This window comes from Hyperoodon ampullatus (genome assembly GCF_949752795.1).
Source record: "Hyperoodon ampullatus genome assembly, chromosome: 1".
Lineage (NCBI taxonomy): Eukaryota > Metazoa > Chordata > Mammalia > Artiodactyla > Ziphiidae > Hyperoodon > Hyperoodon ampullatus.
Window position 1 is genome coordinate 110,934,524 of NC_136914.1, and position 72,089 is coordinate 111,006,612.

The 72,089-nt window shown below is 42.3% G+C and overlaps 1 protein-coding gene across 1 annotated transcript; it reads left to right on the forward strand.

Moving 5' to 3' along the window:
* Positions 1–5,212: 5,212 nt before the first annotated feature.
* On the forward strand, positions 5,213–42,570 carry RHOBTB1 (Rho related BTB domain containing 1; the record flags this gene model as incomplete). Its single annotated transcript, XM_079707578.1, has 9 exons — positions 5,213–5,404; positions 5,924–6,027; positions 22,761–22,946; positions 25,519–26,498; positions 28,193–28,311; positions 35,138–35,288; positions 38,755–38,843; positions 41,511–41,616; positions 42,141–42,570. The coding sequence occupies 9 exons, from the start codon at positions 5,213–5,215 to the stop codon at positions 42,308–42,310; spliced, it is 2,097 nt and encodes a 698-aa protein (XP_079563704.1). The 3' UTR covers positions 42,311–42,570.
* Between the last annotated feature and the right edge of the window lie 29,519 nt (positions 42,571–72,089).

A 72,089-nucleotide genomic window follows, 5' to 3' on the forward strand; every position in this document is an offset into this window, starting at 1 on the left:
GGGAAGGGGAGGGGGGATGAGTTGGGAGATTAGGATTGACATATATACGCTACCATGCGTAAAATAGCTAGCGGGAACATGCTATAAAGCACAGGAAGCTCAGCCTGGTGCTCTGTGATGAACTAGATGGGTGGGATGGGAGGTGGGGAAGGAGGTGCAAGAGGGAGGGGATATAGGTATGTATATAGCTGATTCATTTCATTGTACAGAAGAAACTAACATCACATTGTAAACCAATTATACTCCAATAAAAAATGAAGCTAAAAATATATATATATATTAATTCTTTCAATCCAGGAGCATGGAATATCTTTCCATTTCTTTCAGTCATGTTCAATTTCCTTTATCAATGTTTTATAGTTCTCGGTATATAAGTCTTTCACCTCCTTGGTCAGGTTTATTCCTATGTATCTTTTTTTTGGACATGATTTTAAAAGGGATTTTTTTTTTTTACTTTCTCTTTCTGATATTTCATTGTTAGTGTCAAGAAATGCAACAGATTTCTGTATGTTAATCTTGTATCCTGCTGCCTTGCTGAATTCGTTCATCACTTCTAATAGTTTTTGTGTGTAGTCTTTAGGGTTTTCATATATAGAAATACCATGTTATCTGCATGTAAAGACAATTTTACATCTCCCCTTTCAATTTGGACACATTTCTTTTTTTTTTTGTCTGATTGCTGTAGCTTGGACTTCCAATACTATGTTAAATAAAAGTGGTGAGACTGGGCATCCTTGTCTTGTTGCAGATTTTAGTGGGAAGGCTTTCAGCTTTTCACTGTTGAGTATTATATTGACTGTGGGTTTGTCATAAATAGCTTTTATTATGTTGAGATATGTTCCCTCTATACACACTTTGCTGAGAGTTTTTATAATGAATGGATGTAGAATTTTATCAGATGCTTTTTCTGCATCTGTTGAGATGATCATGTGGTTTTTGTCTTTTCTGTTGTTGATTATGGCATATCACATTGATTTTATGTATGGTGAACCAGCCTTGTGACCCTAGGATGAATCCAACTTGATCATGGTGTATGATCCTTTTTATGTGTGGTTGGGTTCAATTTGCTAATATTTTGTTGAAGATTTTTACATCTATATTCATCAAGGATATTGGCCTATAATTTTTTTGGTAGTGTCTTTGTCTGGTTTTGGTATCAGGGTGATGGTGGCTTCATAGAAGGACTTTGGGAGGGTTCCCTCCTCTTCAGTTTTTTGGAAGAGTTTGAGAAGGATTGGTATAAGTTCTCCTTTATATGTTTGGTAGAATTCTTCAGAGAAGCCATCCCATCCTGGACTTTTGTTTGCAAGGAATTTTTTCTTTTATTATAGATTCTATTTCATTTTTAGTGGTTGGTCTGTTCAGATTATCTATATCTTCTTGATTCAGTTTTGGTGAGCTGTATGTTTCTATAAACTTGTCAGTTTCTTCTAGGTTTCCCCAATTTGTTGGCATAGTATTCTCTTATGTTTTTTTTATTTCTGCAGTATCAGATATTATTTCTCCTCTTTCATTTCTTATTTTTATCACTTACTTGTTTCTGACTTCCAGAGAGTGTACAAGTAGATTTTTCAGGTAGCATTTTAACTATCAGCATCCATGTCCTGAAGATTCAGTGAAAGTATGAAATAAAGTTCAAGTCGGTTTTGAGTGACATTACAGAGCTGCCACCGTATCAGTTTACCAGTATCAGTTCTGCCTAGCTATTCTTTCCCTTTTATACCTTCCTTGTCTCCCCAGATATGGATCTAAAGGCAAAAGGGTATCTTCATACATCAGCAGGATTTATGGTGGTGAAATTTATTAACAATGTTAAAGGAATATTTATTACTGTCTTTTCCAGATAAATAAAAATCAGAAACCAGAGAGTCATTATCCAGATGGTCGTAAGCGCGCATTCAACCATAAGAGTGCTAGATATGGATAAATTTGAGCCCATAACAAGCAAAGAAGGATACAGTTGCATATTTTTATAATTAGACCATAATATAATATTTACTTGTTTATATGTAACAGATGAATAATTGGTTTACAGTACAAGAATAGCATGAGTTTACATCCTTGGCTGTGACTTCATACTCTTAAAGTACTTTTTAGAGTACCACTTAGTAAATTTCTACCCAAAAGGAAAGATTTGGAGCCTCGGATTTTGGAAACCCAGCAAACTCTTCCTGGAAGTGCCCCATGTAGAGTGCATGATCCGGGCTATGAGAATTTAATTCTGCCTGCCTTTCACTTCCCTTATATGCTGTTACCTTTGCACAAAGTTCAGCACCTTTGGCAGTCACTTCAGTTTTGCGCAGATTGCTAGAGATGAGAGGACCAACGGATGTTATTCTCACCTCTGATACAGAAATTCTTTTTAGGACTGTGCATGAGATGTGTCTATAAATAAGTAAAGTGATGATATTTTTGTAATCATGGCCTTAATATAAAACCAGAAGGGCTTTTATCCCCCTCAAAGTCATCTTCTGTAAAAGCTACACAGCTATTCCACCTGAGCTGCCACTATTCAAATTATTTGGGGGACTCCTCTTTGGGGGGATGCTATCAGAGTAATAAGTTTGCAAGCCAACGAGAAAACCAATGTTACAGTTTTTGTGTCATGTCTGAATCTTTACTAAATCCAAACATTCTCCCAAATTTTATGGATTGGTTCTCTTTGACTTTTATCTATCTAAAAAATAAAATAAAATTCACTCAAAAGTATGAAATTTTGGGGCTTCCCTGGTGGCGCAGTGGTTGAGAGTCCGCCTGCCGATGCAGGGGACACAGGTTCGTGCCCCGGTCCGGGAAGATCCCACATGCTGTGGGGTGGCTGGGCCCGTGAGCCATGGCCGCTGAGCCTGCGCGTCCGGAGCCTATGCTCCACAGCGGGAGAGGCCACACAGTGAGAGGCCTGCGTACCACAAAAAAAAATGCCTCCAGACATTGCCAAATGTTCTAGAATTTAAGCACCACCCATCTAATGCCAAAGTAATGCTTTTGCCACATTATACTATTAAATCGAGAACTAATACAATCATAGAATTTTAAGGCTGGATTTTAAAGAGGTTGATTTTTGGAATCACCACACCTGGCTAATCACCAGAATTGGAGATATTTAAAGACTCTTTTCCCACCCAAGACCTTCAAAATCAGCATTTACCAGGTGGGGGACAGGTATCTATTTTAAGCCTCTTCATGGGTGTAGGATCAGATCTTAACCTCACCACACATCTGTTCCTTGAATCACTCCACTCCATTCCTGCCAGATAGTTCTCCAGCCTCGGGTTTAACACCTCCTGTGATGGTGTTATCCACATTCAGATGGGCCTAACTGTGCAAAAGCATTCTTCTTTAACATTCTTCTGCTATCTCTCCCTCTATACCCTTAATCTCATATTATCCAAATTATCATTTTTCTTAAGTCAATTGAATTAAACATGTATTGAGGGACTTGCCTGGTGGCACAGTGGTTAAGAATCCGCCTGCCAACGCAGGGGAGATGGGTTCGAGCCCTAGTCCAGGAAAATCCCACATGCCACAGAGCAACTAAGCCCGTGCGCCACAACTACTGAGCCTGCGCTCTAGAGCCCACGAGCCACAACTACTGAGCCCGCACGCCGCAGCTACTGAAGCCCACGTGCCTAGAGCCCATGCTCCGCAACAAGAGAGGCCACCGCAGTGAGAAGCCTGCTCACTGCAAGGAAGAGTAGCCCCCATTCGCTGCAACTAGAGAAAGCCTGCGTGCAGCAGCAAAGACCCAACGCAGCCAAAAATAAATAAATAAATTTATTTAAAAAAATTTTTTTAAACATGTTTTGATTCCCAATTATGTATTACGCCCTACTCTGAGCTTTTTTTTTTTTTTTTTTTTTACCATGGCTGTTAAGACCATTATGGACTCTTTTTAAGAAAACAGTTTTCTCAGTTTAACAATAGACTTCCTCAGAAGAGCAATCATAATACATTAAAATCTTAAAATCTTGCATGGTTGGCCACCCATCCAGCTGCTACCGGGAAGCAGTCCGCTCTGCAGCTTGTGGGGTTCCTGTTTTGGGGAAGCAGAGCTGCCAGCAGCTTTCCTCTGCCTCTTCACCCCTCACCCAGCAACCCTCTTTTAACCTTTTTTGATGGTTTCAGGAAGATTCCAAAGTAGCTCCTCATTCTGTTAAAATCATTCTCTACCACATGCTCCAGATTTCTTCTCTGAAAACAGAGAGGAAGGGAATTTTTTTCAAAATCTTTCTTAATAGTGCTCCTCTTAAGAATATCTTTTAATGAATTTGATTAATAAAAATTAATGAATGAATATAAGGATAAATTAATTTTAATAATGTATCAAGGGACTTCCCTGGTGGCGCAGTGGTTAAGAATCCGCCTGCCAATGCAGGGGACACGGGTTCAATCCCTAGTCCGGGAAGATCCCATGTGCCGTGGAGCAACTAAGCCCGTGTGCCACAACTACTGAGCCCGCACACCTAGAGCCCGTGCTCCGCAACAAGAAGCCACCACAATGAGAAGCCTGCACACCGCAGTGAAGAGCAACCCCACCCGCCGCAACTAGAGAAAGCCGGCACACAGCAACAGAAGACCCAACTCAGCCAAAATAAATTAATTAATTAAAATAATAATGATGTATCCAATCTCACACTTACAGTTCACTCTTCTTTAAAGTCAAGTAGTCCCTTTCTGCTAACGCTTTGGATTCTCCCCTAAGTCACCAGGATAGTTTAGAACCTATAGGAAATTGCTTTTTAATGAGAGATCTTGGATCACCGGAAGATTGTAATGGACACTCATATTGCAAAGGCTGCTTATGCCCGAATGTGTAAGCTTAAACCTGCAGGTGCCCAGTCTTTAGCGGGTCGACGTGAGTAGCTAGTGAGCTAGAAATGTGTGCAAGCAGCCCTGACTCGCCTGCATGGAGCTCCAGTAGGCAGGTTGTGTTTAGAGAAAACCAAGGAGAAAATAACATGTTAACCGGAATCAACCGTTTGGGGTCAAAATAACAATCCGGTGTTTTTGTACTTGTGTGAGATATAAAAAGAAAAGTTGAGTTTCAGTTTGGCTTAGTAGGAACTTCCAAACTTCTGGCTTCTGCCTGGGTACCTCCAAAGAAGTGCCTGGACCAAGGGAAAACCACCTGGCCCCCTCCCATCTTTGACTGCTCTGGAAAGCACCAGTGTCTTGAATGTGGTGTCCGCTCTCTTCTTCTAGAGTTTTATAAATGGACACTGACATGGACTACGAAAGACCCAACGTGGAAACCATCAAGTGCGTGGTCGTGGGAGACAACGCCGTGGGGAAGACGCGCTTGATCTGCGCCAGAGCGTGTAATACAACGCTGACACAGTACCAGCTGCTGGCCACCCACGTACCCACAGTGTGGGCCATTGACCAGTACCGGGTCTGCCAGGAGGTAAGACAGACGGCGTTTCTTTAGAATCCTAAGGGTACATCATTGCTGTTGCCAGTCTGATTTTTATTTGTTTATTTTTTTGGATTTCTGTTTACTTGATTTTTTTTTTATTGAAGTATAGTTGCTTTACAATGTTGTGTTAGTTTCTGCTGTATAGCAGAGTGATTCAGGTATACCTGTGTATACATGCTTTTGTATTCTTTTCCATTACGGTTTACCACAGGCTATTGAATACAGCCAGTCTGATTTTTAAAAAGCAGGGGAAGGGGTTAACTTGTATATTCGAGACAAAACTCACCTTTTTAGTGTCACAAGAGAAAACAAAAGCCAGAAGGCCGACTTGGAGTATGGCTATGGTATCCTGAGGGAGGGCTTTTGAGGCACGTGGTTCCAGGAAGAGAATTAGGACTTAGCTAAGTCCTGTTAGATAGAAGGAGAAGACTAAATGCAAGTGCGTCTCTGGGGCTCTGAGGGGGAGCCTCTGACTGATGGTGAGCGTGGGTGCTGTCTCTCCTGCAGGTCTTGGAGCGTTCCCGGGATGTCGTTGATGAAGTGAGCGTTTCTCTCAGGCTTTGGGATACTTTTGGCGATCACCACAAAGACAGGCGTTTTGCATATGGCAGGTAAACCAAGACTAGTGCAGTTCAGTTCAACTTCAGTACAATTTCCTTTCCCAAACCCATCTCTGCTTCGTAAATCAACACAAGCCACATAATATGGCCTTGAGATATGTTGGGTTCTGCAATGTGTCTAAGAAAAGACAAGACAAAAAAAAAAAAAGAACAACCCAAAACAGCATTGTTTCCTGATGTCAAGAAAAGCACTCTGCGTGGCCACTTGGTTCCTCCCAGGAAGTACTTTATTTAAAACAACCAGTGCTAGTTAAACTGGACGTTTGCTGAATGTGGATTCTGTTGTGCTCTCCAACCTTGGGCTGCTTTGACTGTTGTCTTCCTGAATAATACTTAATTTACCTTCTCTTAGAATGTTTTAAGTTTTTTTAGCACTTGGCCACCCCACTTCAAAAGGTCTCTTTGGTCTTTTTGTGACCATACTGCAGTCTGATGTTACTTGCTTTGGGCTTTGTTGTCTGAAAAGTCGATTATTTTTATTTGAAGGTCATTTTTAAAAAAGAAAGAAAAATATCTCTGAAGTCCTTCACAAAGGCACATTTCCAAAATGAACTGAAGCATTAATGTCTACTTTTCATTTAAAAGAAAAAAAGGAGGAGGAGGAAGAATCCAGTAAAGGGAAGATAAATCTAGGACATTAATATGAGTGGGAACAAGGTCAAAGTACCATAAAATATTTAGCAACTTCTCTTTGTCACCATAACTCCAAAGGAGTCTCCGGGACTCCAGCTGTCTTAAAGTCCATCTCAGTGAATCTGTTATAACTCAAAATCCAGATAAGGAGGAGATTTCCTTACCCCTTAATTGTAAATGAAGACATTTCCTTTTAAGTTTAGAAAGTTTAGAATTTAGGTCTCTGTTAACATCAAACATCATGCTACCTCACAGGATTGGATTGGATACTCCAAACGAGTTACTCCTTTGTATTGAGATAAGCTTTTCTGAAAGGACCTCTCTTTTCTTCAAGCCAGTGGCCCTCTTAAGCCTCTGAACTTCTATTGGCATTTATCCAAGTGGTCTAAAATACTGAATAAACTGCTGAAAGGGTTTGCCCTAGTCCTGAGAAGTCGTTCACACACTGAAAGAATCTGCAATTTAGGCCAGTTTGTTCAAGGGGGTCTCAGAAAGAGGCATGTAGAAGTAAGACTGTGATTTTAATGTCCCCTTGAACAACGAGAACTGTTGAACTTAATATCCAGCATTACAGATATGTTTCTTCTTGAGTTTCCTGGGGTTTTTTTTTTCCCTTTCCATGATGTTCTTGATTCTTATCTTAGTTGCCATTTGGGTTTTTTTCCGTTGTCTCATTATTACACACGCACAAAAATAAGAATCAGTGAACCTGCTTGTAAGTACTATGCAGTCAGATTTTGTAATACCTGTGGTTTTAAGGAAGCATAATAAAATGTTGACTGGAATCAAAGTAAGGACAGCACAATAGATTTCAAAGGACTGTTTGTACCCCAACTTCTAAAAAGGTGTGGTGAATAGAGATGAGCTTACTGAGGTATTGGGTTTAGCTTCTACATGCTGTCTCAACAGCTCAGTGGTTTATTGCCACTTGAAATGTATGCATTTGGGATGATGAATTTTAACTTGGTTCCACCATGTAAAACTTGTTTTGTGGTGATAGAAAGGCTGCTTCATTATCATGGGAGGTTCCGCTTAGGGCTGATTTAATGGCACAGTGACCTTCATAGGTCTGATACTGACAGGCATCTACACTGGGCCTCATCCAGCTCCTTGATGTATGTCATGCCTGTGCTTGGTCCCTCCCAACAGAAATAAGCTGGTCTCTCATGTGACTCTATCAGTTCAAAGTGCAGTGTTCTGGCTCTGACAGTGTTTGGCTCTGTCAACTGTAGCCATCCCCCGCCCCTTTGGTGGAAACAGGACGCGCTTTCCAAGCCAAGTCTGACTCCCTAAGCAACACAGAGGGGCTCAGGAAGCCCTCCCGTGTTTCTGACCGAGCTCTCTGTGGGCCTCACTTTATGTGCATGTCTGGCCTTGCATTTCCTCTGTCTTTTCTGATTCTCCGCAGCCTCCAGGCTTCCTGCCACAGACCCCACCACGGGTAAAGAACGAAAACCAGGGCTGTTCTGTCTCGGATTCCAGCCTCTGTCTATAAACGCTAAATATGTCAGACCGCATTGCTGTAGCACCAAAAAGTTACAGTGTATGGCAAAATCTGGTAGTCGTAGAAGTTTCTTTTACTCAGTATAGGGCTCCAACCACTGGATCTCATTGCTGTGCAAGACCTGTTTAATTTCTGTATCACTTCCATTTTTAGCTCCCTATCATTCGTTACGGAGAAAAATCATAATTAAGTTTCTGACATTCAGTTTGGTTTGCAAACCTGTTTTTTCACTGATGTTTTTACTATACTTGGTATGAATTACAAGTCAGCGAGATGTGATATATTCCTGAGATGCAGAAATGTATTTGGAACCTTTTTAAAATAATTCATTTGATTCTTATGGTGACAGTGAGAGAAACCAGATTCATACCAAGATGCCTTAGACCTCACCTTCAGTTTCCTCAGCTCCTTAGCACCAAGCTAGTTAACAAGTTACCGCCTCAAACCTTCTTTGGCACAGGCACATTCTAGGTTGCAGGGTGGGCCAGGGTGGTGCCAGTCTGCTGACTTGAATTTGCAATTTTCCTCATGTGGTATTACTACAACCAGAATGTCAAAGCTCTTGTTATAATTTAAAGGTAATTATTCAACCCATTTTTTTAGCCAACTAGATTAATAGCTCCAATTCATCAAAGCCCTACAGTGTGTCAATCAAAATATTAGGTGCTTTGCCAACACTAGTTTAGTTAATCTTTCCAGGAACCCTAGGAGGCAGAGATTATCTCCATGCCGCAGTTGAGTAGAGAGTTGAGTTCTTTTACTACCATAACCTGCCCAATAGTGAGTTTCAAAAACAGATTCAAACCCAGCTCTTCCTGACTCCAGGCTCCCACTCTTTCCATTGTGACAAGCTACCTTGACCTCATTTTAAACAGAATGCAACTGAAACCACCACCCCACATTGATGAGCTGGGTGTCCATTTGCTCTTCCATATTTGTGTGGTGGCTTAGAATGAGAAGAGATCTCAAAAAGTCATCTGGTCAACCCCTTTTCTCCAGAAAGGGAGATCATCCATCCAAGAAAAAGTAGTGACAGGAGTCCTTCTGTCCGATGGACATGAAAGGTAGCAGAGTGGCACTAGCATCCTGACACTTACCTAACACATTTGAAATACTTCAAACCCTCTTTTGTCTGGAGCAAATGACTCAAACTTTTAGTAGCCTTTCTTCTTCCTACCACCTACTTTCTATCCATTTTCGCATGAACTTTTGAAGCTCTTTCCTGGATCTTTTAAAATGTCAAGAACAAAACTGTACATAGTAGCCATGACTGTGATCAGCTGCTCTTTTTTGGCAAGAAAAAAAAATAGCTTCTTTTTAAAGGGATATCACTCAAGAGTTTTCCCCTAGAACTATTAAAAGAAGGAAGTGTGTACACTTAGGTACCTGGCACTGAAAATGTAGGCATGTAGGATGGGCTCTGCCCTCAACAGAATACCTGGGCCCCTCTGCCGCCATCCTACAGTCACACCACACATAAATAATTACCCATTTTATTGTTCACTTTCCTTGAAAACCTTCACCATTGCTGTGTCTCGGGGTCACATAACCTTCAAACACATAAAGCCTATGGGGCTGGAGGTGGTGATAACAGCAGCTACAGTTTAATCAGGGCTCCCCATGAGCCGGGCCTGTGCTCATGGCTCTACGTATCTTGTTGCCACGTCATTCTTGTGGTGACCCTGTAAACTAGGCTCATTTCACAGTTGAGCAAGCAGGTACAGAAAGGGGCCAAGGTCAGATGGCTAGGAGAGAGTGGGACTGAACTTTTCCTGGTAGTTCTGTCTGGCTCCAAAGCCTGCTTCTTCCCTTCCCCCCAGGCTTCTGTGGATGATGATGATGATTGATGGCCAGCTTACTTTACATTGATTCCCCATCCAGTCTAATTCTTACACTATTCTGTGTGGACATGGAAGACCAGCATTCACCATCTATCACCAGCTCCAACTTATATTCCATTGTTCCTCTTGAGTTCTTTAATACGTAGCAAATGACTTAATTCTCTGTATGCATCCATGAGTGACTAAACATGAGTCCTTTCATTTCCAGTAAAAATGTTACAACCCAGCAAACTTTCTGAGAGTGAGTGGGATGCTTGGGTACTCTCTATGGCATGTTTTCTCCCCCCAATTTTACGTAAGCATGCAGAATCACTGTATTTACCCTCACGCCAAAGAGTTTCTAGGCATATGTTCAGTACATTTGGAACTCTTATTATATAGATTACTCTTACACACTGATTTTTCTCAAGTGTTTTTACATCCAATGAGAAGTACACTACATGTTTTAAATGATAACATCAATCAGAGCCATGGTTTCTGTGTATCTGTTTAGATAAGACAGCTCTAGTTTCACGTTGAAGGCACACGTAATCAGATACAGCATGAATACATCTCATCTTGAATGCTTGGTTGAGGCCCTTTAAGAAATTCAGGACTGTGGGTGACCAGTGTTTATGTCTTTGTCTGGGATTGGCTGAACTTGTGGTTAATGGCATGGGAAAAAAGCAAGAAACAACTAATGTGCCTCAATAAAGTATTTTGAAGTAGTTCTCGTCCATGGCACTTTCTAAACGCTTGGCCAGAACTAACATTCTGATGATGATTTTGGGATGGCAAACAGCCTGTCAGACAGAGAAACATAGCAAGTGGAAGTGGACCAGGGCCAGGATGAGGGTGAGGCAAGTAAGGCACACACCTTGGGTATAAAATGTAAATAATAATAATTTTTAAAAGATAGGATCACTGTTAACTGATCTTTTCGTTCTGTCTCAGGCTCAGCATGGCAAATGTTACTGGTCCTGACCTTATTTAAAATTTTGGTATTTTGCTCATCATGGATTTTTTTTTTTTTTACCTTAATTTTGATTTTTGAAAAAATAGTGTTCATCTGGATTACTGAGGTTTGGGGCACCTCTTTAAATTTTGCACCTGAGGCCAGTGCTTCACTCTTCACCCAAGTCCTGGCCCTGAAGGTGGACTTTATAAATGGATAACAAAGCAGCAAAGGGAGGAAAGTTCCCAATGCGGGTACTTGATGGAAAAGTCATCCAAACCACACTTCTAAATGTGTGGTCCAGAGGGATCTAGGAAAACTACTGCAGCTTGTTTCCTAAAGATATTTAGTCCTGCTGTAGCATAAAGGACTAAGACTTGCTCGAGTTATAGAAAACAGTAGAAAGACATTAGAAGAGCAGCTAGTTGGACCAAGGGACAGGAATAGTTGTTCCCTAAGAGATTCGACTAAAACTGCTCGTTCTCATACTTGATTATGCTGAAGCTACTGGTTATCTGATGTTAGAGATCTGGGGAGAGGTGAATCAGCATGTTTTAGCCAGTACCTGGATGATCAGAAAGCAGCTAGTCCTCAGGCCACGCTTTGGTAAACACGGTCATGGAAATATCACAATACTCTCTACTGAACCTCAGCCAAACGGGAAGAATCTCATGAAGACTGGAGAGAGCTTTTGAGTGAGGGAAACCAGGGGAAAAAAGAGCACATATTGTGTGTGAATCCCTTGCTGTGAAATTCTAGAAAATGCAGTGTAATCTATACTGACAGAAAGGAGAACACTCGCTGCCTGGGAAAGAGAATGGAGGGAAGGAGGGATTACCAAGGGACACAAGGACACTTTCAGGGTGATGGAAATATTTGTTTTATTGATTGGGATGACAGTATGGAGAGTGTATACCTATGTCAAAGCTAATCACATTGAGCACTTTTAGTATACAAAGTTTAGTGTATTTCAATTGTAGCTCAATAATTTTTTAAATAAAATATTTTTATGGACAATCTAAGTAGTCTATGATATGTGAGGAACTTTTCAATATATGTTTTGGTTATTTATAGAACTTAAACTTAGTTCTCATTGAAAATATCAATAGAAATAATTTGTATGAACTTAGGGGTGAAAAAAATAAGACGAGATCCTTAATAGCTGAACATGGGAAATGAAATGGTTCTGGCATCTCAAAGCTAATGATGGGACACTATCAAATTGTCCCCAAATCATGCTGGATCCCTTTTCCCAGAGACAGAGCCCTCAGCTGTGTGGATCATAATTCACCCAAGTGGCCTGTGTCTTTGGCTGTGGTTCTGTTTGTATCTTTTTCTGAGAAGATACATTTGAGCAGGTACCCTGTGATAACTGAATAAAGGACACCACATTCCTGAAAGTTTTCCGTTTCTCCATCAAATAGTAACAACTTTGTCTTTCGTAGTCGGTTCTTCCTGGAACTAGAGAATGGTGCGAGGCCAAGAGAAAAAGGAGGGAGGCATAGTAAGCCACACCACCCCAAACCTCCCCCTTTTTTGCCAAATTTTTGAATTTATAAATTGGAGCGGGGGGAGAATGCCTTGTTTGAATGAGTATTCTTAAACAGAATTACATGTATTAACACTAATGTTTTTCCAACTATAGTTTGTTTCTCCTCTGGGTATCATTTCCAAGATCTTTACAAGAATCATTTAAAAAAATAATTATATACTTATGGTAATCCATTTACCCATAGATGAGGGCATTAAGTAAAACAGTTGAAAGTGGATTATTACTGCTTTGTGCTAATCCAAAACAAAAATATGTTAGACTAAATGCATACAAATAATTAAAATTTTTAATGTACTGGAAATTTATGGATTCTGTACTAAAGTACTCAGGCATAGGATTGCAGTGATGCCAAATCATCTGGCACAGAGAAAATATGTCTGTGCCGTGCTCTGTGCCATCCTCAGCCTACTGTCCTCCACTGTCCTTCCTGCTCTGACCTGGTACATCTTTTATTGTAACCAGAAGACGCAATATCAGAAGAGCTGGGATTCCTGTTCCCGGGATGAAATTGTCCTTGGGAAGCAGCAGTGCCAAATGAGACAGGAACAGGGCTTGGTTGATGACTGGGGTCAGTCATGTTCCAGGACCTGGAAGGATGCTGGCTGCTGCCCAAACACTGGTCACATGACTGGGAAAGGTGGTCCGTTACGGTTGAGCCCAGAAAAGCACTTGTAGACCCAAAAGATGCAGCAGACATATGAATAATGAGGCCACTGAGATGGGTAAGGAGAATAAGGAACATATATACTGTTCAATACATTAACACCGTGTGTTCTGCCTTCTTCTTACCTTTTTGCTGTTACTACTTAATAACTGCAAGCTTGACAAGTCGGGTCAAATACAGCTAAGTTTGTTGACTTTTCATCCTTGGACAAAGAGAAAACATCAGTTTGTGATGTTTCTATACTGGAATCATCTGATGAAGAAATATGTATTTCAGCCCGTACAGTTTTCCCTTATAAATTAGGTGGTAAGAAGAAAGAGACAGCTGCTGGGTAATTCTGCAGTGTCCTCAGAGGATAATTCTATTACCATCTTTCAGCAATTCCATATCAATGAGCTAGTCAGCCAAAAGGGAAAGATCTCTTGATGCGAATGTCCTGCCATTCTTTTTTTTTTTTTTTTTTTTTTTTTTTTTTTTTTTTTTTTTGTGGTATGCGGGCCTCTCACTGTTGTGGCCTCTCCCGTTGCGGAGCACAGGCTCCGGATGCGCAGGCTCAGCAGCCATGGCTCACGGGCCCAGCCGCTCCGCGGCATATGGGATCCTCCCAGACCGGGGCACGAACCCGTATCCCCTGCATCGGCAGGCGGACTCTCAACCACTGCGCCACCAGGGAGGCCCCTGCCATTCTTATTAGCTGCAATATACAAGATATGTCTTTGGTGACTTTTGAACCCATAATCGTATTTGTCTGACAATAATTGGTACCATATGGTTTACAGACCACTTACACAGATATTTTTCTTAGTGAATCTTAACAATAATCATATCAATAACTTTTAATTTTGACCATTTATTAGATTTCCAAAATTATTCCACTGCTTTGTTCTCTCCCCAGAACTCCTCTGCCTCTTAGCCTAGAAAATATAGTTAGAAGGACAAAGTACTCAATTACCAAGAAGATAAAACAAATAAGCAAAAATCTCTTCTAAACTTATCACCTTGGTTATCTTTCTATTTTAGTACTTTTGGGCTGGGGCGGGAGAGTTGGCATGTTTCTTAAAAAACAACATGGTCTGTGAAATAGAGGGTGATATCTTAAGCCTTAATTCTGTGAAACTAACCCAGAATTAATCCTGAAAGTAACCTGCCCATTTCTTTATATTTCCTTTGCTTCTGGATACAATCTAATTCCTAGAAGAGATCATTAATCCATTTTTATTCTGGCATTATGAAAGTATCCAATTAGATGGGTAAATAGATTTTTAAGATAAATTCAAATAATTTAAAGATATATATTTAGTGGATAATCTCTGCTATATACCAGAGAGTATTATATAGCTATCTTTCAGCCATAATTGTCTGAAGAAATGTAATAGCTCACATATCATTTTTTTCATCAAAACTTTAAGCATATCCCCTAACTGACTTATTTTAGGCCTAAATTTATTTCTTTTAGATTTTGAGTCTGCAGACATATTTGCATCTACATCCTGCAATATCTATAAGGCCATTTTATTTGATAAACAGTCCTTGAGGGCCTCTTTTGTTGCAAACACTGTGTTGTGCACAATGGGAGAGAAACTAGTAGGAGCAGAACAAAATTCCTAAAAATGAAACTCAAGAGTAGTGGGGAAAGACAGCAACATAAAGAGGTACAATTCAGTGTTAAAATGCTGGGCTAAAGATGTCAGTACCAGGAACAGGGAAGAAAGAATTGCTCTGAGCAAAAATTCCAGCATCATTCTTGACTCCTTTTGGTCATATCTGACACCTGCTCCATCAGCAAACCCTGGTGGCTCTAGCTTCCACGTGTATAAAGAATGCAGCCACTTCTCACCACCTGCACCACTCCCAGGCCGAAGTCACCACCATCTCCCTCTGGATTATTTTTTTTTAACCGGCCTCTCCTTCTATCTTATCCCTCCTGACAACCCACGCCCCACCACCATTTAGTCAGTTCTCATGACGGCAGTGGGGTGATCCTGTTAACACATAAATTAAATCATTCTGCTCAAAAACCCCTAATCGTCTACCAGTTCACTCCGAGTAAGAGCCAGACACCCATTAGGCCCTCCGTACCTCAGCCCAGCATTGCCTCTCTGAGCTCAGCTCCTGCTGTTTTCCCCCTCTCCCTCAGGAAAACAACCCAGGAATGCTCCTGCCTCAGGACCTTTGCACTAGCCGTTCCCTCTTCCACAGTGTTCTCCCCACAGATATCAACATGTCAGCTCCTTCACTTCCTTCAGGTCTCTCCTGAAATGTCACCTTCTCAGTAAGGCCCTCCATGGCCACCTCATTTCAACAGCAGCTTATGCTCCCCAATATTTCTCTCCCCCTTCCCCACTATATTTCCTCCTTAGCACTTGTCACCACCTAGCATACTAAACATTTTACCTATTTGTCTTGCTTATTGTCTCTGTTCTCCAGCTGAATATAAGCATGACGAGGGTGAGCACAATGAGGACAGTGATTTGTGTCTTTAACTTGTTAACTTGTTAAAGACACAAATGTCTGGAAGAGCACCTGGCACATAGTAGGTTATCAGTTAATAGTTCTGGGAGGAATGATTGAATGATTGCTTATTGATACTGAATAAGTGACTTGGCAAGTCCTTGTACCTTTATCGATTCACAGAGGATTGGGGAGAGGCCTGGGTAAAGTGATGGGATGATCTTGCTGGTTCACACAGTTTCGTTTCAGAAGAGTCAGTGAGGTTAATCCCGGAGCTCTCCCATCTGGCCGTCTAGCTGACATGTAGGCATTGTTACATGTGCAGCTAGTCTTGCTCTTAGTAGAAAACAGTGCTGGAAGGTAGTTCCTCAGTCATGTAGCTTCAGGGCAAGCCGAAGAGAAATGAGAATGAGGTGGAGTTTAGGCAGAGAATTTATTACCACAATTTCACTTTCTCCTGTTAAGGAAGCTTTCTCTGTATCAGTGTTTCCTGCTTTCATTGATCAGGAGTTAAATGAGATTGCTTAAGCTATTTATTTTATTTTATTTTATTTTATTTTATTTTTACATCTTTATTGGAGTATAATTGCTTTACAATGGTGTGTTAGTTTCTGCTTTATAAGTGAATCAGTTATACATATACATATGTCCCCATATCTCTTACCTCTTGCATCTCCCTCCCTCCCACCCTCCCTATCCCACCCCTCTAGGTGGTCACAAAGTACCGAGCTGATCTCCCTGTGCTATGTGGCTGCTTCCCACTAGCTATCTATTTTACATTTGGTAGTGTATATATGTCCATGCTACTCTCTTACTTTGTCACAGCTTACCCTTCCCCCTCCCCATATCCTCAAGTCCATTCTTTTAATTAATTACTTGTGCTTCACCCAATTTCACATGCACTCCACTTTTTCTGATGATTGTGTGAGGTGTAAGAATACAGACAGTCTCTGACTTATAATAGTCCTATTTACAATTTTTCTACTTTACGATGGTGCAAAAGTGATACACATTCAGTAGCAAACATACTTTAAATTTTGATCTTTTCCCAGGCTAGCGATCTGTAGTACTATATGCTCTCATGCTGCTGCGCATTGGCAGGGAGCCACACAGTCACCAGGGTAAACAACTGATAAATTTACAACCACTCTCTGTACCCAGACAACCATTCTGCACATTCAGTACCATATTCAATAAGTTACATGAGATATGCAATGCTTTATTATAAAATAGGCTTTTTGTTAGTTGTTGCCCAACTGTATGCTAATGTAAGTGTTCTGAGCACATTTAGGGTACGTGAGACTAAGCTATGATGTTTGGTAAGTTAAGTATATTAAATGCATTTTTGATTTATGATATTTTCAATTTAGATGAGTTTATCAGGACATAACCCCATTATAAGTCAGAGCAGATTTGTACACTAAAGGGAGCATAGATAGAAAAATGGGATACCAAGTTAAAAAAATAGCTGGTTTCCATCAGATGATAACCCACAGCTTTCTATATGGTCAGGCCATTGCCTTCTGTGATATCTGCACTATGATGGCAGAACCAACCATTTTTAAGACTTGAGCATTATCTATTTTAGGATTTGGTGGCATTGGTGGGATGTTGACATGGCTTCCCTGTACTTGAGAGTGTGCATTGCTTGGTCCCATTTTTGGAGGGTGGGGGAAGACTGGTTTAAAATGTTGCTTCCTACTAAACATGCAGTTATGGGCTTGGAAGAAATAGTTACGCATGCTAATCACTCCCCAATCTGGATATATTTCAGGGTGTTTTCACAGTTTTCCCCACATAACATCTGTACTTAAGAAGCCTCACTGCTATTGGTAAAGTATTGACTTGATTTCTCTGCTCACATCCAGGGCACTGCATGGTACTGCCCTGCTCTCCCTAGATCCCCTGCCAGGCACTCCCCTACAGGCCTCTCCATTTTCCATGAGTGTGAGCTTACACAGCCATTCATCTCCAGGTGGTTATGTTCACCATCACTGACAACCCCCTCCGCATCTCATACACACCGGGCTGCTCCCCTACTAAAATTTTCCAAAGCCACGTGTTACACATTCCTTTTCTCTGCCATGCTCCCAGCTGTTTTGTGCTGTTTTTATCTGTCTGTTTGCACAGCGCTGTCAGATTATATGCATGAAAGGTGTATTGCTGACATGAATGGTTTTGAAAACGTTTCCGTAGAGGCTACCTCGGTTATCAGTGGGGAGAAGGAGGTCAGGGACTCCTACTTGAGTCTTTGCCAGAAGAGGACTTGTGTACATTGACAAAGAAACCCACTGAAATGTGATCATGATCTCTACCAATATATAAAGGATATGGTAGTCTCTACTAAAGAAATAATAATAGGCAGTAGTGACATAGAAAGGCTTAAAAGTATATGTTAAAAGGAGATACTTCCAAGCAAGACTCAGGTAAATAGAATTGGTAGCTTACTCTTGGTTACCAAGTATTCATCAGCAAGAGACCCAACCAAAATTGGCACACTGGAGAAGGGCCCTTGGATGTCCTGCTCACAGCTATCTGGAGGACTGGATGGAATCCACTATCCTTCATGTTGCCCACGTTGGCCTGGTCTTACTTAGATAAAGGATAATTTAGCAATTATTTTTTTCACCTAAGCAGATAAGAAAACCCAAGGCCCATGGCTCCTTAGCTGGACAATGATGGCAAAGTAGAAAACGGAAGACAAACTAAAAAGATGGAAAGCACTTTTGTGATAGGAAAGCACTTTTGTGATAAGAAAGAACATAGAAAATTTACTCCTAACAGCAAATTTTTGATAATGATTATCTACCTTTTTTAAAAAATTTTATTATTATTATTATTTTTTTTTGCGGTACGCGGGCCTCTCACTGTTGTGGCCTCTCCCGTTGCGGAGCACAGGCTCCGGACGCACAGGCCCAGCGGCCATGGCTTGCGGGCCCAGCCCCTCCGCGGCATGTGGGATCCTCCCGGACCGGGGCACAAACCCCGCGTCCCCTGCATCGGCAGGCGGACTCTCAACCACTGCGCCACCAGGGAAGCCCTATCTACCCTTTTTAATCACTTCTTCAAAGGATAAACTTAGCTTCTGTTTGCTTCTGTTAGCTTCTTTTCCCACCAAGTTTGCTAATTTGACTGTAGATATTATAAAGACAGGCCATGAAAACGTGTGGCATTTAATGTTTAAAGTCTAGCTTGAAAAAGAAAAAGAAATGTATATATACACACATTATTACTTTAAAAGGAAAATCCGCCATGTATTTAATTTCAATCTATTCTTTAAAGACTTCACATAAAAAAAATTTTACTCTACACCCATAGCCGTATATAATAAAGAGTGTAATGAATAAAGTACACTTTTTAAAAAGTCTATCCCAGGCCAAGATATGTGGGTATGGTGCACCATTTTCAGATTTTGTTTTCTTTAATCCTCCAACAAAGATTGGTCCCAACTTTGCATGCACGCCTTATGTTATCCAAATATCTCTGCCAATCTTTCACATGCTATCTTTGGCCAGTGTTCTTGAAAGATAGCTGAAAAAAATATGCTTTTCTGTTTGTTTAATATCTGAAGAAGAACTGCTACAACTGAGGTTGGCTTTATCAGCTCAAGCATTTTGGGGATGACTAGGTCTCTCTCTGGTCCCACCCCTCCATGAAACTAGAGATCCGCAATTGTTTCAACACATAGATTTACTTTGGGTTGTTTTTCACTTGTCTAATCAAAACATTATTTCATGGGCGTTATTGGATGTGTCAGTATCCTAGTGAAACTTTTATATTGATATTTTCCCCTTAGAAACAATAAATCACATTTTTCTCCAAAAAATAAACATTCATAGGCAAGCAGCACTCTAAAATCCTTTGTAATCCTGGCTTTCTTTAATAAAGCCACTTAGCCCAGTCCAAAAAAATCCAAACCTTTCCTTTCCTTCTCAATATTTCAAGTTCTGGAGTTTAGAGTTTTGTCTCCTATGTGCTTTGCCTCTGAATTCTCGTGCTTTCTACCCCAAATAGCTGTAGGACTCCACTTAAATCCCATCAGATTCTTTTTACAGCTGAAATAGGAACCCTGAGGTCATTTCTAGGCCAACCCTGCTGCCTAATCTGTGAGAATGTCCTCATCACACCTCCCCCTCCCAATTATTTTTAAACTCAACTCTTCAAAGTAAAAAAGTGTAACAGAGCCCATAGAAGCAGAAATGCTAGAACTTGCCTTTTTCTTTTTATCTTTCACAGGAATGGCATTTTTAAACACCAGCTTGTGTCAGACATTGAACAGTCTCCACCCAGGAATGAATGTTTTGATTAAAAGTTATTTAGTATCTCTGGCTCCTTGGAATTCTGCCTAAAGCTGGAGATATTCTTAGCTGCAGGTCTTGTGCCTTCTTTGACCAGATAGAAAAATGGCTCAAAATCTACAGGGAATAAATGGCATTCTCAAAATAGCTACTTGATTATATAGGTGTTTATATCATAGAGGATCCTGATGTGTTGAGAATTAGGAATTAGAAAAGAATGCTGGGATGAGAAGGAATATGTCAAAGCAGCGTCTTTCTATAGCTCTATCCCTACGGCCATTGATTCTCAGGCTTTTGCTTAAGATCAGGTTTAGAACACTACATTCATATGGCAGGCCTCTGCACATAATGTTTCTTAACTTGAATTTGTATTTAAATCAACAAGGGTTAAAGATATTTAAGCAGGTTGGTAGATAAAATATGATCTAATTTTTAAACTACTTTTAATGTAAAATCATGGGGACAGATTTTCATAGCATCTAAACATGCATTTCAAAAAAGGAAAAAGAATAACCTTATTCCAAGGATGCAAATAGAATTTTGACTCAAGTTATTTTCACTTCAGAGGTAGCGTTGCTCTCAGTACAGCCTCTTCTCTTTAACTATCATCCTTTTGAGGCAAAATATTTACAGAGCATTGAATTCTTTTTCTAGCTTTCCAACAGCATTTCATGCACTGAGATATTGATGTGACATAGTTAGAAGTTGGGCCCTCCGGACCTGTATTGTGCAATGGCATTGTGCTGCTATCATCAGGAGATGCCATTTTTTCCAGCCCCCAAGGTCCTGTCTGTACTTGTTTACAGGTCATCTGGATAGAAACTAGTATAGGTTCAGTGGCATGAGTGTTATCACGGTAACCTTGGCAACAGAGCTGCTCTGATTTCAAAACCTCACATGCTGTATCATAAAATTAGATAGCAGAACTGACATTTTGCTACATGTCTGTCATATAAATTAAACTCTGAGAATGATTTTCTTTATAGCCATGTGCCTTAATATGGAAATAGAAGGCACCAATTAGAAAAAATTTTATACATATATCAATATGTACTGTTCCACATTTAGGTGGTGGATACATTTTCTCAATTCTTTCCCTATGATTTTGAACCTGAGATACTGCCATATTATTCTCACTGTGCAGAATTCTTGGCAGCTTTATTTTATGATCAGGCTGAAGCTTACAGCAGAGCTGCATCAGATATCCTATATAAATAGGATTATGAATAATAGAAAACTCAGCTCCTAAAAAATGTAAAATTCAAAGCGTTCTTGACTTTGCTGGATACTATTATTTATGCTGATTAGAAGTGAGACTGTGCACAGAATATTCTGCTAACTAAATCAGAATCCCAAAGACAAGACATGCTTCCCTTTCATTTATATAGTTATGCATATTTTTACACACATTATATTTTCCAGTACCCAAGAATTTTTGATAAGATCTTTATTTCAAGGGCGTTTTAAACATGCAGATTAATACACTCATCTGCTTTGAGTCCTAGGGTCCTCTTTTATAATTAGTAAATATTTTAATGTCAGGATTTTCCCCTCTATTTGTTGTGGTCTGGTGCAGTTTTTCTTGGATATAAATTTCAAATACTCAACTTGTGAATTACATTTTATGTAAGCACCCCGCAGTTTGCTGCATTGCAAATGATTATTTTTAGAAATTTTATGGTTGCCTGGATATATTTGTTTGTCTTCATTGATATGTAGGGAGAGAAGCTCATTAATGATTTTAAAAGATGGTGTTTTGATTCATCGACTTGATTCTTCTCATTATATAAACAATAAAGGCAATAAATTAACATCTAATAAAATTGTAAGTTTATTTCTGAACGTAGCTGCAAAATAGTCTTGAATCCTTGGTTATAACTTTTTCTATTCTTTATATTCTTCTGCCTCCATGTTTTCAAAGTCATCATTCTACATATTTGAACCTAGAAAGATGGTTTATAATTCTTATTAAAGATACCTTTTAGCAGTTATCTGTCAAACACCATAATTGACAACTGTTTTGTAAAACGGTTCTTTGGCTCCTAGAATGATAGGTTATTATATAAAACATGGAAGATCCTTATGTCACAATTGACTATAAAACAATTTTCCTTTTTTCCATATATCTGCTCTGTGTCATATATCACATTTGAGAAATCTGCTTCCAACATTTTCTCATCCATCTTATTAGCTGTCTGACTAACTCCGGCTAGTTTTACGTTAAACACTGCCTTCTTGCCTTATACCTAGCAAAAAGTCGAAATTCCTGCAAATTCAGGACTTTTCCTTTTCAGAAAAAGATAAGTGGTTGTGCTCTCTCCATGTGCGCTTAAGGGAGAAGAAGGGCAGAAATCCTTCTGTGTATTTGCCGACCCTGTACAGCAAATACCTGTTACATTTTTTTGTAGTGTTTAAACTGTTTGCTTTATCTCATTGAGTCATCATCACCTTTCTGTTTACAGTGGTAAATGGTATTTTTTATTATTTTCTTTTATCTTGAAACTATTTCTTGTGATGAACAGAAATAGTTCAGCATGTGGTGGTTCCAGACCTGAGTCTAGTTTGGATAACCATCTGTACTGTAAAATAACATCATTGGAAACCTTTCAATGCATAGGCCTTCTGCAGTGCAACATGGAAATGAACTCAGGCTGTGTGGGTGCTGGAATGTGGAGGCTTAATGGGCTGTTTGCATGACACCAAGATGTATTTTAATATCTGGTCTTTTTTTTTTTAAACTGTGACATGATATGGCATTAGATGGATGAGGGAGGGGAGGAACCATAATGATAAAAGAGAAAATAAAAGTTAAAAGGCAATACAGCTTCTTTTGTGATTTCCTTTTAGGTCCGATGTTGTGGTCCTCTGTTTTTCGATCGCTAATCCCAATTCCCTAAATCATGTGAAAACGATGTGGTATCAAGAAATCAAGCACTTTTGCCCTCGCACACCTGTTGTTCTAGTTGGCTGCCAGCTAGATCTCCGCTATGCTGATCTTGAGGCTGTTAATAGAGCCAGACGCCCTTTAGCAAGGTAAGCCGAGGGACGCAGTGTTTCACTGTGCCGGCCAAATTAAAATTTAGAGGTTGCAGTCGTCTCTGTAGCCTTGGGTTCTGTTCTTCAGTGGCTCTGGGACCCCATCAATCAGCCATATGCTTGAGGTTTGCTTGTTAAACATGAGGAAGGGGTGTATGTCCCTGACCCCTCTCAAGCTCACCATCACTTCTTAGGCAGGAACCCATTTTTGTAAAATGGTTGACCAGCGATTGAAGTGAATTCTCTAATTATGAGATGGAGTGTATTAAAGTGCTTTGAACTTTGCAAAGTATTAAACAAAATGTTAGCTACTCATAATAATGTCTTTCAGGAAATTATATTACAGTAAAGTTAACTGACATTCAGAGCCATCAGCCATAATTCTTGCCCCCAGGAACATTAGGTTCATGCAAACACATATATCCAGGCGTTTTTAATCTTCTCATTTTCCTCCATCCAACCTCTGAGAGTATTTCATTCCAAAGTTGGCAGTGTCCAGTTTTTAAAAACTATATAGACCTATGGTTGCAAAACTGCAACACTGCCTTTTAAATGGCTCTAGTGGTGATATGTTTAAAGCGTCACACATTTAAAATACAACTTGAAGGAGAATTTGTTTCAGTCTGTATAAAATGTGGATACCAATCTTGGTGGCAGGGGCATGGAATAAGAGCTTTTCCAAAAGCTGTGCTCCTTCAATATTCTCTTTTAAAAAATAATTTTATACGTTTTATGCTCAACTCCGTTTTGTGCTGGTGAGCATAGCTTTTCCCAAAATGTTGATATTAATACCTTCCTTCCAGGTAGGTACTTGCCTTAATAGGGTTGTTAGAAAATTGTATACAGATACAAGTTTTTATGCTCTCACAGCAAAAGCAAATGGTACTTTGTTGAGATAATTTCTGATGTTCTAGGTATGTCTTGGATGAATGTTCTGAAAACAGTTCATGTTCCTTCTATTCTTAAATGCATGGACTAGGAATTGAATATCATAAGCCACGTAGAGGGAAAGAGGACTCCTGGCAAATGAGGGATTAGCCCCTGGCCTCGGAACTTTCTGCTTCAAAGGTTAGGATAGTCGGGCCTCACACCGTGGATGTGCGGAGGCCTGGAGGAGGGTTACAGAGCTCCAGGGGACAGTCCTTTCCATAGACAGTTCTGAGATTTCATGAAGGAGGTGGCATCTGAGCTAAGCCTTAAAGAGATTCATCAGTTAGTGGTGAAGTTATCTCTTCTTCCTCTCCTCACTTCCTTTCCGCCTTTACAACAAGCTGCAGTTTTCCCCCTTTTCCATCTAGGTCCTCAAATCCAAATTCTACCCAATGTTCTTATTGCTCCTAAGGCCGGTGCCTGTCACACACATCACCCTTGGTCTTGTAAGCCAAGTATTTATTTAGGAAGATCATCTCCTAAGAGTGTGTCTCAGAATCAAGGATGTGTGTGTGAAGAGTATAACGACAGATCCCTTCTTGCCTACGTTCTGGAATGCATCTGTGTCTTGACCACGGTTCTGCCATCGTTACAGCACTATTCTGCCAGTACTGCATCCAAACATTTGGCTTCCTGGGGTTCGATTAGATTGTAAACGGGCCTTGTGTGCCAGTCTAAAGGGTGTAAACTTTATTCCACGGGCTCTGTGGAACCAGAGGAAGTTTTTTTAAAGAACTGCGGCTAAGTCGTACTTGTATTACGTGAGGAATTTTCGTGCAACCGTGAGCACTGTGAGCGAAAGTGTGGAGAATCTGAAGAAAGATGAGTTAAGAGGCTTATGTACTAGTCCAGGCAAAAGATGATGAGGGCCTGACTGAAGAGTGTGGAAGTAAAGAGAAGCGGTGAGATATGATAGAAGGCTCACAAACCTAATAGAGGAGACTTAATGAGCTGTTGGACATGGATCATTTAGTCTAGAACCAGGGAGTTCTAGATTCTCATTGCTTAGGAAAGGTCTCTCAGCAACTTGCAAATGTGACCTTAGGCAAACCCTTTAAACTCTCTGCCTCAGTTTCTTCAGAATGTAGAACAAATATAATACCCATAGAGTTGCTGTGAGGCTCAAGTGAGAAAATGAATATGGATTGATTTTTAAGGTATAAAGCAAAATGTAAGCATAAGGGGATAATGATGAAAATGATGCTGATGATGGTGGCAATGATGATAACAGCTAACACTTATCAAGCACTTACTGTGGAACAGGTACTATGCTGGGCAAATATCTCATTTAAACCTTCCAATCGTCCTTTAAGATGCAAGTACTCACTATTATTCTTCCTATTTTACAGATGGGAAAACCAAGGCTTAAAGAGGTTAAGTAACTTGCCCAGGATCACATAGCTAGCAAATGGCTGATACTTGAGTTATTGTTGTTACTACCAGAAGCATTTTATTTTTCCTGCAGTCGTAAGTCCTTTCTATTTGCAAGTCTTAAGGTTGGTAGATTTTTCAAGAGTCTGGTTAAAAGCCTGAATAGGATTTTAAATGTATAATCCATTTAGGTGCTTAGATAGGCCCTGGTTACTATTTTCTTTCCTGAAATAAGACTGATTCTAATTTTTAAGGTATTCTATTTCAGGCCCATAAAGAGAGGGGATATTTTGCCCCCAGAAAAAGGCCGAGAGGTTGCAAAGGAACTGGGCATACCCTACTATGAAACAAGCGTATTTGACCAGTTTGGAGTCAAGGATGTGTTTGACAATGCAATCCGAGCCGCCCTCATTTCCCGCCGGCACCTGCAGTTCTGGAAATCCCACCTAAAGAAAGTCCAGAAACCTTTACTTCAGGCACCATTCCTACCTCCAAAAGCCCCTCCACCGGTCATCAAAGTTCCAGAATGTCCCTCCACAGGGACGAACGAAGCCGCCTGTTTACTGGACAATCCTCTGTGTGCTGACGTCCTGTTCATCCTCCAGGACCAGGAGCGGATCTTCGCTCACCGAATTTACCTCGCTACCTCCTCTTCCAAATTTTATGATCTCTTTTTAATGGAATGTGAAGAAACCCCCCACTGGAGCGAAGGAGCTTGTGAGCAAGAGAAGCAGAGCAGGGATGTCCAGGGGCGGGCCCTGAGTCTGGACCCAGACGAGGAAAGGGAGGAGGGCACCCCAAGGACACCTCAGGCCGATCAGTGGACATCCTCAAGCCAGAACCTGTCCCAACAGGAGACCCCGGGGCTGGAAGCCGAGGGCTCAGCGGCGGAGACACAGACCCTGTCAGGCTGGAGCAAGGGCTTCGTTGGCATGCACAAGGAGATGCAGGTCAACCCCATTTCAAAGCGGGTGGGCCCCATGACTGTGGTCAGGATGGACCCATCTGTCCAGCCAGGCCCTTTCCGGACCCTGCTCCAGTTTCTCTATACAGGGCAACTGGATGAAAAGGAAAAGGATCTGGTGGGCCTGGCTCAGATTGCAGAGGTCCTAGAGATGTTTGATTTGCGGATGATGGTGGAAAACATCATGAACAAGGAAGCCTTCATGAACCAGGAGATTACGAAAGCGTTTCACGTCCGGAAAGCCAATCGGATAAAAGAGTGTCTCAGCAAGGGGACATTCTCAGGTGAGTGGGTCCAATGGCAAAGTCACCGATACCTCTGGTTGCCTTTGATCAAACGTTAGCCAAACACGAGGAGGGGAAGGGTAACCATCGCTAGCATACGTAAGTACTCTTCCCCCACGTACCTAAGTTACATGTATTTTACTTATTTCATTCTCACAGACTTGAGGGTTAAGTGTGATGATCTCCGTTTTGCTGATGGGGAAACCGAGGGACAGAGAGGTTAGGTAACTGGCCCATGGTTATACAGGTAGTAAATGATTGAGCCAGGATTTGAATGCAAGCTGCCCCCTAAAGCCTCATGCTGTCACAGTGCTTCTCAAGGGTAGGTCGAGCTACCCCTGAGCCTCAGCCAGTCAGTTTGATGCTCACAATTGCCCTTCAGGATTCCTTCCCTGATCAAGTGTGTTTTGACCCTTCGGCACATACCCATGACAAAAATCAGTGACCTTTGTTCCCGAGGCCACTGAAATCCTTGAGGCCGTTTTGGTGACTCTCTGCATTCCCATCTGGAAAGCCTCATCTGTCTCTAATCCCTCTCCTTTCACTTCTCACCCTCCTTTATGCTGCTTATCTGTATCCTTCTCGCCCCTTCCTTGTCTTTGATAACTGTGCTGAGGGCTGCCCACAGCGCCCTTATGTAATTGCTTAAGCACCCTGGTGGCCTGTATCCAAGACGGGCGACTGGCCCATGCTTGTCCTATCTTACAGGCTTGTGCTATTTTTGTTCTGTAATTGTCCTCTCTGTGTATGTTTCATTGTAAAACTTTGACTTCCTGACTTCTATTTATAGGGATACTTCTGTTTTTCTCTTTCTCTTTCATAATGCCTGTCATAGTAATATACATGTAATAGGTGGTAGCTGAATCTGTTCATTAATTTTGAAGCTTTGAGTAATATTTACTCCAGACATTGACCATCATGGTACAGAAGCAGTCTTGAAAGTTAATGAAATGTTACAAACCCACAGTAAACAATAGACCTTAAGTGAAAGTGATGAAATCTCCCTTTCCTTACTACAGAGGTATATTAACCAAATACAGTGTGGGAGCTTCAATTGGATTCTGTTTAAAAAAAAAAAAAAACTTATAAAATACAATTGGGGTAATTAGAAAAATTTGAATATGAACTAGATAATGGATGATATTAGGGAATTATTCCTAATTTTCTTAAGAATAATGGTATGGTTATCTAGGAGAATGTTCTTAGTTTTAGAAAATTCTTTATTAATAAAATAGTTAGGAGTGAAGTATCATGCTGTTAAAAAAATGTCTACATAAATGTAAAATATATATAAATATATGTAGAGCTAAGGCAAACATGACAAAATGTTAAGCATGTGAAAAGCAAGTTGTCGTTGTACTATTCTTTCCACTGTTCTCTATGTTTGAAATTTTTCATAATAAGGATGAAAAAATATTCCTCTCCTTTACGTTACTTTATGGTTCAGAGAATTTGTGTTGTGACCGTTTGTGTAATTTTAACTGCTTACTCCTTAATCCTCGGAGGACATGGTGAGAATTGGGTGTGCCCAAGGCGGGGGGACGGGGGGTGCCGGGGAGGATGGGGAGGGGTGGACACAACATCAGTGATTAAAGGTATGGAGGAGAGAAGACAAGAGACGTAGGCTGAGGCACGTGGGTGGAAGTCTCTCGGGGACGTTGGCTCACGCTTATGCTTCCTCCATCCTTGGGCAGATGTGACATTTAAGTTGGACGATGGAGCCATCAGTGCCCACAAACCGCTGCTGATTTGCAGCTGCAAGTGGATGGCTGCCATGTTCGGGGGGTCGTTCGTCGAAAGCGCCAACAGTGAGGTAGGTGCCTCCGAAAAGCCCAAGCGTCATCTTTATGAATGTGCGTGTGTATTTATATTAGAAAATGTTTAACTGGCCAGAGGACTTCGATTCTTTAACTGCTAACTTGGAATAGGTTTGTTTGTTTTGTAATTTTTCTTTTTTTTTTTTGGCCACACTGCCAGGCACGCAGAACTTCCCCGACCAGAGATCAAACGTGGTCCCCTGCAGTGGAAGACTGGAGTCCTAACCACTGGACTGCCAGGGAAATCCGGAATAGTTTTTTGTTTTGTTTTGTTTTTTATATATTTATTTTGGCTGTGTTGGGTCTTCGTTTTGTGCGAGGGCTTTCTCTAGTTGTGGCAAGCGGGGGCCACTCTTCATCGCAGTGCGCGGGCCTCTCACCGTTGTGGCCTCTCCTGTTGCGGAGCACAGGCTCCAGACGTGCAGGCTCAGCAGCCATGGCTCATGGGCCCAGCCGCTCCGCGGCATGTGGGATCTTCCCAGACCGGGGCACAAACCCGTGTCCCCTGCATTGGCAGGCGGACTGTCAACCACTGCGCCACCAGGGAAGCCCCTTCACCGTCTTAATTCTTCAATTATGAGGAGCTCTTGTCTGTCGCTCACTTGTTCTGTGTGAGCCCCTATGTGCTCCTGTATCCTTCCATCCTCACAGCTCTCCTTGTCCCTGAAAACATGCTCAGCTATATTTTTTAACAAATGTCACCACACAAAGTACTCTCAAAATCACATCGAAGCGGGGCAGACTGTCTTCCAGAAGGTGGAGACTGAAAAGTGTGTTTAGTCACTTATGTCCTGGGCTCAGCTCTGCTAGTAACAGACGGGGGAATCTTAAAAAACCACCTTCTTGGGCCTCGGTCCCCTTATCCGCAAGACGGGGGATGCACTAGGTCACGCTCAAGGTGCCTAGAGCTGCAACTCTCCCTGAGGCTGTGCCCTGATCTGTCTCAACTCTAGGGTTTGTCAAATCTAGGGAAACAGTAATGGAGCAAAGCGTGGCTCCTCTGAAAGTCCTTTTGGAGTGCTTGTTACATCTAGTAGAAGCCACTGGGTAACCTGACAAATGCTGGCCTTATCTCCAAAAGAGGGATATTCTTACAGCAGAGCAAGCAGTATCTCGGAGACCCTGTATCTCTACCTTTTTACAAACTGTTGGAAAAGACAGAAAAACTCCCTTCAAGCGTTCCTAACTTTAGTCTAGAGGTAGGCATTTTTTCTGTCGAGTTTTGCAGGTATTTCTTAACCATCTTTTTTAAGGAAAAAAAAAAAAAAAAACATGGGGACACAAGCTTATTGTCCTAAGAGGCTTGTTATGCTTATCTCAGCATCTCTCCAAACTTGTAACAGAAATACAGAAAACAATAGCTAACTTTTCCAAAGGGGTGCCCTCACACCAGAAATCCAGCACTCCCTTTGTGACCCAGACGCCTGCATTTGCATCCCCAAGTAGGGAAACAGAATCCTAGAATCACAAGACAGGATAGCCAGCTGTCACTAGGCCACGCTCCTGCTTCCAGAAAAAACTACAGCTGCCCCTAAACCGACCCCCAGCCAAAGACTGTCTGCTGTTGGGGGAAAAGATGTTAGAATTATCCTGATGACCTCTTCTGGTGTCTGCCAGCCTTTGTAAGCCAGGAGGTCCTTACCTGTAGCTAAATGAAGTCTTTCCTGGGCCATCAGAGGTGTTTGGGAGCATCGTTACTGAGATGACAGCAGCTGGTAGACGCCGCCCAGTGAAGAAAGGGCTGTGAGGCTCAGATCCCCCAACTCCCCTACGTAAAAAGCTGAGTAGCCTTGGGCAAGTGACCACCTTGCTGGGCTCCAGCCTCCCCATCTGGAAAAGGCGATCGTAACCCATAATGTGGTTGTGAGGTGTGAGAGTTGATACTTGCAAAGCACATCGTAAGTGCTAAATGCAAAATGACCTCAGTCCTATTTGGATGCTGGTAGCGTTGATGATATTCCTTCCCTCTCACTTCCAAGAAAATTGGGGGAAGCCAACAACTCATAAAACCTCATCCAACTGGCGCGTCGGTGACTTCAGTAATCTCCTGAGATAAAGAGTCCAGAGGCTCGCTTCCCTTCTTTTTCCAGCTCTCTGAAATGTGTGCCACAGACAGCCTGCTCTTCACCCAGCAGAGAGAAGTTGATCGAGGTCAAGAGCCCATTGTCCCACAAAGGGACACTGTCAGAGCTGACCTCACAAATGCTAATCCCCTTTATCCCTTCCCAGAATGGACTGTAATTGTCTCCAGATTAAAATGTGCGGGAGAGGTGACCAAAACAAAAACTTGGCAGCCGATGTGAACCACACGTGTATGCGGCGTCACAGCCTCTCCCAGGGACGGCACCTGTTTAGCTTCACCCTGCCCCCCACCCCCTAAGGACTAGGTCACTCACCATGGAGAACTGCAGCTGAGCCTGATAGGGATGTAGAGATTCAACCCAGCTCAAGAGACAAAGGCCGTGGAACCAAGCAACTGAAGGTCTGTTCCAGGGCACCTCGTATACGAAGAATGGCATGAGCTGTGGATATGTCCAGCCTTTCCCACCCTTTCTCGTGATTTCCAGGGTAGACTGTAATTTACATAGTTATGAACTCTAGTCTCAGCTTGACCTTGGGCAAGAGTCTGACCCTGTTTAGACCTGTGTCCTCATCTCTAAAATGGGGACCACAAGAGAACCTTTTTCAAAGGGCAGGTAAGGCATGAGGATACGCGTGTAAAGCATCAGATTTGGTGCCTAGAACATGCAAAGGCTCAAGGAGTATCAGTGACGATTATCCTGGAGGTTCTTATTAAATTGTTTCCATGAGGAGCTCAAGATCTTTGTCCCCCAAAAGCCTTCAGGTAACAAGCCCCCTGTTCCCTTCCTAAGCTAGCGAAGTGTAGTAGAGATGGTTATGGGGGTAAGAAGAGGCATTTGGTTAAAGGCTCAATAAATGCTTAATGGTTAATTGAGATGCGTATTCACATGGGCCTTTTCTTTCTAGGCCACCTTTTAACTCTTTGTCTTCTGAAAATCTGACATCCTCCACAAAATCCAGCCTCTTTTTTTTTTTTTTTTGCATTAATAGAATTCACATGCCTATCCAGAAAGGAATAAAATATGCCCACTGATGTCCCTTTAACTTTTTTTGTCATTTAATATTTAAGAAGACACTGTATTTTACTTCTGTTTTTCTCATTACTTTTAATGTAGCAGTAAGCATAATTTTCTCCCCAGATGTACTCAGCAAGTGGTTCATTAAAAATGCATGCCTGGCTTGTAGGAAGCAATGCTCTGGATCTAGAATACTTTCTCATTCTCTATGAGACCATCTCTAATTATAAGCCTGATAGTCTGAGCTGATCTTCGCAATTAAAATTTTAAACCAACTAAACTGGAATATGGGTCGTTGTTTAGGGTAGCATTATATTCTTATATTTTTTAAAGCTACATTCAGCAGGTAGGGCACAACATTTTTTTTTTTTTTTTTTTTTTTTTTGCGGTACGCGGGCCTCTCACTGTTGTGGCCTCTCCTGTTGCGGAGCACAGGCTCCAGGCGTGCAGGCTCAGTGGCCATGGCTCACGGGCCTAGCCGCTCCGCGGCATGTGGGATCTTCCCGGACCGGGGCATGAACCCGTGTCCCCTGCATCGGCAGGCAGACTCTCAACCACTGTGCCACCAGGGAAGCCTGGGCACAACATTTTAAATTACATTTCTTTTATTTGTATTATTTTTTTAAGTTCTATAAAAACGGTTGCTCTGTTGCTATTCAGTTCATCATAAATGTTGAAATCACAGAAACAGCCTTTTAAAGAAAATCAGCAGTGAGGGGAAAAAATGCGTATTCTGAAAGTGTTTTAGTTTTTTCTCATTTGCTGGTTACTTCTGAGGGTCCCTAACATTATTTGCCAAAAAGAGCCATTGCTTTAAAAAAAAATGTTAGGGCTTCCCTGGTGGCGCAGTGGTTGAGAGTGCCCTGGTCTGGGAAGATCCCACATGCCGCGGAGCGGCTGGGCCCGTGAGCCATGGCCGCTGAGCCTGTGCGTCCGGAGCCTGTGCTCCGCAACGGGAGAGGCCACAACAGTGAGAGGCCCGCGTACCGCAAAAAAAAAAAAAAAAAAAAAAAAAATGTTAGCGTTATAATAAGCAAGAAGGAAACAGTAGGTCATGGATGATTACAAATATCACAATGCTCCAAAGACAGTGCAAGTGTTGGGCCAGGGCTGCTTGGTGGAATCCACTGTCATCTCCGGCTGCCAGAAACAACTTCTTTTCATTTAGGATGTCCATTTTGCCATTACTTAGAACACACTCAGCAAAAATTGCTAAAGTCATCTGGGTATCTTCAAAATCCATAATCTCAGTGAGGAGAAGCTTTAGATGTCATCTATTCCAAACCTCTCCCATGTCACGGATGAGGAGACTGAGGCTCAGAGAGGGTGAATGATTTGTCAGGTCACAGAGCATCTTAGCAGCACATCTCTGGGCCTGCCCCAGCCTCTTGCCCTGTCCTCCAAGCCATTATTTTCAGAAACAGCAGACATCCCCATCCCTGAGAGAACAGGTGCTCAGAGGAAGCTCTGGGACTTTTTTATATTTACAATCACTAACACTTTAGAGCACTTAGCACTTTGTAAAATGTATATATTTTTACTATCACAATGGCCCAAATTTTAAAGTTTCACAAGTTAATTAACCTTCAGTTATCTAAAAGGTGTACTAATCCAAGCACCATTCTAGAGAAATGAAATTTCGCCATGTCATTCGCCATATTTGCCATAAATAATTCATATCTGTATAAGATAAACACGTGTGTACATAAACATATATACGCACAAATATAACCAGTGTCAGATTCACTGGAATAGCAATTACAGTATGACAGCTTCTTTATTTCAAACTGACATAAGTAATAGTTTCTACTTGCCAGGTTTTATGTATTGTAGAGGTTTTGCTAGAAACTTGAAATGATCACACTTGTCAAGTCATTGATGGTAGTAAGCCATGCAGCTTATTAATAGAATCATAATTGTTTTCGCTCTGTCTGAGAGGGGAGGGGGTAATGTTCTTGATCTTTCTGGAATTTTCCTGGGCCCTCCCTTTGATACACTTAGGGAAACTCTGACTGAAAGGATATTCCCTCTCTGAAGTGGCTGGTGTCTATGCAGGAAAATTATATAGATGGTTGCCATAACTTAAACAGTTCTGCAACCACACCGCTAGAAGACTGCAATGGCCACAAGGCCCTTGTAGATTGTGGAGGCATTTTATGTGTGTGTGTGTGTGTGTGTGTGTGTGTGTATATATATATATATATATATATATACACACATACATACAAATGTATGGAGAGAGATTAGATATACAGTATAGATGTAATCATATATAATATACAGATATAATCATATATAATTCATAAATGTAATCATATATAGATATATATTTTTCTATTTTTCTTTTCTATTTGTTTTTCTATTTTTCTTTTCTATTTTTCTTTTCTATTTTTCTTCTGTATAGAGAGGTTTATTAAGTACCAGAGTTAAGAAGTGTATGACTGTTCATCCCTTTAAACTTACTAATCTAATTCTAAAAAACTGTTAGTGAAATAAGGTGCTGTCATGGAGCTTTCTTCCTTACCATGAAGGGTTCCCAGTCCTGCACAGCAGTTCTGAACATAGACTTTAGAATCATATTTCCTGGGTTCAGATATCAGCCCCAACCTCCGAGCTCTGTGACCCTGGGCACCGGACTTAACCTCCTTGGACCTCCATTCCTTTATCTGTAAGATGGCAAAAATAAGAGTCTCTTCCTCCTAGGGAGGATATAAGGATCCAAATAGATAATGCATGTGGAAAGCTTATTAGCACAGTACTTTGTGCACAGGAGGCCTTCTATTAGGTTCATTCTTATCATCATTCCAAATAGCAGGCACTAGTGGCACTGTTCTGTGTTATGCCAGGGTACGTCTCGTGGAGTTAGAATCCTAAAGTGAAGAATACCTGCTATAATGTGTATATCCCTGTTGATCCAGGCCCAGTCATTCAGAACTCTACTTCCCAGGCAGTCCCTGGCTTCCCAGCAAACTCTAGTTTGTAGGAATATGGGCAACAACTACAGGTACTCAGGAAGGAGATTAGGGGGATCCTCCAGGGGACAATTCCCCATACCCAGCCCTTTCCCTAGGTGTCCCAAGTGCAGGTTTCTCTGGATTCTCTGCATCTGCTGATATCTGATAATATTCCAATAGTTCTCTGTCTATGCCATAGGAAAAATAAAGTGTGTATGTCATGCTAACATATACTTTTTAATTTTTTTTTATTGACGTATAGTTGATTCCATGCTAGCATTTAGTGAAAGAAGGCTGGAATCAAGCCAGTCACCGTGGCAACTAGGGTGGCTGCTCATCCTTTGTTCTGACATCTTAGAGAGCTGGGCTCTGTCATGTGTCAGCAACAGTGCAGTTTGCAGCTCCCCCCAACACCTGTCATGTTGCTAGGAGATTTCTTTCCCCACAATAGAGTATTATAAGGTACTTGGCAAGGAGGGCCTATAATGTCATACATTTACAGCCCATTTGTCTGATTTATAAGCCCAAACAGCCATTTAAAAATTCCAAATCAGGCTTTGTCAGGCAGCCCCACTCTTTTGTCATCTACAAATCAAACGGTTATGTTTAAAGCCATAAATAGTAAATGACTTCCCTGCACAGCCTCAAAGCAAGGTGTCCCAGACTCACTAACAATGAATCACACAGTGGGGATATTTACAAGCAGTAGCGCCTAAAAATGTGCCCACTGCTTTCTTCAGCAGAACTTACCTTTTCAAATAACATTTCAGGTATATCTCCCGAACATAAACAAGATGTCAATGCAGGCGGTACTGGATTATCTTTATACCAAGCAGTTGTCACCTAACTTGGACCTGGACCCACTGGAACTAATTGCCTTGGCAAACAGATTTTGCCTGCCACACTTGGTTGCACTTGCAGGTAAGGCTGATGACTCAGGGCCATGTGGTGTCTGACTGTCATATTTATCAAAATCGCATTTAAGCAAAAATAAGATTTCCAGGGAATAAAAATTAATTTTTTATCACCCAATATAGGACTGTCTGGTACAGGGTGATATGAACTGATCAAATGTATCAAACAGTCCAGTTCAATTCAGCAACTATTTTTTAAGCACCTACTTTGTAGTAGGTCCTGCTGATGCACAATTTAAAGCTGAGTAAAGCATGGCCCCTGCCCCCGAGGCCCATGCTCTATGCCCTCTGCCTCATTTGTGGGTGGACCACAGAATTGGAAATAAAGCTGTTGTGTCCAGTTATCCCCATAATGTGTGTTCAGACACAGTGTCTAAGAAAGAGGCAGGGGACTTCCCCGGTGGCACAGTGGTTAAGAATCCACCTGCCAATGCAGGGGACACGGGTTCGATCCCTGGTCCGGGAAGATCCCACATGCTGCGGTGCAGCTAAGCCTGAGTGCCACAACTACTGAGCCTGCGTGCTGCAACTACTGAAGCCAGCACGCCTAGAGCCCGTGCCCCGCAATAAGAGAAGCCACCACAGTGAGAAACCCGCACACTGCAACGAAGAGTAGCCCCTGCTCGCCTCAACTAGAGAAAACCCGCACGCAGCAACGAAGACCCAACTCAGCCACGAAAAAAAAAAAGAAAGAGGCAGTGGGAGGCAGTGGTTAAGAACACAGGCTACAGATCCAGATTGCCTGGGTTCAAATCCTGGCTCCACTATTTACTGGCTGATTTCCTACTTGATTTAACTGCTCTGTCTCAGCTTTCTCTCTCTTTAAAATGGGGATCATAATATTCTACTACAGAGTTATGAAGATTACATGAGTTAAGAGATTATATATATATATAAAGAGAGAGAGAGTCCTTAGGAACCGTGTCTGGCACCTAGTAAGCGTTATGTAAGTGGTTTTCTTAAAGCTATTTTAGAAAATGTTCTGACATTGTCGAGATCATTTTGGGAAAGAGAGAAAAAGGGAGACTTGGTTTAACTTCACAGAATCTTATGTATTATTTCTAGATTTGCTCAGTTGGTAAGCCAAAGCAGGTCAAAATAAGATATACGCTTTCGAATATATTTTTTCTTGAATTTAAACCTTGTGCTTCATTCACCAAAGGTGTCGATTAGCAATAAGTGTGTTTATTGCTACATTTAGTTGACTCTTATTAACCGTGAAAGCAGAATAGTGCCTGTTTTGCTCACTGGCTTATCCCCTGCACACAGAAAAGTGCCTGAGCATATGAGGTTCTCAGTAAAGATTTGTTGAATCATTAAATGAAAATGAATGTATGAACAAACCAACCAGTCATCTCTGCCCTTGACTTTCTGCCAGTGTCTTTAGAGAAAAGATTTATTTCTCTGTATTCCAGGTTTCTACTATACTCAACCAACTGGAGATCAAAGTTTTCTCCTTACCTGCCTTCTTCACCAGGTGGATAACAAGAGATGGTTGAAGTATTGCTATTCATTTTTTTAAACGGTTTTTAACCAATATACCTGAAGTCATAGATTCAAATGAGTATTGCTGCTTTTTAAATACTAACTCTAGGAGGCTGCAATGGGCAGTTCTTTTTTTCAGAAGTAAGAGTCCCAAGCCACTTGACTATCCAGTTTTTACAAGTATTTGTCCTTTGAAAATAAATTGAATTTTTTTAAATAGTCAAAAGTAATTTGGAGGCACATCTGTTGAACAAGGTTCGCGATCAGTCTTGAAGTAGTACCGTTTTTGTTTAAATATTAAGTGTGGTGATGAAAACATGGGACTGATTTCTCCATGAAAGAAACTGACCCAAAGAAACCTTCTTGTGTGAACTATAGACTTCTATATATGTTTACTTTTCTTATTAAATGCTATTATTAACTGTTATGTTTATTTAGTAAATAGCTTCCTAAGGTGATTCCTTTAATCCTTTATATAGTGTTTGGTGTGTAGTATAGAGTGTTTAGACCATAGTGTTTAAAAGTCAGTTTCTGGGGTGAAAATGCCTTGCAAGGCAAAGTGTTAAATGAATATCAAGGAATATTGCAGTTCCCTAAAATTTAAAACCCAGTGACTGGACTTCCCTGGTGGCACAGTAGTTAAGAATCCGCCTGCCAGTGCAGGAGACATGGGTTCGAGCCCTGGTCTGGGAAGATCCCACATGCCACGGAGCAACTAAGCCCGTGCGCCACAACTACTGAGGCCACGTGCCACAACTACTGAAGCCCATGTGCCACAACTACTGAAGCCCATGCACCTAGAGCCCCTGCTCCAGACCAGGGGAAGCCACCGCAGTGAGAAGCCCGCTCGCCGCAACTAGAGAAAGCCCACGCGCAGCAATGAAGACCCAACACAGCCAAAAATAAATAAATAAGATAAATAAATTTATTAAAAAAAAAAAAAGAACCCCAGTGACTCCTCTGGGAGATTTAGTTCCAAATAGTTCTTTGTTTGTCAATCAAGCTGAGGAAGCTTGTGTCAAAGAAACCATCCCAATCTTGATACCCTGTTGACCAGATAGGGGCGTACTGACTAACAAGTAAGTATGGATGGATAGAAGGAGAGCAGAAAGTAAGCATGATTTGGACCATATACTAGAAGAACACATGCAGTGCTAGAGATGAAAAAAGAATACATAGGCATCAAGGAGCCAGAAATGCCGGGCCAAGACTGTACCCACACGTCAGTGCCAGCCTAACAGAGGCAAGAGACAGCTCAGTCTCAGAACCACAGTTTGGATTCATCTTAGAAGCCTGGAACACAGCTTCGAAACAGAAATGGCTCTCCCATCTAGACTTGTCTGACTTCTGCCTGAAGTTCCCCCCCAGCCTTTGGAGTCTGAGAGGCTGAGCATGTCCCTGGTCTGCTGCTGATGAGACGCACGTACACATTCACAATTTTAATTCCCCATTTGGACTCATTCCGGTTACTCAGTCTCTCCATGGTCAGAGAGTACTGAGAATTAGAGGGATGTGAATGGGGAGACTGTCAAGCAGGATATGATGGAGTCTAGAGGATTCTAGGCAGGTACTGGCCTGTCCAGAGCGCAGCACGCTCCAACAGAACTATCTGCAGTGATGGAAACTTTCTGTGTCCGCATTGGCCAATACACATGAAGTGCGGCTTGCGTGGCTGAGGACCTGAATTTTTTACTTTGTTTACTTTTAATTATTAATTTAAGTTTAATAGTCTCAGGTGGCCAGTAGTTACCATATTGGACAGAGAGGGGCTGGAGGACCCTGGCTATTTCAGAAGGCTCACAAGTATCCCCGGAGTCGCTGGTGCACTGGCTGGAGACCAGGACTCCCCGTGCTGAAAGGCCGCGCGTCCGAGCGGGCCCTGGATTCAGTTCACGTGGAGCTGTGACCCGTGCTTCCTCCCCTCTTGGCTGCTGCCGGGCCACGGCCTCCCGGCACTAACTTTCTTCCGCTCCCTCTCTCCTCCCCAGAGCAACACGCTGTCCAGGAGCTGACCAGGACCGCCATGAGTGGCGTGGGCATCGATGGGGAAGTGCTCTCTTATTTGGAGCTGGCCCAGGTTTGTAGCGATTTGCCTTTCACCTTTTCAGTGTGTTCAACCAGTTCGTTTAACGCTGCCGAAACATTCCACTGTTGCATCTGTCTAAATAAAGATGTCACCACCGAGTCACAGAGGCCCCCCACTGTGTGCAACGAGAAGATCTGAGAGTTTTACGTTTCATGCACCGTTCACCCTGCTGGGCTTTGTGTGAATAAAACAACAAGGACCCCACCCACACGCCAGCCCCCTTGTGCCTCCCTCCCTCTGCCCTGAGGCACCAGCTTCACCCGTGGGAGAACAACTCAGGGCATGGGAGGAGAAGGCATTCTCTCTCCTTTTTTGAATTCTCAAACACGGATTGGCCGAGATCAGACAGTGTCTAGAATTTCGTGAAGTCCAGTGATGGATGCCTCACGTCTCACTGCAGCTCTCCTGGGTTTTTTTTTTTACATCAGTACTTGTTACCGTTGACGTTGTGATTCCATAATCCCCATACACACTTGCCCTCTTCCTCTGTAGAGGGTCTGAGATCCAGCCTCGGCTTTGTCGCTGCATAACTTACTTAAGGCACAAAGCTAAACGCTGCCACAGTTTCCTCATCTGTAGGAAATAAGGGTGGTAATTCACACCCTGTCAACCTTACAGATTATTTTGAGAATCAGGTGGGAGAGAATGTTCCAGAAAGAGCACCAAAGAGAGGAAGCCCTCTCACAACACAAGGCACGTATGCAGAGTTATCTAGTCCCTGGCCTAGACTCACTGGCAATGAGTTTACACTCTGAAGGAACTAAGAATAAACTCTTTAGTTTTTTCTGTGGCCTATTAGGTTTGGCTTTCTTCATTCCCTTTCTCAGGGCAGTGGTTTACTAAGTCTTAGGTCAGGCAGTTTCAATCGAGATTTCTCAAAAGGGAAAACGGTGGATCAGGACTTCACAGCAACCTGCTCATTCTGACTTAACATTCAACAAGGATTTGTTATTTTCTCCCCCTGTACCAGGCACCACCCTAGACAAGAGGACATGGAGATACAAACACGGTAGATTCTCTGCCCTTGGGGCCATCCTAGGCCACTGAGGGAAACAGACACAAGCACAAATTATGAAAATCCAATGTGAAAAACAACCTCATAGGGGTTACAGTTAAAACTGAGAACAGACATCAATCACAAGTAAAATCAGCAAGCCCCCATCAACACTGACTGTCCAAATTTGGAATTTGGGGTGTTTTGAAACAGGCCTGGAGGACAGCTTATGACTTGTGCCCTCTCCAGTAAGTATTCCTCCTTGAGAACAATCAAATGACCCAGAACTTCATATAGGGCCAGCCCACTTGAGGTAATGATTTACCGTTGTGTCTATTTGTTTGCTTTGTGTTCCCACCCTGTGCCCTCCGCTGACCCCACCCACACATACACCCTGCAAAGAAATAATATGATTCCTGCTAAGCTCTGACAAACCTTGGCCGGAAGAGTTTAGGACAGAGTCTCCCACATCTTAGCTCATTTGTTAGACCCTAACCCAAGGGGTAAGTATTTAACAGTCAGCTTGGGGACAGGTGGGACCCTGATCTGTTGCATTTTCCAGTTTCTGGGGTGTAAATACCCCTACCTGGCCAACTTTAACAACTTGAAGTCACTGAGCTCAGAGTACAGAAGGGGTGCCCTCAGGGATGCTCTTAAGCAGGTACAAGAAGCCAACTCCAGTACCGCACTGCTCTGCTCTGACTTTCAGAAGGAAATCTATTATCAAGACAAGTTGGAAGCACCTGTTAAAACTGTCTGTCATGTTGGGCTTGTGATCTGTAGAGTTTCTTGAGTTAGTTTCTGAGGACGTTGGCTTTTCTCTTGACCTCTGGTCAGGGCACTGACGGGGGCCCTGGAGGAAGCGCCCTGTAGGTTTCAGGGGTTCACCTGTTCAAAGAAACTTCAAGAGCAACAGACAACAGAATGGGTGTCTGAAAGGGGCCTGGACAGAAAGAGTGAGGGATGGGGGGACCTGCCAAATTTGGGGAGGGAATGGGGAGTGGACTCCGGATTTCTGAACATCGGGTGTTTTGCAGTCACAGCTTCCTCAGCTGCCACTGTCCTGAGCATCTGCTCAGAAAGGAGAGGGTGGATCGAGTGTCTGGATCCCTCCCTCCCCGCCCACACTGCCTGCTCTTCTTATGTAACCAAACGACAGGTATAGGACAGTCACCCATGCTGCAGTGCTCCTGCACTGATCTTTCATGCTCCTCTTTTAGATCTCTGGCCCCAGCCAGCTGAGCTTTGACATGCAACACGGAGGATTCTGTTGCCGAGGCTTCCTTAAACAGAGATGACATCGCTGCTTTCTCCTGTGGGCTGGTGCCTTCCAGAGGCCACGCCACTTATCATTAGAGGGCAGGTGGAAGGGGAGAGGAGGAGGGCAAGGCATACTTTAGACCCCTGATCTGATACAGTGATTCTTTTTAGGGCACATATCCCAGTGGGGGGTGGGGGGTGGGGAGGGTAGGAGTGTGCCGAATGCTTACACATGGCTGGTGTCGGAACCATGGCCAAAGTCAAAACCCTGTAGTCAAAACGAGAGGTTTCCGAATTAGTCATCTGGGCCCTTTATTTCTTTGACCCGTACCGTGGCTTTTTCTTTCTTTGTAGCCCCACTTTAGAAAACAGAGTCTGACCCCCTTTTGGTCACTTCCCTGCAGTTTCACAATGCCCACCAGTTGGCCGCCTGGTGTTTGCACCACATCTGCACCAACTACAACAGTGTTTGTTCCAAGTTCCGCAAGGAAATCAAATCGAAATCTGCAGGTGAGGCCGTGCGGTCCCCATCTGTCCGGTTCTCATCACCTGTGACTGCCCTCGAGAAGGAACACGGGCAGCCCCCAGCTCATGGAGAATTCCTTGTAGGTAGTCACAGATTCATGTGATGTGACCCAAGGAATTGGAGGTTGGAAATCGTCTCTGGAGAACTTCACGGCCGGGGGGATCTGGGCGGGGGGTGGGGATCAGGATGCCCTGCTGTGGAGCGAGCAGAGATTGCTGGCTCGCCCTTGTCCGGGGAGGCATGCTTGGGAGCGAGCTTACGCTCTGAAATGAAGGGATCCTGGGTTCAGGCTCTCTGTGTCCAGCTGTGTGATTTTAGGCAAGTGATTCTACCTCTCAAAACTTTGGTGTCACAGTCTGCCACTGGCCCTACTCATAGTCCCTGCCCATTATTGGGTTGTTAAGATGAGCACACGATAATCATATATGAGAAGCCTAAGCACAGAACCTAGCACAAAGAAGCCATGAATGAAGAGCAGGTATCACCATCTGCATCTTTCCTTCCCCAGACAATCAGGAATACTTTGAGCGGCACCGCTGGCCCCCTGTGTGGTACCTAAAGGAAGAAGACCACTACCAGCGTGTGAAAAGGGAAAGAGAGAAGGAAGATATTGCACTAAATAAACATCACTCGAGACGAAAGTGGTGCTTCTGGAATTCATCTCCAGCGGTCGCCTGAGACAGAAGAGAAGAGAAAAATCAGCAATCTGACACACCACTTTTAAAAGCACTACTGTAAAATTGGTCTTACTATTAGAGATAAGATGTAGTTCAGGTGTCAGGCACTGATCTTCCTCCACTTTCATGCATTTATCTTTGTTGGGATCAAAGCACAAGCTCACCATCCATGAGCCTGGACAAAAAGGGAAGTTGACGCTCACTGCATTCCTTAAACTTGTATATTTTTTGTTAGAAGGCTTAATAAACTTTAGTCCGTTATCTCATTTCTTTTTATACAAAGGAAAAAAAATCCAGCTTTCATGTTTCGAATTCCAAATTGGAAGATATTTTTATATGGTCTCTTGTAAATGAAAATACTGTGTATTACTTTATTTTACAAGCCACACATTAACCATGAAGTCACCCTGTGATTCTCTTTGCCCATGTGATCACCAAGCATTATTACTTAGAGGGTTATCCTTTTGTCTTGAAGTAAAGGGTTGGAATGAAATTTTCCAAAGTGCAAATTAGGGAGTGTTTCATCTTTGTTCTGCCGAATGGCATCGGTATAATTACAAAGTCAACTCCAAGAATGTGTAATATTTACAATATTTGCCATGTAAGTGCTAGTAATTATATGGTTATATGTGCCATGTAAAATATAGTGATATCACATCTTCTGTTGTGTAAAACATCTAGATTTAAGAGGATAATCTTTATAATCATTAGAAGGGCTTATTAAATCCCAGCATTATCCAGGGCAAACTCTCTGGTGGACCTGAATACAGAAGATACCATAAGAGCATTGGTGTTCGGATTGCTGTGTTAGGATGTACATCTCTCAGTGTTCCTTGATCTTGCCATGTTTCTGCATGCAGATTCTCCGCTGACTTGAATCGAGATGGGCAAGGGAAAGGGTCCCCGGACTCTGTCCCAACATCTGCAGGTTTGTCACACCTCCCCACCAGAAACAGGCTTCCTCAGGTCTCTCACCTGCGGCCAACTTCACTTTGTAAGACCCAGATTTTTAACTCTTCCCAGGGAAAACTCACGTTGCTGCAGAAGTATAAGAAGGCAGACCACCCACCCCTGCTGAAATTCAGCAGGGCCTGTGAAGGCACGAAGCTGGAGGCTGGGTCGTCTAGGGTCACTGCATTCTCCAACGCAGACGGGAATTTTACTCCAAGAGTCTAGGAAATGGTGCTATTGTGAGTTAGTTCTGACCCTTTGTCATTCTGAGTTTTCAGTGTTAAAAAAGAAAGTACTGAGCACGGGAGTTCTGAGAGGCCGTCAATCACTGCTTCTCTGTAAATTAAAATGTTACAGCACTCACGCAGAGCATTTTAAGGCCACACTTCCATACCTGTCATGGGATGTTGTATCGTGGAGGCTGGGAGTTATTCTGTCAGGAAGTCAATTTACTGATGCTAAAAGCTGTTGATTTTTTTTCTAGCTTTCAGAAGTTGGAAAAGAGACAGTTGAATCCAAACTCCAATGTTGACAGCCAAATATATTTGAAAATCTATCCAGATTACAGATGGACATTTATTACTGGCAGTGGATACACACCAGATTCGAAAGCTGGGAGAGGCCCAGCAATAAAGAGGCTCCTTTATCACCCTCTCATGACAAAGAGGGGGCAGTAGAGTAGGGAAGGATGGGATGATTGTAAATGCATCTACTTTAATTTTGGGTCAATAGGTTGTAAGTCATTAATGGAAGGAGAAAGGAGACAGAATGAGAGGAAGAATCGGCATATATCCCATCATAAAATGGTAGAAGTTGAGTTTTCGATGAGTAGTCAGAATTGAATTTATACAACCAAAGCTCCCATGTGATTGTAATTTTGCCAAAATGTAATGGACATATAAATGAACCTGGGTATAAGCAATAATATCCACTAGTGTTTGTTATCAGCTACTGTAACCAAGTGGCTGGTTCATTTGGTTGATGCTGATTATGGCCTTTTAACCATGGTGGTTTGTTTTGTGTTTTTTATTTCACGAAAAGCCAGTAAAATCGTTTAGCTATAAAATGCCTCCAGTTTTTCTTTAAGGACTACCATCATTATCATGTGTATAATTTTCATTGCTTTTCAAAAAAACTATCAGAACTTTAAAGGTGCTGGGTCATGGGGGCTGTATGTCCTCTAGGAACCAGGCAGCTTGAATGACAGTCATCTTTGTCTTCAGTATTGCCAGCAGAGTGCAATGCCATGATGTAAATGAGGGGTCTGGATCTTTGCTCTTGGCTACTATGGTTATGTCATTAGACGTGGTACAGTTCTGGAAAAAACAAAAATGATGTCTTTACTCTAATGGACTTCTTATAATCGGATTTTGGGGGATTCTACCAGCAATTAAGTCAAAGTTTGCATTGGTGGACTCACATGAAGGTCAGTCTTTTCTTCAGAAGCAGATCTCAGAAAAGCCTTTGGAAAAATCTGTAAAAAAATGTCTGGACTTCTAGGTAGTGTAATATTTGCCCAAGCTCAGAAGGAAGAAGGGTCTCCAGTGAGGTCACAAAGCGGGATTTTCTGAGTGGCAAATTCCCTATGACTCCATGGAAAGGAGTTGACAACTATAAAAAATAACCACAGGAAAAAGACAGTGAGTTCCCAATACATTTACACACCTTTTAAAGGTGGGTGGTCCAGATCAGACACCTTTTACGTAACGCATACGAGTGGGGTCTTACATATAGAAAGTCTTGGTCTAAATCTCTCCTATGGCAATGCCTGGCAAACCATCAAGGATTTCAACAACCCTATATCAGCATTATAGGAACCACAAATTCTACTGGTTTAGAGGTAACTCAAGTATTTTCATTATAGACATTCAAAAGCAGGAATTCTATGCTTCTAAGATTTTTTTTCACACTTACTTCCATTGTATGGTAGGTATATCAGTTGTCAAAATTCAGGTTTTCATCACTGTGACATTGGCTAAGTAGAATAAATTCTACTAGTCAGAGGAAAAAACAAAGTGAATTCTGAATTTGGAAACTTAATGAGTGCAGCATTTCTGAAATGAATGCTTTTCTGCAAGCTAAAGATTTACCAGACTTTTTCTTATGGAAATATATGGGGTATTTCTTTCATTGAATGCCCTAATTGGATGCCAGTGGGCAAGTAGCAATAATTCCTCTTTTCTAGAAGAATGTGACTATTGCATAAAAGATGTAGAGTTAAAAGTTAGCCAGGGAGAATGTGTTTGTGTTCTGTGTGTGTGTGTATGTGTGTAAGTAAGCAAGAAACAACACAAGGAAGAAAAAAAAAAAAGGCTAAACACAATTTTAAAAAATAAAGAGGGAGAAGGGGCACTGACCAGAGCCACCGAAGTTGAATTAAGCTCTGTAAGCCTTGGATGCACCTCTTTCTTCCAAAGTGCTGATTTATGAGATTATTCCATATCTCATGACTTAATTTTCAGATGAAGACTTTGCTCTCTTAAATTTCCAATTAGGAGGCAGGTGATGTATGCACTGGCGTGGCAACACTGCTGACCTCCTGTCAAAGGAGAAGCCATGCTCTTCCCTTTGGCTGCATTTGAAAATCTCACCCTGTGCTGCTAGTGCCTTTAAGTTGGGTATTTTTACTTAAGCCATTTAGATGCGGGATTTTTCACTGGGTTCATGTGCACGTGCCTCATCAGTTAGACATTTACAGACTATAGTCTACAAAATATGGAAATAATTTGGGAGCAGATAACTCTTGGGTGGAAACAAATCCATCATACAGTTGCACATCCACAGACGTGAAAGTGTTAGAAACGACAGTAGGAGACATGAAGTGACTTGCCAGCAACTCCCTCCTGTTGCTCACCAGTTCTCCAGGAACAGAACATGTAAGTGACATGCATTTCCAGAACGTAGATGAAATGGGTGATTCCCAAATGTGGCCCCATGGAAGGAGTATTTAAATTCTTTGAGTCTGAATACATTCTCAATCCCAAAGACAAGAATGGTTAGACGGAGCAGGCAATCAATAAGAAAAGAACTTGATTCATATCTCTCTGCTTGGATGCCAACCAAAGTTTGGGCATTTTTTTTTGTTTCCTCCCAATCTGATAAAAATAAACATCCTTTTTATTTGATGATTCATGGTAGTCCCAACCAGAGGGACAATACCCATGGAATGTTAAGTTTAACTGGTGTGGGAAAAGATACACTACCTCTCCAAGCTTTAGTCGTCCAAAAAAGAATGGAAACAACTTTCACTGAGTTTTTAGTGCAGATTAAGTGAGATGATTTACGTAAAGAACTTGGAACAGTGCCTGACACATAGTTATCACTCAGTAAATAAACCTGTGTACTCAGCATGTGAAATACCCAGGCAAGAAATCCAGGAGAGAGGACAACTCTGCACATTACAAAATGGAACAGTATTGTCTTTTCCTGCATTTCTCTGAAGCCGTGTGCCAGCCTGGCTGCTTAGTGCTTCACGACAGTGATTAAAGAGTTACAAAATAAGAGCTACGGAAAGAGAAAAGGCAAGTGGTAGGAGGATGGAGGAGAGTATGGCTCTTTCCAAGAAGACACTGCCCTCACTGTTCCTCCCTTCTCTCCATGGAATAAGGCCTGGACCACCCTAAAGTGAAACTTGGCTGAGCCAAGTTTGAGATGACATCTCAAAAGCCCCTTGAATACTAAGATTACTGATTTTCTGCCTGTAAAAAACCCCTAGAGATAAAAAAACCTTTCCCCCCAAACCATCAAACAGCTCGGGTTTTTTGAGCACAAGCCACCTGTTCTCCTTGCTTGGCCCTGCAATAAACCTTTCCAAAAAAATAAATAAATCCCTAGAGAGCTTGTGCATATGCATTGAAGGTTGCCTTCTAATTTTATTTCACATATGAAGTCTAAAGAAAAAGTAACCTACCAGTACAAATTCTACAGATTTTTCAAAGAGTCTCTTGAATTCTGTGAATCATATCAACATGAATATAAAACTCAGTTTTCCATTCTGGGTGGTGAACCACAGAGCAACACTACCTAATTCATGAGATGGAGGGTGTTCAGACCACTGTGATTTCTCCCCCAGCCTCACGCCCATTGGGATACTGGGACCTCATGACCACTACTAATATATCTTTCAATTTATGTATTGGAGAGAATTCTTTAAAAGTAAGTAGAGTAAATGGCCAAATATTTGAAATTTCCAACTCTTAGAGAAATGGGCTTACCAATCTTTTAAAAAATAAAAATAATAAGCTGGACTCTCTCCGCAGCAAATTCTGTACTGCTGGTACCCTTGCACCCATTTTGCTGACATTTGCATAGGTAGCCAGGGTGGTGAGGCCTTGGAAGGCTAAAATGCACTTTCACATGCTCTTCCAGTCTTATTCCACTATTTCCTCACTGTGCCCAACCCGATGGATTGATGTTCCAAGTTTGACACCAATCTATCAGAGTCCAAAACAGATATGAGAACCATGATAATAATATTTAACAATTTTTAGTACATATTGTGGCCAAACAATAAGCGTTTTACATGCACTTACCTCATTTAATTCTCACAACACTGTCTTATGGGGAAGGTAATGGGTTCCCCAGAAGCTAACCCTGAGTCAGAGAGTCACAGGCGAGTGATTTATTTAGGAAGTGCCCTTAGGTGAGACCAACATGGGAGGAAGAAGGAAGCAGGAAGGTAAGAAGCCAAGCAGGGGCACAGTTTCAGACAATCCCACTCTCAGCCTGGTCTTGAGGTGTGCCCTGCAGTATAAACTACACCTTGGAGTTGGCTTTCCTATTCCTGCACAGATAGTCAAAGGTTAAGTGCTCTGGGCAAGGGAGGGGAGTAGTGTAAACTTCTGAGCATTTGAGGCCTGTGTTGGCGAGTTGAAAAAAGTGGCTCCAACCATACTGAAGAATAAATTCAAAATGGCTTAAAGACTTAAACATAAGATATGACATCATAAAACTCCTAGAAGAGAACATAAGCAAAACATTCTCTGACATAAATCACACCAAGGTTTTCTTAGATCAGTCTCCCAAGGCAATAGAAATAAAAACAAAGATAAACAAATGGGACCTAATCAGACTTACAAGCTTTTGCACAGCAAAGGAAACCATAAACAAAATGAAAAGACAACCCACAGAATGGGAGAAAATATTTGCAAATGACACAAACAATAAGGGCTTAATTTCCAAATATACAAACAGCTCATACATTGAACAACAACAAAAAAAAACAACCCTATCCAAAATGGGCAGAAGACCTAAGTAGACATTACGCCAAAGAAGACATACAGATGGCCAACAGGCACATGAAAAGATGCTCAACATCACTAATTATTAGAGAAATGCAAATCAAAACTACCATGAGGTATCACCTTGCACCAGCCAGAATGGTCATCATTTAAAAGTCTACAAAAAACAAATGCTGGGGAGAGTGTGGAGAAAAGGGAACCCTCCTACACTGTTGTTGGGAATGTAAGTCGGTGCAGCCACTGTGGAAAACCGTATGGAGGTTCCTCAGAAAACAAAAAGTAGAATTACATATGATCCAGCAATCCCACTCCTGGGCATATATCTGGACAAAACTATAATTCAAAAAGATACATGCACCCCAAAGACACAGACCTACTACAGAATGGACCTGAGGACACGGAGAGAGGGAAGGGTAAGCTGGGACGAAGTGAGAGAGAGGCATGGACATATATACACTACCAAACGTAAAATAGATAGCTAGTGGGAAGCAGCCGCATAGCACAGGGAGATCAACTCGGTGCTTTGTGACCACCTACAGGGGTGGGATAGGGAGGGTGGGAAGGAGACGCAAGAGGGGGGAGATATGGGGATATACGTATACGTATAGCTGATTCACTTCATTATACACCAGCAACTAACACACCATTGTAAAGCAAGTATACTCCAGTAAAAAATGTTAAAAAAAAATAACTACATAAAAAAAAGAATTAGTGGGAAAGTAGCATGCTTGCATCACATAGAGTGAGATTGGTATTCAGTTACCTCTGTTGCGCCAGTTTGTGTTGCAGTTTACCAATTCAATATAGCCGTGCATTTAAAATTCCTTTTTAAGATTTGTGGATTTTATTTTTATTAAGAATATAGATATTAAGTACTGTAGTTTACAGCTAGGCCTTGAAATGTCTTTTTAGGATCTGTTAGGAATAAGATTGATATTGTATTGTGTGTAACCTGCACAATGTGGAAAGCTGTGCAAAATCTTTGCCTCTGTGCTGTCAGTGTGATGTGATTTCTGCATGGTTAGATACTACTAGTGATTTTATCAAAACTTCTAAAACTTAAATTACATGGTAAAAGATCTGTAAGAGGCTGCATAAATGTTAGTTGGCACGTAAAGACAATTGCAGAAGTTGAAGACATGATTGCTATATCTCAATGTTTATTCCCACTCAACATATTGCCTTCTAAGCTTTCTTTTTTGTTCAAAGCATGATCTTAAAGATATGTTTAAGTTAATGGATGTAATGCAGGGTTCCTACACTGTACTGGCGCATGTTGGTGGCCCTCTGTGCCCTAGATATATGCACACAGGGTGCAAGTAAAAATCTACAGAGTGGAAAAAAAAAAGATATATGCACCCCAATGTTCACAGCGGCACTATTCACAATAACCAAGGTATGGAAGCAACCTAAAGTGTCCATCAGCAGAGGAATGGATAAAGATGTGGTACATATATACAAAGGAATATTCCTCAGCCAACAAAAAGAATGAAATAATGCCGTTTGCAGCAAGATGGACGCAACTAGAGATTATCCTAAGTGAAGTAAGTCAGAAAGAGAAAGACAAATATCATATGATATCACTTATATGTGGAATCTAAAATATGACACAAATGAACTTATCTATGAAACAGAAACAGAATCACAGACATAGAGAACAGACTGGTGGTTGCCAAGGGGGAGGGGGTTGGGGGAGGGCTGGAGTGGGAGGTTGGGGTTAGAGGATGTAAGCTATTATGTATATATAAACAACAAGGTCCTACTGTCTAGCAGATGGAACTATATTCAACACATATAACTGAATCACTTTGCTGTACAGCAGAAATTAACACAACATTGGAAACCAACTATACTTCAATTTTTTAAAATGAGTTGTAAAAAATAAAAATTAAGTGGCTCCAGTAGCATGTAGGAAATCCTCTGAGGTGAGTCATGGGTGTAGGCTGTTAAAGGTAAGCAGAAGAACGCAAAAGCCGGGGAGAGACACCCAGAAAATTGAAATGGACCTAACGGCGTCAGGTTACTCTGGCCACTAACCTCTGTCTTGAAATTCTGAAAAACAACCTGGACTATTTGAGGGGGCACACTGATGGAAGTCTTGTGTGCTGACAAAACATTGCATCCTCTTTTGCTTCCCATCAAAAAGCTTCAGAAATCAACTTGAAGAGCATAAGAAGAGAAATTAATCTTGGATTAACTTTTCAAAATTACCGAATCTCAAACATAACCATCCTCCCCCAAAATGTACCCAAGATCTTATTGGAAAGGGCGTCATTGAATTTCCCCTAGATTGTGCAAAACAACTTTAATAACGATTTAGTTGAACCTCAACAAATTTCTGCCGCACAGCATTTTCTAGATTTACAGCAATTTCAGAAAAAAGCCCAGGATGGCAATTCTGATTCTCCCTCAACACACCCACCATCTCCCTACACACACCAGAATCAGTCCAGAGGAAATGATCAAAGTCTAAAGATTAAGTCTTTTAAAATTTTTATTTCAATACCAGCTGCTTGATTTCCACGGCATTCACTGCCTGATTTTTACTGAGCTAACCATAGGACCTAAAGTCAAGTTGCTGCTCAGAGCCTACACAGTGGAATCTAGACCTAACTCCTCATTTTAGGATGTTAACAGAGTATTCCTCCAACTGCCCAAATGCTAAGCAATGCTTCCAGCTGCAACCATAGAGCAATGCCTCCCCTTGGATCATTTTTCTGTTTATTCAGACAATCCTGTGGGAACAGAACAGTTTTATCGGTCCATATATCTTCTTGCAACTTGCTGAGGGAGGCTGGGAGGAGTAAATATCTGAGCTCTTCCCAATGGGGTATCTTTTTTTTTTTTTTTTTTTTCAATACGCGAGCCTCTCACTGTTGTGGCTTCTCCCGTTGTGGAGCACAGGCTCCGGACGCGCAGGCTCAGCAGCCATGGCTCAAGGGCCCAGCCGCTCCGCAGCATGTGGGATCTTCCCGGACCAGGGCACGAACCCGCGTCCCCTGCATTGGCAGGCGGACTCTCAACCACTGTGCCACCAGGGAAGCCCCCCAATGGGGTATCTTTCTGTTTTCTTTTCAGAGTTTGGGTTGTTTCTGATTGATGGATATATTGGTAATAAGGGTGAATGATGTCTCTATGTGTGATGATCATCTTTGTTGAAACTAACTCTTTCCAACAATGGTGTTCACAAACGAATGGATACAAGGGGGAAAGAGGTTCGTGGGATGAATTGGGAGATTGGGATTGACACATATACACTCTTGATACTATGTATAAAATAGATAACTAATGAGAACCTACTGTAGAGCACAGGGAACTCTACTTAATGCTCTGTGGTGACCTAAATGTTTAAGGAAATCCAAAACAGAGGGGATATATGTATATGAGGATGTATCCCCAAAAGAGGGCATATATGTATAAGAGGGGATATACTCCTGATTCACTTTTCTGTACAGTAGAAACTAACACAACATTGTAAAGAAACTGTACTCCAATTAAAACTATAAAAAACAAGAAAACAAAAAATAAACAAAACGAAAATGGCATTCATCTCTCATTTTCAACAGGGACGTTCTTCTCGACTTATGTATGCCCTAAAACAGAAATGATTGCCTTCATAACCAGTTAGGATATATCTCCCTTATCTTAAAAACACTTGGTATGAGTGAGGCCCTCAGATGACAGCCATGAAAACATGCTTCTATTGAGGGCATATTGGACCCAAAATCCACCCAGCGAGTTAGGGCCTTCCAGGTTCAAGATCATTCCATATCTCATTTCTCCTAAAACAGACCCCACCCATTCCCAGCAAAATCTGTTAACAGGGTCCCTTGGATCCTCAAGTCTGAAGCCATGCATTATAGCTATCACGTTCCCAACCCACCCTCTCCCTCGCCCCAAGCCTGACCCTGCTTCTAGGCCTGGCCCTGTAGAAATCCTATCTGACCAACATCATACCATACCCAAATAGCTGATGCAAATAAAGGTCTGGATGCCTTGTGGCAGGATAGGTGAAAAAGGTCCACTTTCCAAATACTACAGAGGTTCATACTGAACACCTTATAACCCAAAATCTCTGACATCAGAACTGACTTTCTCATCTACCATATTTTGCCAGGAGGTAGCTTCATTTCATTCAGTCTTAGAAATGTCTTCTACTGGTGTGGTACAAATCATCCACACCTTATCTTGGGAAGCCTCATGATTATATGTTGATATAGTCCTCCTTCTACTTTACCAAAGGGTTGATCTAAAGCTTATCACAAATCAATTCAATTCACCTAGGACTTTCTGAACTTCTACTATGTGCCAAAAATAGTATGAGACTCGGTCTCTACTATGTGCCAAAAATAGTATGAGACTCGGTCTATGACCCGGGTGAGCACATAAAATCTGGTTGGACACACCCAAATAATAACAACAATAAGAATAAACATGCCAAAATTATACTCTGTAATGCATGATTATGTTGTGAGTTCCTCTGAAGCATAATCTAGGCTCCAGGGCAAAGAGTGCTGGGATAGCTTAACATATCATGTGTCTGACATGACTGGGAGAAAGAGCTGGTAGTATAATTGTCAAGTTTTATTCATTCCACAAATATTTATTGCACAGATACCTGCCTAATATGTGCAGCCACTTTTCTAAGTACCAATGTCCCTATCATTATGGAGTTTACATTCCATTGTGGGAGGCATGCAATGAAAGCAAACCAATATGTATTTTTATCAGATAATTTCTATGCAGGAAAAAGGAAGAGGATAGAAAATAATCAAGAAGACCATTTCAGACAAAGGTGGGGGAAAGTCCTCTCCAAGGAGGTATTACTGGAGAAGACACCCAAATTAAATGAGTCAGAAATTCAGAGATGCCATAGCAGGGCCAGCTTGTCTCTAATTCCCAATGTTTGGGCCTTAGCCAAGAATTGGAGGTCAAGGGTTACTAAATGGCTAGGGGTTGGAATCATCTAGAAGTGTCTACCCTCACATATATGGTGGTTAATGCTGGTTCTTGGAGGAGACCTTAGTGGGGCTGTTGACTACACCACCTCTATAGGGTCTCTCCATCTGGTCTCTCTGCACAGGCTTGTTTGGGCTTTCTTATAGAATGGCAGCTGGGTTCTAAGAATGAGTGTACCCAGATAAAGAAGTAGAAGTACATGGTATATTTTTGATCCAGTGTCAGGACTCACATGGTGTCACTTCTATGATATTCTATTGTTTGAGGCAGTCAAAAAGGTCCACCAAGTTCAAGGGGAAAGGACACAGACTTTACCACTCAATGGGAGGAGTGGTAACTTGTAAGAAGAACATGTGGAATGGGAGATGTTGTTGCTGTCTTCTGCCATGATAACGTAGAGTTCACTGGTTTTCCAGAGCTGGCTTTTGATTGGAGGAGAGAGAAAAAGGAGATGGAGAGACATGAAGAATACTCTATGCCCAAAGGGAGAAAAGGAGAGCCTGAGGTGGAGTCAGGGCTCAGAGCAAGGAAGCAAAGCTCTGCCACTGCTTGCTTTATTATGTGACATCTTCTTTTTCTTGAAAAAGAAAGAAACTGCCTGGACCACTCTCTATACTTCCTTGCCCGATTCCTGCATTAACCCACGTTCATTTAACTGACAGGAACTCCACCCACTGCACCCAAGCTTCTGGTCATCAAGATGGTTACCTCCCCCAAAACAGAGTTGCCATATGATCCAGCAATCCCACTCCTGGGCATATACGCAGAGAAAACTAGAAAAGATACATGCACCCCTGTGTTCACAGCAGCACTATTTACAATAGCCAAGACATGGAAACAACCAAAATATCCATCAACAGAGGAGTGGATAAAGAAGATGTGGTGTGTGTGTGTGTGTGTGTGTGTGTGTGTGTGTGTGTGTGTGTGTATAATGGAATATTAGTCAGCCATCAAAAAGAATGAAATAATGCCATGTGCAGCAACATGGATGGACCTAGAGATTATCATACTAAGTGAAGTAAGTCACAAAGAGAAAGACAAACACCATATGATATCACTTATATGTGGAATCTAAAATACGATACAAATCAACGTATCTATGAAACAAAAACAGACTCAGACATAGAGAACAGACTTGTGGTTGCCAAGGGGGAGGGGAGGTGGGGGAGGGAAGGATTGGGAGTTTGGAATTAGCAGAGGCAAACTATTATACATAGGATGGATAAACAACAAGGTCACACTGTATAGCACATGGAATTATATTCAATACTCTGTGGCAAACCATAATGGAAAAGAATATAAAAAAGAATATATATATATATATATATATATATATATATATATATATATATATATACACACATATGTGTATAGCTAAGTCACTTTGCTGGACAGAAGAAATTAACACAACATTGTAAATCAACTATACTTCAATAAAATTAAAAAAAAAAAAGATGGTTACCTCCCCAAGAGGGGCAGCTACTGTATTTCAGCAGCTTCAACTGTGTGAAAATTATTCACCTGGAGGCCCAGCTATTTTCCTATTGAATCTCCCACGAAAGACAAAACCTCTTTAAAGGCTATGTCCTCTCATTATCCTCACACAAACTCTTCAGAGAGGGTCTGACCTTCTTGAGCTAACGGCCTTTTGTTCAGTAAAAGTTCAAAGAACAAATATTTCTTCACAAACAACAATAGCAGGAATACTATTCTTTTCAGTAGAGGAACCAGACAGCCCAAAAGTCAATTCAGATTGAGGGGATGGTGCCAGGGTATCTGTGTTTTGAAAGCATTCCGGGTGATTCCAACGTGCATGGAGGCTGAGCAGCTCTGTCCATCTGATGTGTCCTGACTCCCTTCCTGACCCTGCTTCCCCTGGCTACCATGCTTCAGCCAAACAGGGCTTCTTCCTCTTTTTCTTTTTAATTAAATTTTATTGGAGTGTAGTTGATTTACAATGTTGTGCTAGTTATACATGTATATATATCCACTCTTTTTAAAATTCTTTTCCCATGCAGGTCATTACAGAATATCGAGTAGAGTTCCCTGTGCTATACAGCAGGTTCTTATTAGTTATCTATTTTATATATAGTCAAACACATCTCTTTTTTCTTTTTTGCGGGGGGGGGGGGTGCATCCTGATCTTACCCCAGGAATCAAACCCAGGTCCCCTGCTGTTGAAGCGTGGAGTCTTAACCACTGGACCACCAGGAAAGTCCCAAACAGGTCTTCTTGACGAGTTTTTACTAGGCTGTGTCCTTGTCCTGTGATCTCTGTACATGCTGTTCCCTCAGCCATCAGAGGCTCTTTCCCCGGTTAACTGCTCGACTCACTCCTCAATTCAGGGACCTGCACCAGAACCATAAAGCTTCAAGAAGCACGCCTCTTGCTCCTTGGATGTCCCACCATATAAACCTCATTGAGTTTCTATACATTTGTATAACCATCTTCAAGGAGGCCCAAGAGGCTCAGGTGATAACTAGAAGAAACCATCTCAGCTTAGGGTTGAAAAGAATTCAGCCTGGAAGTTCTGTAATTACACACATCACGGCTCGCTTGTCAATTTTACCGTCAGTGCAACGAAGCAGCAACCCAGTCTCCCACACGCCTGAAACGAGTGCTGATGATTTCTAGATAAACTCATTGTTCCACCTTCAAACTAGCCCTCTGGCCTGGCTGCAGCCCCAGCTGCTCTCTGGCTTCCCCCCTCCCTCTGGGTCTAAGGAGGCTGAACGCAGGTGCAGAAACAGTGGAGGGCAAAGAAATGACCAGCAGGGAGACCAGTTAGGAAGCCCTAGTATAGCAGTGAGGGCCAGAGGACGGGCATGCTGGGGAGGAAAAAGTCCCCCTACCCCCAGGGTACCCTTTCCAACAACAGATATCCTGTTTCTTTCTATCAAAATCACCAACTCATTATGTATTCTTGGGCATCTGGCACTCTAAAGCTCCAGCTGTTCTGCCCTTGGCTTTCACAAACTTCAACAGGAACTGATATTCAGACCATGCAAGGTGGATGGACACGTGGCAGATTATGTCTAAGACAGGTGTCAGAAAGGGTATTCATCCAATAGGTTTCCTGGTGCCACCCAACCACCAGACTTGCAAATACCTCGAGCCCAAGCTCTTCATAAGAGTCTAATTGTTATTTTCATCACTACAGGCATAACCACCTTAGACGGGAACCCTCAGCCTCCTGTCCATGCTTCGGCAGAGTTTTCACAGCCCTCTCCACGGTGGAGGATTCCTGGTGCAAAAGTCCCGGAGCCTCTCTGTAGCCCTGTGGTTCCTCCCCACAGAGCAGCAGAGGATGGGATGGCTCAGTCCCTCTCCCTTGACTCCAGGAAGTACAGAAAGGGAAAGGACCCTTTCTATTCCCTGCCCCAATGGAGAGAACACCTGGGTCAGGACTTCAAGAGGCTGCCTGGGGACCGCCATTCTCTCAAGGACCTTCCTTTCTCTGCCAGCAATGGATGCTGTAAGCAGGCTCCCACCCTGCTGAAGCCCACTGGGTAAGAGTGCCCGGAGCCCACTGTGCCACCCAGCGCTCCCCACAGACAGGGATGAAGGCTTGGGTTTGAGAAGCAGCAGGAAGCCCTCGCTTGGTCTCCAGTCCAACTTCACCAGGAAACCCTGAAATCCAGGATTATTGCATACTTGACACTATGTAGCTAACAATGATCGCCTTCTGGGTGCTTATATCTTTCCTCTAGTGGTTAGAGCCTGCAGACAGGAAGAGACGGTGGAATGGCTCCCCAGGCACACAACTACCTTTTTTTCTTTCCACTCACTCAGAGCCTGCACTGTCCTCACAACAATTTACAGTGCTCTGCGATACATCTTCCTATTTGTTTTACAAATGGGAAACCAGACCCAGAGAGGCGGGATCATTCACCAAGTTTCCACACTTAGTACCAGAGCAGGGATTTTAACTCGCTTCAGTACCTCATTTGCACCCTTCGCTTGTTTGTTTACTTATTTACTTTTTAATTAGAGTTAGACAAATTTATTCTAAAGTTCTTAGAGACAGATAACAATAGCCATGTGCTATAGGCTGAATATTTGTGTCCCACCCCCAAATTCATATGTTGAAACCTACCCCCCCCCCAGTGTGATGGTACTAGGGAGTAGGGCATTTGGGAGGTGATTAGGTCATGAGGATAGAGCCCTAGGAGTGGGATTAGTGCCCTTGTAAAAGGGACCTCAGAGAGTTCCCTCCCCCCTTCTGCCATGTGAGGACACAGAGAAAAGACAGCCATCTATGAATCAGGTAGTGGGCTCTCACCAGACACAGAGTCTGCTGGTGCCTTCATCTTGGACTTCCCAGCTTGCAGAACTGTGAGAAATAAATTTCTGTTGTTTATAAGTCACCCAGTCTATGATTTTTGTTATAGCAGCGCAAGTGACTAAAACACCATGAAAGCTCTAAAAACAAGGAGAAAAAAATAGGAGGAGATGAATAGCCCTATTTGATATGAAAATGTCTAAGGAGGCTTTACAATTAACACAGTTAATGCCAGCCCAAGAACAGACATAAAAATAGAATACAATAGAAAGTCTAGAAATAAACACCTGCAGAGTATATTTAGCCTATGATTAAAGTTGTACTTCACAGGACTGGGGAAGATATGGAATTTTTTTTTTTTTTTGCGTTACGTGGGCCTCTCACTGTTGTGGCCTCTCCCGTTGCGGAGCACAGGCTCCGGACGCACAGGTTCAGCGGCCATGGCTCACGGGCCCAGCCGCTCCGCGGCATGTGGGATCTTCCCGGACTGGGGCACAAACCCGCGTCCCCTGCATCGGCAGGCGGACTCTCAACCACTGCGCCACCAGGGAAGCCCAAGATATGGAATTTTTAATACATGGTGTTGGGACACCTGAATAGCCATTTGCAAAGAAAAAAATGAAACACATCCATACTTCCACATCATTTTTAACTTTAGAGATCTCAATGTAAAAATAAAACAAATATAACTAGAGGGAACTAATACAAAACTGTGGGTGAATTTCCTGAGTGGGATGACATTTATAAGTCTGATTCAAATCTTTAGGAAATAAAAGAAACAACTGATAGTTTCAACTATATAAAATCAAAATTATATCCTGAGAGCCAGAGAATGTAAGTGACGTCGCCCAGGCCACAGGGAGTTAGTGTAAGCTCCTGAGGGTAAGGCCAGGTTATTTGACCTCACTCTTGGGTACTTCCATATGCTGTCCCCGTGACTTTCCCCTACTGCCCATAACCCTCCTGTTCTCTTCTCGAGGCCACGTCTGCAAACTGTCTCTCACACCTACAAAGCCCTCTTATCACTATGTGCACAGAACCCAGTGTTAGGTTCCAGGATCCTTTGACTGAAATGTGCATCTCCTTTCCACCTCACTAGTTGGCTAAAGTTTAACCTATAATGGGATTCTGAAGTCATCCAAAGTTCACCAGAGCTGTAATCTGCAGCTATAGATAACAGATGAGCCCCGAGTCTGGCAAACGTGGGCTCTGCAGTTGCATCTTTGTTCTCTGGAGAGGTAGGAGGCCAGCTGGACACAGTATTTCTCTGGTAACCCCTGTTTAGGAGACACTTCATTGGGAGAGGTAACAATGACACAGAAAACCTATTCCCTGCCCTCAAGTGTCTTGGCAGCAAATTTGGAAATTACGAGGATGGAAGGGACCTGTGAGGTCATGTAAACAAAATGCTAGCTAGCCTTTAAGGAGGCCATCAGTGTGAACCCAGTAAGCAATCCTAGTAATCAACGCTGGTGTGTGCAGCACAGAATGTGCTAGAGTTCAGAGAAGGACAAGATCAGAGGAAGAGAGAATGAGGTGCCACATGCAGAGACAGATGGCTAGTGAGAGCCTTACCCAGGTTTCATTCATGATTTATCCCCAGCCCTAGCCATAAGCCCTCAGCCTTCTTCCTGTAAACAGCCTTGCTGTTCTAACCCACCTTGCTCATAGCAGGCTCTGTAGCCTGGGTTGTCACTTTGGGTGAGGACTCTGAAACGTTTCAGACCTCCCCTCACCCCGGTCTCTTCCCACTACAGCCCCCTTAGTTCTTTTGCCCTTTCTACCTTCTTTGCCTGTGTCTGATATCATTCTCTCTTAGGCCAGGCTGAGAAGAAAGCTCCTCTGCCCTCTGGAGAAACACAGTATCCAAGCTGTGCAGCGGGCATGCAAGGTGCCAAGGAAGACTTAGGGAGAAAGGATGAGGGAGGAGGGCAGGGTTAGCAGAGCCCGAGGGAAAGTCCAGCCACAGCCCAGGGGCACTGGGTGATGGTCATTGGGAATAGATGGTTCATACAGATGACCAAGAAGCACATGAAAAGATGCTCAACATCTCTAATTATTAGAGAAATGCAAATCAAAACTACAGTGAGGTATCACCTCACACTGGTCAGAATGGCCATCATCAAAAAGTCTACAAATAATAAATGCTGGAGAGGGTGTGGAGAGAAGGGAACCCTCCCACACTGTTGGTAGGAATGTAAGTTGGTGCAGTCACTATGGAAAACAGCATGGAGGTTCCTTTAAAAAACTAAAAATAGAGTTGCCATATGATCCTGTAATCCCACTCCTGGGCTATAATTTGAAAAGATACATGTACCCCTATATTCATAGCAGCAGTATTTACAATAGCTAAGACATGGAAGCAAACTAAAGTGTCCATCAACAGAGGAACGCATAATGAAGATGTGGCACATATACACAATGGAATATTACTCAGCCATCAAAAAGAATGAAATGATGCCATTTGTGGCAACATGGATGGACCTAGAGATTATCATACTAAGTGAAGTAAGCCAGACAGAGAAAGACAAATAGCATATGATATCACTTATATGTGAAATCTAGAAAAATAATACAAATGAATGGACTTACAAAACAGAAAGAGACTCACAGATATAGAAAATAAACATGATTACTAACGGGGAAAGGGTTAGGGAGGAATAAACTAGGAGTTTGAGATTAGCAGATACAAACTACTATATATAAAACAGATAAACAACAAAGTCCTACTGTATAGAACCGGGAACTACTATATTCAATACCTATAATAAACCATAACAGAAAAGAATATGAAAAATTCTCTCTCTCTCTCTCTCTCTATATATATATATATATACATATATATAATATATATAACACTGAATCACATTGCTGTACAGCAGAAACTAACACAACATTGTAAAGCAACTATACTCCAATTAAACAAATATAACACGTGGTTCAGAGCTACTTAGGCACCTCACTCTGCTACTTAGCTGCTGTCTTGGATTGTGGTGTGGCTTTCTGAACCTGCTCTGCTATAAGCAGAAGGAAGATACAGTCTTATCCCTTGGATTCACTGCTTCACTTCTTAGGACATCATTCCCATTGAGAAGCAGATTTGATGGCGCTGACTCTTCTGGAAGGGCTATTAAAGGCTATGCTCCCTAACTAAACTCCTTCCCAAAGCAAAGATGCATGGTGACTTCCAAACCTGTCTCATCAAGAGAATCACCCAGGGAACTTTAGATAATTACATTTTTCCAGGCTCCATACCTTATCTACCAAATCAGAATCTCTGGAGAAAGGAGCAGCACAGGATTCTACTTTTTTTATGGCCCGCCATTAAATTCTGATGATCGGCCACTTTGCAGAAGCAGCTAAATTTAAACTGAGATTGAAGGGTGATGCTCTAGAGACCCCATGAGGGAACTATTAGCACACGTGGGAAGGTCTCTCCTTAAATGGTGAGTGTGTGTTCCAATTGTGTCCAGAGCCAGGAAAACACTGTGCCGTGGGGATGAGCAAGAAGAGGGCATGCCACCCCCCAGACTGCCCCAGAACTTCAGACTGGCCCCCGGTGGAAAAGGGTGCCACTTGCAGAAACCCTGTGGCTGCTCTCACAATGCATTCCGTTCACAAGAAGCAGGGGCTCTGAATGACAAAGAGAAACAGTGAAAACGTCTTTCCGGGGTGTGCTGGGGCTGACCTGTACCTGTTAATGTCTCAGGAATTCGGCAAGCCAGCTGACAACAAGTTGGTAGCTTGCAATCAGCCATGGTGGAAGTATTTATACCACAGAAAGTGAAAAATACTATAAATCAGGAACTTTCTTCTTTTTTTCTGGAGAACCTGTGACTAAACATTTACTAGCACCCTCCTGCCTTCTTCCCATTCTTTGGGACTACAGTGCATTTGGTACATAAAGCATTTGGCAATCAGCTGCATAGACGGAGTCGTGATGGGCATGAGAGGCCCTCCTCTAGCAACTCACAGGCACATGACATCAACAAGCAGGATGATTCAAAAGAGCACAGGAAAGGCATATAGCCAGAGAAAACCATTATTCGAAAGGATGCATGCACCCCAGTGTTCACTGTAGCACTATATACAACAGCCAGGACATGGAAGCAACCTAAATGTTCACTGACACAGGAATGGATAAAGAAGATGTGGTACATCAGAAAGAGAAAAACAAATACCGTATGCTAACACATATATATGGAATCTAAAAAAGAAAAAAAAATGGTTCTGAAGAACCTAGGGGCAGGACAGGAGTAAAGATGCAGACGTAAAGAATGGATTTGAGGACACGGGGAAGGGGAAGGGTAAGCTGGGATGGAGTGAGAGAGTGGAATGGACATATACACACTACCAAATGTAAAATAAGTAGCTAGTGGGAAGCAGCTGCATCACACAGGGAGATCAGCTCGGTGCTTTGTGACCACCTAGAGGGGTGGGGTAGGGAGGGTGGGAGGGAGATACAAGAGGGAGGAGATATGGGGATATATGTATATGTATAGCTGATTCACTTTGTTATAAAGCAGAAACTAACACTACATTGTAAAGCAATTATACTCCAATAAAGATGTTTAAAAAAAAAGATGTGTTACATATACACAATGGAATATTACTCAGCCATCAAAAAGAACGAAATAGCGCCATTTGCAGAGATGTGGATGGACCTAGAGACTGTCATACAGAGTGAAGTCAGAAAGAGAAAAACAAATATCACTTATAGTATACTATACACTTATAGTATACAGATTCCACTTATATGTGGAATCTAGAAAAATGGTACAGATGAACTTATTGGCAAAGCAGAAACAGAGTCACAGATGCAGAGAACAACCTTACGGTTACCAAGCGGGGAAGGGGGGCGTGGGACAAATTGGGAGATTGGGATTGACATATATACACTGGTAGGTATAAAATAGATAACTAATGAGAACCTATTGTTTAGCACAGGGAGCTCTACTCAATGCTCTGTGGTGACCTAAATGGAAAGGAAATCTAAAAAAAGAGGATATATACATATATATATATATATATATATATATATACATACATACATATAGCTGATTCACCTTTTTGTACAGCAGAAACTAACACAACATAGGAAAGCAACTATACTCCAAGAAAAATTTTTTTTAATTTTTAAAAATAAAAAGGAAAAATAAATTAAAATAAATAAAAATTGCCTTGGAAAGTTAAAAAACAAACAAACATAGGAGAACTGATTTGAGCATATACGAAACACCTGGGGACTCCAGCAATAACCCAGAAGGCTTCTACAGGTGGAACACACTTTTCAAGTGTGGACTTAGAGGCTATTGTCGCCTTCTTTAAACCCACAAGTGGGCTTCCCTGGTGGCGCAGTGGTTGAGAGTCCGCCTGCCGATGCAAGGGACACAGGTTCGTGCCCCGGTCTGGGAAGATCCCACATGCCGCGGAGCGGCTGGGCCCGTGAGCCATGGCCGCTGAGCCTGCGCGTCCGGAGCCTGTGCTCCACAACGGGAGAGGCCACAGCAGTGAGAGGCCTGCGTACCAAAAAACATAATAATAATAATAAAAATAATAAAAATAAAATAAAATAAACCCACAAGTGAGGGACTTGGAGATTACAGTAGAAACTCCTTCTCCAGACTTCCTAACAGATCTGTGTGTGGCCTCTCATTAAATAATTCTGAACACAGAGCTCACTGCTCTCTGTATTGGCCCATTCCATCCATGGGCAGCTCTAGGTGCTAGAAAGCTCTTTGCCACATGAAGCCGAAGTTTGCTTCTCTGTCATTTCCCCCATGAACCCATTTGGTCACCGGCATCTCCCAGAGCTGCTTCCAGGAGAACCATACAGAGATGCTCCCCAGTTTCTAGGGACGGAGCAGGCCCCCTGCCCGTACAAGAGCGCCTTCATCACAGTCACTCCTGGGGCTGTTCCCCTCGCGCATCATCCCATCGGGGAGGGGCTTTGCCCAAGTTTGTTTGCACTCTTGAATATTCTCTCTCCAAGAAAACAGCACTCTCGCCAAACCATGTTTCTCTCTCCTGCTGTTTAGTGTGATTTCCATTATTCATGAACTCTTCCAGGAGTCTTAATGCCAAAAGCTTTGCTGCCAGAGGGGCCGAATTGATTTTGTGGAGTGGTTTGCACACTATATATAAGATCTTCTCATTTATTTATGTGAAAGGAGCCTACCCTGGGCTGAGCATCAAGCTGGGCCAGGCAGTGCAGGGCACTAGGTTTCTGGGCCACATTGCCTTGGAAACCACGGGGCTTTGAGATGAAGCCCAAGGTGGGGGGGTGCCCATAGCAAATGGAGACCTCTTCCCTAAGGGGCTCCCCCAGCCCTCCCCCGCACTGGGTAATGAGACTCCAAAGGCTACTGCCAAATTCCACTCTGGCCAGCTCCCAGCTGTAGAAATATTCAAGCAGTATCAGTAAACATGGATTCCAGGGAGGAGGTTTAGCCTTCTGAATGAGCGTGCCTCGCTGGGCCCTATTTACTCTGAAAAAAATCATGGCGCCACGGGAAGAGGATGGGCTTTGCAATCAGACACACTGGAGTTCAAACACCAGCTCTGCCACCAGAGTACGGACCCATCTCTCCCAGCCTCTGTTTCCTCATTTGTAAACTGGGTTAGTATGCAAATTCAATGCTAAAAACCACAGCAGCACCTATAGCAGAGCTTGGCATATAGAAATGCCCAACAACGGTAGTGCCCTCTGATGACCAAGAGCTTCTTACCAACCTCATCTGAGCATTGACATGGGTTTTCTTCATTTACTTAGCGAAGTAAACTGCTGCTTAATCTTTTTAGCCCTTGTGGTAGGTAAAATAATGCTTTTCTCCCCAAAATATCCCTGTTCCAGTCCCTGGAACCTATGAATGCTACTTTACACGGCAAAAGAGATTTTACAGAAGTGATTAAGTGGAGGATTGTGAGATGTAGAGGACGTCATCCTGGATTATCCAGGTGAGCCCAGTGTAATCACCAGGGTCCTTACAGGCGAAAGTCGAAGGTAGGGAAGTGAGAGGGAAGGACAGGTTAAAACCGAAGCAAAGGGAGAGATGCAAGGGAGGTTTGCAGATGCTAGGCTGCTGGCTTTGAGGCTTGAAGAAGGGGGTCATGAACCAAGGAATTCTCTAGAAAATGGAAAAGGCAAAGAAATGAATTCTCTCCTAGAGCCTCCTGAAGGCACTTTGCTGTGCGGATACCTTGATTTTAGCCTGGTGAAACTCATTTCAGACTTCTGACCTCCAGAATTGTAACATAATAAATTCGTGATGTCTTAAACCACTAAATTGTGGTAATCCGTTACCGCAGCAATGGGAAACGAATACAGCCTCTAATCCCTGTCCGCCCTGGAAGACCTGCCAATCCCCTCACATCGTGGAGCATCCCTGGAATCCTCCAGCTTGGCTCTGGCCCTAACCCAACGTGCCTGGATGAAGGAGAGAAGAAGTCAAGTCTGACGTGGGACACAACCGCCCCAACAATAGGTAACATTAGTTGGTTGCTTCTAAGTACGTGACAAGTCTTAATTCATTTAATCCTCACCACACATCTATAAGGTAGGTACTTTATATCCCCCTCTTACAGATGGGAAGCTGAGGCACAGAGATGTTAAGTAAAATATCCAACGCCCATACCACTGGTAAGGGACAGGATGCAGATTTGCACTCAAGAAGGCTTTCTTCAGAGTCCAAGCTCTAAACCACTTCTCTGTGCAGCCAAAGTCTCCACCCTTGAGAGTGAGAAGCTGGAAGCACCATCTCAGGTTCTCCCCTTCCAGAGATTCACCCCATCGGCATGACCTGAGATTTAAAACAGCATTTTCCCCTCCCTCTAGAGGTTGAAGAGTGGTTGGAGAGAGGACGGAAGCCAGTCTACCAACCCCATTTCTGAGATGCAGTCACAGGCAGAATCCAGAAAGCTTTCCACAGCGCTTAGAAAAGGCTGGTCCAGATAGGGTGCCCCCTCTCACACAAATCTACCCCCTCCCACATTATGCTCTGCCTTATGATGAGTCCCAGAAAAAGGCTCCAGTCATCCCCCAGCTGGCCTGGCCAGTATGGGGGCTCCATGGGACAAGGCACCTGTTGCCCTCCGGGTGGCCCTGACACAGGCATCAGGTGAGAGAAGAGTGCAACGGTGTGACTGATGGGGTCTTAGAGAGTTAATATCGGAAATGTGTTCAGAACGTTGCCTAGTCCACAGTACGGCTATGCGACCATTTGTTTACTGTACTGAGTTTCTTTTCCTGGACAGAAGGGTGCCAAGGGGCATGTCATGTAAGGCAGTGCTTCTCAAGCTTTCATGTGCACCCACATCACCTGGGGAGCTTCTTACAATGCAGACTCTGATTTAGAAGGTCTGAGATGGAGTCAAAGATTCTGTGTTTCTAACAAGGTAATGCAGATCCAGCCGGGCCGTGGATCGGACTTTGAGTATGGAGGGTGTAAAGCACAGATAACATTGCCAAGAAGCCAACCTCCTTATGAGAAGAGGCCCTGAGGGTCCAGTGTGTACCCTGATCGCAGCTATAAGTCTGGCCTTTCAAACCTTTCTCCCTTTCTGGGCAAGTGGCTCTGGGCGGGAGGCGTCCCTCAGTCTGGCCAGGATGGTGGCAGCCGGCCATTTCCACTGAAGACCTGGCCATGTCTCAAGTACAAAGGAGGCACGTAGCCAGGAGGTCAAGGAAGGAATTGACCAGTAGAAGCTTAAACCCTCAAAGCTTGCCCATCCCCTACAAGGTAAACACTAAGCTCCCTAAGATTCACACCCGTGTCAACAAGACTCAAAACCCTGACCTCCTTTTCACCACAAAGCTTCCCAAATATGACTGGCTCTGACCAGATGGCCTCCCACTTGATGAAACAATGTCTCCTGTCACTCGGAAGTCCCAACAGCTTGCAAGCTCAGACAGTGAGGTGAACTGCACCCCTCTGGGCCGCTCGTTGTTTGCCCCCTCTGCCTCCCAAGCCCTCACTTCTCAAAGTCTGGTCCGTGGACCAACAGCATAGGTACCACCTGGGAGCTTGTTAGATAAGCAGACCCTCAGACCCCACCCAGAGTGACTGGATCAGAAGTCGCGTTTTAACCAGAGCCCTGGGGGGTGGGGTGCGGGGATTTGTGTGCCTGTGAAAGTCAGAGCAGCACTGGCCTAAGCCACTCCTATTTCTGCATTTGCCACACGGTTCACGCTCAGCCCCAATCTCAACTTCCCTCTCCCGAGCAGGTCAGCCTGACCCGCGAGCCGAGTGTAAATTTAGCCTCGTCTCCTGCTCTCTTTGGTTACCTCTCCTTTCAGAAGCTTCCAGTCCCTTCCTCATCTTCCTCTATCAGGGCCAATTCTGAAACCCTGCCTCCTTCTTAAATTAGTCCCAGATGTGTCAATAGCCCTCACTTGAGAAGACTTGCAATTTTTTCTTTCTAAATAAGAAATTATTTGCCTGAAGGTTTTAAGCTGTGGCCAGTCAAGTCGCTTTGCACAGGCACATGGTTGTGCTACGTTTGCCACTCCGGCCTCTGAGGCTGTCTGTGTACCTGCGGAAGGAGTCAGCGGGACAGAGGCGAGGCCACCACTTGGGGCCAGTTCTGTGTAGAGTTCTTGTCCTAATGGCACCTTGGACTGCAACAGGGAAAACAGCAAAATTGCAAGCAGCTGCCATGCCTCACATGGCACCAGCCAGGCTGACCCCGGTCGTCCCGGGGCAGGTGGGGTTATTCCAGGGAGTTGCTTTTAGAAATGAAACAGCAGAGGGTTCCTTTAAGGTGCTCAAGGCCTGAGGATAAATTTCGAATTTACCCTTGGAGTAATGAATGATCCTGTTCCCCTTTTTATTCGTCATGAAAACAGCCTTCACAACTCTTCATGAAGGCTTCTTAGATTGTGTTTTATTTTTTTAACCCAGTCCATCAATTTCTCGCAGAACATAAAAATACATGTAGAAAATTTGTAATATAAATGCAGACACTTTTATCAAGAAAATTACAATTAGTTCACCAAGCAGAGATGATCAAAGATTATATGTGGGTCTGTTTCCTTCCTACCTCATGTATGTCCTGTATGTCTAATATATACACACAATTATGTTTTATGCCCTTGCATACGTATGCACCAAGATATAGAACATCCTTTATAAAATGGGAATGATGCCATAGAGTTTTATACACTGCTCTTTAACTTAAGTATCTACTATCTCATGTCATTAAACTTTCTTTGAAAACATAATTGTTCACATCGTGAAGTTCTGTTGTGTGGTTCTGGTCATAATGTATCTATCCACACCTCTAATGTTGATTATTTCTTTTGTTTTGATTTTTTGGCTATTTTAAATTTTTGATACCTTTACCACGTGGTTTAATAAAAAGTGACTTAAATCTTTCATTTATTTACCAAACGTTTATTGAGCACCTACTCAATGCCAGGTGCCCTGCCAAATGGTAAGGATGTAAAAATGAAGTACTGAGGGACTCACGGTCTTGCAAAGAGACAGGCGGATAAGCAAATGCACAGACTCTAGTAATACCTTTAATAAAGGTAAGTACAGGGTAGGAAATGAGACTCCTAGTCACAGACAGCAGGATTCCCCAGAGAGTCCTTAGTGTGGAGGATAATTTCAGAGAGTACTGAGTAATGCATCCCCTCCAAGATAAAAATCACTGTCACTTACGTATATGTCCTGTCTTCTGCCACGTCTGTGTTTATGGTGGCAATATATTTTCATGACCTTTTCCATTTCTCTCTCATTTTCAATATCAGCACAAAGCTTCTCAAATCTCTAGAGGCACCAAGAGTCCTCTGCAGTTCCCCGTCCCACGTAACCACATTTTTTCCAATAGAAACCAGTGCCAGGATGACAAGGATAGGATCCATCACCCTGGAGAGCAAGATCCACAAAGGTAGGTGGGTGGTGCAAGTTCCCACTACAAGGGCAGGTTCAGAGTAGGACTCCAGATCCAGCTGCCAGCACATTCTAACCATCTGTTATGGGTTGAATTGTGTCCCTCCCCAAAGATGTTGAGGTCCTAACCCCAGTACCAGTGAATGTGATCTGATTTGGCCATGGAGCGTTTGCAGATGATCGAGTTAAGATGAGGTCATTAGGGTGAGACAATCCAATATAACTGGTGTTCTTCTAGAAAGAGGAAGTTTGGACACAGAGACAGACACATACAGAAAGAATGCCATGTGAAGATGAAAACAGAGATGGGGAGCATGCATCTACAAGTCAAGGAACACCAAAGGTTGCCAGCAAACCACCAGAAGCTAGGAGAGAGGGATGGTACGTATTCTCTCTCAGAGCCTTCAGAACAAACCAAACCTGTCAACACCCCGATTTCAGACTTCTAGCCTCCAGAAAATAAAAATTTTTAAGCCACTCCATTTGTAGCACTTTGTTACATACAGCAGCCCTAGCAAACTGATGATGTCATCACATGACCCCAAGTTGATATCAATCAACTGGACGATTCATATAACGTTGAACCTCTTAGCTAGACTAATTCTAAAGTGCACTCAGTTTTGTGAATCACGGATTTTAGAATCAAGCACACTGTACATCATATCTTTAATAAGGAAACACATAGCAAGAAAGAAGGCCAGGTAATAGCAGTCCCAAATTCTTAATGAGAATCACAGTTTGCCATCACAGTTTGAAGACGGACATGTGCAGAAAGGAAACTCTAGGTAAACCTTTGCTCCAAATCCCAAAGTTCTTGTCTAATGAACCACATTCATTACATGGGAGGTACTAGAACTTTTGTCCCTCCAGCGTGAGTCCTAAAAGCTCTGTGAAGGTAGGGACCCTTGTTTCTTATAATATCCTCGGTGCCTAGTAGCTTTGACCCTCAATATTTGCTCAAGAAGTATAATTTTGAATAAATGACTGAACAGCCTCTTTATTTCTTTTTAAACTCACAAGCTATTCTTAGCCATTTTAGATCACTAGTATCCAGATTCGGTTGTGTACCCCTAATACATGTGTATCTACTATAAACATGTGCAACGCTACGTGATCAAATACACAGAAATAGAAACATCCAAAAGATAAAATGAAAAAAATCAACATAATTAGAGGTTCTAGTCAACTCTCCTAAAGCTCTAGTGGACGTTCTTATGCACCCCAAAGCGTCCTCAGCCACCACCACCGCTGCAGATTTTACCACTTAATGACAAAGAAGAGCAAGAAAACGGAGATCCAAGGCAAATGAAGGCTTCTCCCTCAGACCCAGATAAGCAACCCCTGCTCCGACACCCACTTCCTACTCATTTGGCTTTTGTAGGAAGAGGAAGAGTCAAAGGAGGGAAATGCCTCTGGTTGAAGAATAGAAGGTCATAGGTACCTCTCCAGATCACACCCACGAAAAACGTAAATAGTACGATCAAGTGATTTGTTAAAAAGATTTAGCAGGGTTTCTCTGGCGGCGCAGCGGTTGAGAATCTGCCTGCTAATGCAGGGGACACGGGTTCGAGCCCTGGTCTGGGAGGATCCCACATGCCGCGGAGCAACTAGGCCTGTGAGCCACAACTACTGTGCCTGCGCATCTGGAGCCTGTGCTCCGCAACAAGAGAGGCCGCCATAGTGAGAGGCCCGCGCACCACGATGAAGAGTGGTCCCCACTTGCTTTTGAAGACCCAACGCAGCAATAATTAATTAATTAATTAATAAACTCCTACCCCAACATCTTCTTTAAAAAAAAAAAAAAATTTTAGCATAGGACCTCCCAGAGCTGTTAATATGCTAATACGCTTCGGAAAGCCCCGGGAGGCTGGAGCCTGGTTCCCCTGGAAGAGATTGAGAACCCTACAAACTGCGAATATGGGATTATATGATTCAATTTGTCTAAACTATTCAGAAAAAGCCTTCTTCTTTTTGCCTACCATCCCCCTGAGTGCTTTCTCCCAACATTTTTGATCACGGAACTCTTTTCTTCAGTGAATCCTTATTAACATTTTGAGAGAAATTAGTTTGAGGCTGAGGTAACCAGAGCAAACAGTTATCTAAAAGTATTGAACTTCATTAGAAACATTCAATTTTTAATTCAAATATAACTAAATTTTTTTTACTTAAGTTGGGAGTAAATTACTGTCTTCTAACAAATTCTCAGAAAGTTAATAAATTTGTCATCAATTGAATTTAGTTTCACATCTTTAAGCCCTAAATACATAATGGACATAAAAAAATAAATAAATGCAAGCAAAAACATTTAGCTCTAGCTCACAATGAAAAAACACACATTAAAAATGGCTATTATTAAATTAGAAAGAAAAAAGAGAAAGACAAAATGCTAGTGAGTATAATGAATGTGCTGCTTTGATATACTGTAGTGTTTTATTTCAATGGAACAACCCTTTTGAAAAGTAATTTAACAATAAATATTCAGAGCCAAGAAAATGTCCTATACCATTTTACCCATTAATCCCTTTTCTTAGAAATAATTGAAAGTCTGGAACCAGGACAAGAGATGAAGGAGGGGCACTTTATACATTCATTGCATTTTTTTAATGGAAAAAAAATCTAAATGTTTCATCCTACAGAAAACAGTGAATTTTGGCACATCTCCTAGAAGGAATATCATGTAACCACTGAAATTTTAAATTAAAATGTGGAATATGTAGCAACATAAGAAAAAACTTATTTTATAATAAGGAAAAAAAGAACAGGATACAAAATTGCATAACAATATGAAAACCATATGTCCACAAAAGATTATAAAAAGATGAGCTCTTGTAGCAGGCTGGTAAGATCATAAGTGAATTTTTTTGTTGTTGTTTTTCTAAAACTTTGTAATGTTATTGTATTACTTTTACCTTTTAAAAATATTTTTAGAACATAAAATCAATTTGCTGCTATATACATTTTTAAACCCAAATGAATTTCTCATACCCTACAAAGCACATTTTTCAAACATCCTCCCACTCATCTGTAGATGCATTAAAATTCTACTAAATTTTCAATGATACAAATTATCTTTCAACTTGAAAGGTGTGTGAAGGCCCTTAGATAAATAGAACCATTTCTGGTGCCCAACATGATTATTTATTTTAAGTAATTTTACAAAATCTATTCCATTCTTGCTGCACCTGGTAATTAAGTTCAAACATCCTGAAGAAGGCAGCCTCATCTCCCTGAGGCCCAGAAAGAATTTCAATTGCCATTTAAAGCTTCCAATTAGTTCACAACATAAAATTACAATTCACTTTTGATATTTTTTCCCTCTGGGTTTTTTTCTTTTACCATTTTTGTAACCCATATTGTAATTATGCCTGCTCAATCTGACGCAAAACAGTCCCTCTTTTTATGCTAGGCTTATAAAATACAAGCTGGCTAGCTGGTCACTGTGCTGTTTAAACATAC